This window comes from Trichosurus vulpecula, chromosome 8, assembly GCF_011100635.1.
Source record: "Trichosurus vulpecula isolate mTriVul1 chromosome 8, mTriVul1.pri, whole genome shotgun sequence".
NCBI lineage: Eukaryota > Metazoa > Chordata > Mammalia > Diprotodontia > Phalangeridae > Trichosurus > Trichosurus vulpecula.
Window position 1 is genome coordinate 184,398,630 of NC_050580.1, and position 72,089 is coordinate 184,470,718.

The window sequence follows — 72,089 nt, forward strand, 5'->3', positions numbered from 1 at the left end:
ATAATGCCTTTGTATAATGTGTTCTTGAATTAGAGATAATTAGGTAAGGCACACACAATCAATGAAGTAAAAAGCCAGAGGAGCCAGGAGGATAGAGAATATGAACTATTGGTCTGAATGGATTATCTATACCAAACCCTGGACTATTGAAACAAAAGTACCACTGATGGGGTACAGTCTCTGGGAACCCCCTTGAACTCTCCTTGAATTTTCCCACTTGATCTGGCCTTAGGCCATAAGTCTTCCCTTATCACTAGGGCCAAATCTCTGTTACCCTTAAACTAGCCTAGCCCTGTATTGTCTGTTATCTCCAGGTGGCCTTCAGCTATTTCCCACCCTTAATCTCACTCCTGGAGTCTTGACCTCTAGTCAGCCCAGTCCCATCAAGATCCTCCTTAGACTCCTCCTCAAGACCCTCCCTAAACCCCTACTCTAATCACCCCAGACTACTTGACCACCCCTCAATCCTTCCCACAATTTTTCTGTATATAAGCTCCATCTTGGCTCCATGAAGGGTCTCAGATTCAATCTAGTTCAGCTCAGACTAATCTGGCCCACTGGCATTAGTGTCACAAATACTCAGACTCCTTAAGAGTCTACCCAATATGGCAAACCTTTAATAAACTGTTTTTCCTTGGCTGAGAAGGCTTGAGCGGAATTCATTCAGCAGGACCTGGCATGTCAGTATTTTGGGGTCTCAAGTACCTAAAAACGAATGGTTTCCTACCATCATCATTTTCTTTAACCTCATCACCACCACCAAGAAAAGGGCAGAGTCAAGATTATGCTTGATTTCTTATAATCAGAGCAAAGCATAGGTGTAAGGGGTTGGTGCCGACCCCAAGGCTGTCAGGACCCTAGCACTTGGCCTGTTTCCTGGGTAAAACCAGACAGGCCTAGTAGGAGCTGGAACAGCAGGCACCCAGAGGGAGGGCCTCTGCCCTTAACAGCCCCCTGTAGTCATCCTACACATGCAGGCAGAGTCCGTCCACAAGGGACTCACAAGCCCAGAAGGAGGAACCCAGCTGGCCATTACCTAATGCTCTTGAACCAGTGCCTAACACAACAATGCTTTGATACTTTACTTACTGGAACATCTTTGATACTTTACAAGGGCATCCGGCCCCATGCCTCACATAATTCATACAGCTCTGATACCAGCCTGCAACATGCCCAAGCCTTCCCATGCCTCCGTAGATACTGTAGGACAGCATTCCCCTTTGTTCCCATGCTCCTATAGAAACTATCTTGCAACAGCCCTAATTTTTCCCATGTGCTTGTAGGAACCACAGTTTGCAACAATCCAGATTCTCCCCGCCTGATGTTGATACCCATATCTAATCTAAGTGCAACAATACACTCACGTAGCAACATTTCTGTTTCTTCCCATGCTGTCATCCCCTTACCCCTTGAACACCTGTTTCTGCTTATGTAGTGCAAAACCCTATAAAACTGGATAATGTCTCCCAATAAATCGCAGTTGTATCTACTCTTGACTCCCGCCTCATCATCGCGTCCTGAGATTAGGGTCCTTGCTGGTCAGGGACCCCCAACACATAGGGACCTGGGGGCTATGTCAAAGTGGCCTCAGGAGCTGGGTGGTGTACATAACAGATGAAACTGAGCTCTTGATCAAAATTACATGCTCTGGTACTGAACAACAACAACAACAAAAAAAAATCTGGCATTTGTCATAGTGACCCACAGTGTCATACTCATTCAAAAATGAATTTCAGTCAATGCTTGCTTTGTATATGCCATTACACAATTTTGTAGACCTTTCCATGCTTCCCACTCTGCCTTTCCACCTATCTATAAGGCAATATTCAAATGACTTGTAGATGTCATTCCTGGGCCCACCTGTTTCATCTCTGGAATAATGATCTGGTTAAATATATCTGTTGTTTTACTGGGGGGAGGGAAGGAAGGAATGCTTTACATTTAGAGTCCTTTACATTTATTAAATAGATATATATTTTCATATAATATATATTCAAATGTTACAATTTTCACATATATTAAAATATATTGGAAAATATATATTTCCATGTTTAAAATATTTTAAAACATAGTCTATATTTTCATATATTGAAATATATTTTAAAATATATGTTTATATTAAACATATTTTTATATATTCAAATATATAATATATTAACTCATTTGATCCTGACAGACGCTCTGTGAGATAGAAATTTCTATCTTGTTTTTCACAAGTGAGGAAACCAAGTCCCAGAGTCACAAAATAATAGGGACAATGAGTCCAAGTCCAGCATTATTTCTAATAAATACGTTATGGGCCTTTCAGAAGCCAGCTTGCCTCTCGGTACACTAGGCAATAGCAACTTCAGGGAATCAGAGAACCTAAGAGAGTTGAGCCTTCTCCCCGTCACATAATTAACCAAGAGCACAAAAAGTTATACAAAAGTCTGGCACAGAAGCAAAGGCAGCTAATTAGCTGCACTAGAGGATAGTGACCAAGTGATGCTGCAATAACCTAGGGGTTGCCTGCCAGTGGGAAAGCCATCTGTGGTGGGAATTGTCTCACAAAGCCTTGTTGGTTTTCCCTGGGTAACCAAGGGGAGACAAAGTTAATAGGTCACTAGGGAGGGAGGGTGGCATCTCCTCATGTGAAATACTCTTTTGCCATTTTCTTAGCCTGCTTAGAAAGCTTTACTTGATCTTTGAGGCTAAAAAGAAAGCCTGAATATTAAAGGCAGGAGGAGGAGAGTAAAAACTTATTTTAAGGCTTTAATAAAAAGTCATCTTGCCACTATCTAAAAATGTCATTCCAATTCTAAGTATATAAGAGTCAGTAGATAAAGAAATAGTGTAGAAATTTCAGACCCAAATATTGTGCATTGTTGAACCTACAACATGTCTCTAAAGGCCACCACAAATATCTTAATAAGTGGAATTCACCACAATAATTAATTGCTTTGTCTGACACTAGTCTCATTGATGTAGCTTTGGTAGATAGAAGAAAAGAAAGAGATGAGGGAGATGGCACCTAAATCCTCATGGGAGAGTCAAAGAGAAATCTTTTTTTTTTTTGCATATTTACTCATGAAAAAATAATTTTAGAGAGGAAAGGCCATTTTTAAGATTAATACTAGGCTTATATTCCTGACAATGTGAGCTTGAGTCAGAACGGCTTTATTCAAAGGAAAGTGTTCTGAAGGTATAATGTTATCAATGAAGGTTCTGGTCCTAGAGACCCCAAATGGTCTACTACATCAGGCAGAATGACACAATGGAAACATCACCAGCTCTGAAATCAGTGAAACTTGGGTTCAAATCCTGCCTCTGATGACTACCTATGAGACCTTGGGCAAGTCACTTAAATCCTTGGGCCATAATTTCCATATCCATAGAATTCAGACCAGCTGGCATTCAAGGTCCCTTCTATCTTGAGATCTCTGAACCTATGATTGTAAATGACCCATCCTCTCTGGTTCTGTTTCCTTCTCTATAAAATAAGAAAGTTGAACAAGATGATCTCAGAGGTCTTTCCTCTATAATCCTATAATCATAAGAGGAAGAACAAAATTAAAAATAAGAAGTAAATCATACTTAAAGCAAGCAACTGATAATCAAATATATTTTAGGCCTAAGATTACAGGTTTATGTTATAATTATAAAGTTATAGTTTTTGCAACTTCTATATTAGCTCTTCTGTGAACCAACAATTATTGAAATAATTCACCAAACATCTTAAATCAAGTTCTAGAAACACTGATAGAGAGATAATGCACAAGCATTCTCCTTTAAGGCATTGACACTGCCAGTCTGTAACATTTGTGTTGTTAAAATATAGTTTTCCGGGACATACTTAAAGACTGCTTTTATGAAGCCTGTTGAGAATTCTTTAGATCAGGGAATCTTAACCTACAATCCATGGATTCCCAGTGGGTCTGTGAATAGATTTCAGGAGGTCTGTGAACTTAGTACTTTTAATATTTTAATAACTGTATTTCAATATAATAAATTTCCTGCATAATCCTATTTTATTTTATGCATTGAAAATCATTATTCTGAGAAAGTTCTCAGGTTTCCTCAGACTGCCATTGGGATCCATTTTGCAGAAAAGATTAAGAATCCCTGCAACTGTCCAGCACCACACGAATCTTAGCATTTCCATATTTCAGTATTAAATTACACTAAGTTCTACAGGTCAATAGTAGTCACATGGTTCTTTCAGTTCCTACTGATTTCAATCTGGCTCCATTTAGATAACAGTGAACTTGATACTTCAAGAATCAATGGACCTGTGATCTCTTTGGCTTATAGTGTACCTCCAATAGGGCAGATCACATCCCCTCCATGCCATCTTAGCCTGTGAAATTTTTGTCCTTATTTTCCCAGAAATCCCCTATAAAGGATCTACTCAACAAGCTAGAGGCCTTTTTCTAAGCTAACTTTTGTTTTCACATGTCAGGGCTACCAGTGTAGTCACTCCAGCTTCTCATTTAAATGGCCTCCAAGGTCTTTTACTTCCCTAAATTATGATCCTACGATCTTATGATTTCAAATTCTTGCTGCATGACTTGGCCATACATTTCATGCTTGGTATCCTTTATGTCAGTATTCTTTCTTGACATCATATGGCTACTAATCCTAGAATGCTGCATTCTCCATTCTCTTAAAATTGAAGAAATTTGGATAAAAGTATGCTGCAGTATATTTTCACAGATTACTTGCCTACAAAAAAAAAGAGAATATCACCCAAAATGCTTTAGATTAAAGAAATCATATAGTCCAACTCTTCTACTTTACAAATGAGACAAGGGGGGCCAAGAAGTCACACAGGGAACCAAGGATTCAAACCCAGGCCCTCTACTGCCAAATATATACCTATTTATTTTTACTATGGCATATATGCCTCTCTGAGCATTCTGCTGATGATTTGATATGCTAATCTCACACCAATTCCAGTATTAAACTGAAGCCAAAGGAAACTCTCTTCTCCAGCCTCATTGCCCATACCCACCCAACAAAAGGCAACCATTTCCTGTTCCCTCATCCTCATCCCACCAATTTAGTCACACACACACACACACACACACACACACACACACACACACACTTTTATAAAATGTGATTTAATTCAGTAGAAGACACATCTCTCCTTTTTATGATTTCATAAGTCCAAACCCACTCTGGGCCATAGCCACAGAAGCAAAGCTATGGTCTTTTAAAGGCTACCTATAGCCTTTTTTTTTCCCTTAAAAAAAATCCTGGAAAATAAGATATTTTCTCACTTTGTAATGTATTTCCTTTCATAAGGAAATATCACCATCTGGTGGGCATTATAAATATTGCCACAAATGATTTTCATTAACATTTTCACAGTTAAAGGCCAGGGTTATTGAATGGAATTTGTGAAAAATGATTATTAATAACCAGTATCTTAGAGATTCAGAACTTCTCCCTGCCTCCACCCACCTTCTTCCAAAGTCCTGACTTTAAATTCATTTTTTCTTCAGAAGGACGTTACTGATAGTGAGATTGCATTGATAAGGAGAGCCTTATCCTGGTCATGCCCCACCCAAGCTTAAGCAGAGAAGCCCATCCTGTTCTACCCAAGCTTGGATGGAGGTAGATTCTTTTGTCTAGATAGCCCAAAGCTGGGAGTGGTCTGGTATGCCCGAAAGTGGTCTGCTAGTGAAAGTCCAGAGGTAAAATGGTGATGGAGTGCCATCAGCCCCTCTTGGAAGGGTATATAAACTGTGTACCCTAACCCCAAAGTGAGCTCAGTTCCAAACTGGCTCCAATGAATGCATAGATGCATTCATGCCACTTGCTTTGAGAGAAATAACACAGATACAATCTAAAGCTGAAGGTTTGTCTTTCTTAGACTGAACACTGAAGGTTGACAAATTGAATTGAAATATGCTCCTAGATACTCTGATTGTCAGGGAAATGTCATGTAACCATCAGCTAAAGCATTAATAAAAATGGCTATGCTGTTTCTGAATCAGATTCAAAAGGAACTCCAAACATTTGTCAAACTGATTCAAAAATATATAGAATAAAAAATGGCATATTATACTATAATTACTAGAGATACCACACAGTACTGTTTTAATGAATGAGAAACAAAAAGATTGTTTCAAACTCTCATAACAACAATAACAGCTATCATTTATATAAAGTCTTAAAGGTTTGCAAAGCATTTTACAAATATCATCTCATTTTAGCTTTACAATAATTCTAATAATAATAGGTTTTATTATTTTCCTTATTTTATTATTATTTATTATTATTTTATTATTTTCCTTACTTTACAGATATGAAAACTAAAGGAAACACAGGTTAAGTGACTTGCCCAGAGTCACACAGCTAGTATTTAGTCCTATATTAAATATTTCTGAATGGACAGAATGTAAACTTGAAAATTTCTTCTGTCAAAATCTAACTAGGCTTGTTAAATTGCTTCTTATGTTCACAGGGATCCTTAAAGTTTCCATGTTCATTACTTTACAGTTGTTGGGTTTTTTTTTTTTAATAAATAAAGATATAGCTGAATGGACCAACTTTAAAAAAAAAATCTAGGGCCAGATTTGACTTGATTTAGTGCACTATCCACTATGCCACCTAGGTGCAAGGCATGTTGACCTCTTCCTTAGAAGGATGCCGCTCTCCAAAGTTAGCAGTAATCTCTTCATTGTTGAATTTGATTAACTTTTCTCAATCTTCATCCTTCATGACGTCTCTGCATCTTTTGACACTATTAATTGTTCTCTTTTCCTATATAGTCTCTGGATTTTCATAACTCTAGCTTCATTCTCCCCCTGCATGACCGACCAACCTCCACTTAGTTCATTATCCATATCTCAGCTCCTAACTAGCTCCTAACTATGAGTGTACTCCAAGGCTCTGCCTTGAGCCCTCTTCTGTCCTTTCTCTTAACTCCTTCACTTGATGACCTCAGCAGCTCCCATAGGTTTATATGACTTTATACAGATGATATATATATGTGTGCATATATATATATATATATATACACACATATATACTTATATGTGTGTATATGTATATACTCATGTCCATATATACAAATAGATCATATACATATACATATATATGAATGTTCAGATGTATAGATGTTTCAACAATCCGGCTAGCAGCTGCTATGGGGGTGCAAAACCAACAACAACCAGCTCATAGAACACTGCAAGCCCAAGTTCTTTTGATCCGCTTTTCTAAGGAAAGCTATATTAAGGGGTTAACAAGCTTACTTTAATCCAGCATACAAATATCATTCACATAATTCAGGGGAAAAATCCAGCACCCTGAATTTCAGAGAAAACACAAACAAATTACAAACATCAACAAACAGACCTTGTCTGATTCAAATCCCAATTCACAGTTACCAGAGTTTAACCAGAGTTTAAAGTCCAAACATCCGGGCAAGCTGGAGGGCTCTTAACTACAGCTGCTGGGAGTCTCCACATCAGCACACCACCAAGAGTGAGGGCCCTAAGCAAATAGTTCTGTCTTCTCTTTTTATGCACTCTTTAGCCATCATCAAATGTCATCTGAGTGATGAGAACTTAAGCTCCTATGATTGGCTCTGGTCTTAGCACCTCCCCTTAGGACTCTGGAGATTTCACACCCACATCAGCTTAGCACCTAGCAATTAGGGGTTTGGGGCAAACTTAGGAGCAAAGATCTAATCAGACCTCCCTTAGTTGGCCCCACCTGGGGCCCCACCTTAAGGCTATTCAAATGCGTGGGAAAGATCTTCTCATTTACTGATGGCCTTTAACAATAGATTATATGTGTATATATTTATAAATGAGTATTTGAATATGTATTGTTTTATATGTGTATATGCATATGCTTGTGTGTTATATATTTACATATACATAACAATATCCTCACACGTAATGTGTGTGTATGTGTGTGTGTGTATATGAGGGAGAGGTTTTCCTACCTTTATCTTCATGATGGTAGTGTGATGATGGACCGATTTTGTGTTTTTGTGTGCATAAGTGGGTGTAAACACACATCCAGGAGAGCATACCTGAATTATAAAAAGACAATAAAGTTTAGAAGACCTCTCCCACTGATATACATCACCTGATATCATACCCATTTTGGAGGTACTTCTGTAATTAATTACATCTCCTTTTTATCCCAGCTACTCTAAATTCTCATTTTAATATAATATAATGATAATATTATATGTATGTGTTATAAGTATGTGACATATATTTTTCATATAGTAGTTAAACATAATAATCAATATATTGGAATTAGGGAACATACAGTGAGATTTATTCAGTTTTACAACATGCACACTGCAGTATTTCAGAGAATTTAGAGCTAGTAGGCAATTTAGGTATCATCTAGGACCTAGATTCTGGGTCAAAACTCTCTTCTTACATATGAACAAACCAAGGCCCTGAGAAGTGAAAGAGCTTTCCTAGTTTCTCTGTGTTCTGTCCTCATAGACCTCATCTGGAGTACTGTGTTCAGTTCTGGGCACCATAGTTTAAGGAGGACAAAGATTAGCTGGAGAGCATCCAGAGAAGAGTATCCAGGGTGTTAGTTGAACCAAAATTTATTGAATAATATCTGTGGCCAAGCTCTGTGAATGAATGAATAAATGAATGAATGAATGAAATACTTTCCCTATTTAAGTCAGTATGCCAAGTGCTGGGGATACAAATACAAATGAACAAGATTTTCATTAACCTCAAAGAACTTAAATTCTAATGAGAGGAAGACAATACAGAGCCAGAAAGGGTCAACAACAACGTCTGTTAATGGTCCATAAGCACAACAAGGCCTAATTCCAGGCAAGGTAGGGTATAAGTTCATGGTTCCTGGGGGTTTCAGTGGGAGAGGATAAAGAAGATGGACAGTGTATAGATGGTATGGACTGGAAATGGGCAGGAAGCAACTGATCTAAATACTGGCAAAGGTGTTAAGTTTAGATAAGAATCAATCTTTACCCTTTTGGATCTTCAAGGTCTATTCCTTAGAGGAGTAGGACAGGAATATAGACAACTGTGATGAACAATATTATATAGTAAGTGGATTAGAGAGTCAGTAGAGAAAATAATGTGCAAGCCCCAAGGAATAATGTTGATATTTAGGGAACTTATATTTAACCTCTCTCCCCTGTGTCCCTTTCCTCCTCACTCCTCCTCCTGTGGATTGTCCAGTGAGACAGCAGAAGTAAAGGGAAAATCTGGCCTTGGATACTTACTAGCCCTGTAACCCTGAACAAGTAGCTTAACTCTGTCTCATTTTTCTTACCTGTAAAATAGGGATAAAGGAATCTTCCTCCCACGGCTATTATGAGAATAAAATAAGATAATATCTTTAAGGCATTTTGCATACCTTAAAGCACTATAAAAATGTTAGGTATCATATTAGTGATCTCAGGAGATGGGCTAACCCATGTTGAGGGTAACTGATGGGCCATGAGCCCATAAGTGAGTTAAGGATTTTCTACCCTATGTATGTGAAGACTTCCCCCTATGGAGTGGGTAGATGAGAACAATTCATTCCAATGGCCATGAAGGCAGCTGAAGGAAGGACTGTGGAGAACTTAGAGCTTGGTCAAACATCGAAGATGCCAAGGTCACCTCCTGTATTGTGGGCTATCAACAGTTGTCCTGACTTTTGTCTTGCCACTGGACTTCAATTACTCTGAAAGAGAGAGTGAGGCTGAAGACTTTGTGTAATACTGCCTCACTTAAATCTAATTCATCATAAGTCAAGACATTACCCTGTTATATCATTGGTCGTCTTCAAAAAACAAAGAACAAACAGTACCTTTATTATTAATAGTAAAAATAACTTTCCTCTGTACCTCAACCTTCTTACCCCAACTTTGACCCGAGTATGAGAATTCCTAGCTGGCTGCTTATTGCCTGTAGACTAAATTGCAAATTAGTCTGCTTAATATGTAAAGCCTATCACAATCTATCCCCAGCCAATCTTTATAGCTTATGTCATAATACCTTCCTTTACAAATTCTTCATTTCAGCCAAACTTGCCTCGTTGCTTTGTCCTGAACTGTGTGTTCTACTACCATGCTTTTGCTGGTGACCAATGTCTTCAATATATTCATGCTTCACCTCTGAAACCTATAACTCCTAGCTTCCTTCAAAAACTCAGGTCATGTGTCATTTCCTACAAGAGGTCTGTCCTGATATCCCTAGTTGTTAATACTCCTACCCTCCTCAAATTATCATGTAACATATTTACCTGTTTATACGATATATTCCCCCTCTCCCTGTAGAATGTAAGCTCCTTGAGAACACGATCTGTATTTCATTTTGTTTTTGTAAGACTATATCTATGATAGGACCTTGAACATAGTAGAAGCTTAATAAAGTATTGCTTGGTTTGATTAGATCCTGAAGAGTTTTGATAAGAGAGTAGCATGATCAGACCTATGTTTAAGAATGGTTAATTTGACAACAGTAAGAGTAGGAAGAAAGTGACTATGGGAAGACAAATTAGGAGGCTACAGCAATAGTTCAAGAATATGATGGGACCATGCACAGAATTCACATAGAGGATCGTATATTTAGTGTTGCAAGGGATTTCATAGGCCACCAAGACCAACTCTTTCATTTTACAGATGAAGAAACTGAGGCCCAGAAAGGTAAAACAATTTAGTCAGGGTCGCACAAGTAGATAGTATCAAAAATGGGATTTGAACCTTGATCCTCTGATTCCCAGAGCCAGGGGATCTTTCCATCATGCTCATACTCCCTTTTCACTCTACTTGATAGAATCCCTAGCCTCCTTCAGGGCTCATCATGAGGCCAATCCTAATCCTACCAGTTCCAGTGCTACCCCCACGCAACCCCGGAAATTATCCCGTACTAACTGTATATGCTTTGTATTTGCTTATCAACATGTATGCTCTTTCCCTCTCAATAGAATTTAAGCTCCTCGAAAGCAAAGATTCTTTTATTTTTGTCTTTGCATTCCAGCACTGAGCATAGTGACTAGTTCATAAAAGATGCTTAATTAATGCTTGCTGAATTGATGCAGGAGGGAGGCAAAGATAATAACAGGAACTTATATTAAGGATTTGCAATGGAAACGTAGACAAGGGAACAAATTAAGATATATTGTAGAAATAAAATCCACGTGTGGGTTTGTCTTAACCACCATAAGGAGAGAAGGTACAGTATAACAACAACAACAATAACAATAAAAAACAGCTAGCATAATAATAATTAATAATAACAACTACCATTTATATAGGGCTTTAAGGTTGGGAAAGCACTTTACAAATATTATCTCATTTGATCTTCACTGCAACCCTAGGAGGAAGGTATCATTATTATACCCTTTTTACAGATGAAGAATCTGAAGCAGACAAAGGTTAAATGTTTTACCCAATGTTACACAGCTAGAATGTCTAAGGCCCAATTTGAACTCAAATCCTAAGTTCAAATGTGTAGGCAGCTACACGGTACAGCACTGGGCCTGGAGTGAGAAAGACACTTACTAGTTGTGCGACCCTAGGGCAAATCACTTAACCACTGTTCACCCCCAGTTTCCTCAACTGTAAAGTGACTGTAATAATATCACCTATCTTGCAGGGCTGTTTTAAAGATAAATGAGATATCTGTAAAACACTTAGCACAGTGCCCGACACATAATAGATACTATATAAATATGTCCTTCCCTTCTCTTCCTTACTTCGGGTACAGGGCTCTATCTACTGTGCCACCAACCTGCCGACATGTCTTATATAGTCTTGGTGTATAGCTTCAGAGAAAATCCTATTCATCGGATTCATAAGCTCACAGGTCATACATTTAAAGATAAATGAGACCTTAAAGGACATCTAGTCCAACCCCTTCATTTTACATATGAAGAAACTGAGTCCCAAAGAGAAAAAAGGCTTGTTGAGGAGCACACAAGTGGTAAGAGACAAAGCTGGTATTTAGAACCAGCTCCACTGTCTCCAAAGCCAGTGTTTTTTCATGATATATACTGCTTATCAGTGGCATCACTTTTAGACCCATACTATGGGAAGTCGAAGACAGATGGAGAAGATACCACGTAGACTAAAATATCCATATTGCAGCATTTTATTTCCATAGAAAAACAAACTCAAAACAAAGTAAGAGCCTGTCATCGCTCCTATGGGTGTGCCTTTTGCTTAGGACCATGAAGCATATGAAAAATTTTGGTAAGTAAAGTGGAAAGTCAATGGTGTTCCAGAAGGGAGAAACAATATAAGAAAAGGCACAGAGGAAGGATTAGGTAAAACCTGTTCAGGGACGAGTTGGAGATTATGAATTACTCATTACTCATTACTCTTAATTTTTCAATTTAAATTAATCTTACTCTGCTGAACTACCCTCTGGTTAACTTCCTAAATAGCCTTAAACCAATTGACATGCAAGAAGTGAGCTGCCACCACTACGTTTAGATTCAGTTTACCATTCCTTCCAGTTTTCTCCTCATACTAAATTGGATGGGAGATTGGATGTGTTGGATGGGAGAGTTAACCTAGAAGCCAGGTAGACCTGTATTCAGGTGTTGCTTTTGACACATATTTACTATGTGACCTTATTGTTGTTGTTCAGTCATTTCAGTCATGTTCAACTCTGCATGACCCCATTTTGAGGTTTTCTTAGCAAAGATGCTGAGGTGGTTTGCCATGTCCTTCTCCAGCTATGTGACCTTAGGCAAATCACTTAAACATTTATGCTCTAGGTCTAGGCAACTCTTTCAGATTATAGGTTCCAGAAAAAAATGCTAACCTACATTGGTAGAAGGAATTTCCTCACATGGGGGCTTACAATAATAATGAAATAACATGTTCAGTCTCTATCCTTCTCCTATTAAATTGTTTATTCACCTGGTAAATGACCTTATCTTTTTTGGTGTCTTCAGAGAAGCCATTTGCACTTATAACTTATATATTAATAAATAACACAAGACTCAGAAAACCTTGAGATTAGATCATTTTGATTCACGATATTATTCTCCCTCAATACCCTTCAAATACCCTAAATTCCAGGTTAATGACTCTAGGCTTTCTATACAAGTCTACCAACTCTTGGCTTTGCTTTGTTTAAGACCCTCTTTCCCAACCCATTCCCCTCAAATCTCTTCCTTCTTTAAACAAAGCAAATATATCCTGGATAATCCAGACCCTAACCTTTTCCTGTCTCACTCCTCTCAACAATCCTAGCCCCTACTCTCCAAACATAAAAAATATTGATTTTTTTTACTAGTGTTACTTGATCTATGAAGGACCATAGCACTCCCTATAGATCAACTTCTGTTGTTTTACTCTAGTTTCCAATATATGAAGTTAAATCCTGCATTCTCAATTTCCTTAGTCCTCCTTTTCACCTCCTTTCTACATATTCAAGAAATATTTTTACCCTGCTTCCACTTTAAGAGAAAATACTTTCTATTCTCTTTCTTTCAAATAGCTTTTTATGTTAAAAGATTGTTCTGTTTTATATACTCTACCCTACAATGCCCCACAAGAAATGAATGGATTATTCTAGGGGTAAGGTACAGAGTAATTCTGATAATCAAACTAATGAATAGGATTGATACAGTGTTCTAAGATATGCAGTGTTTTCCACGGCATTTTCTCACTTGAGCCTCCCAATAATCCTATGAGTTAGGTACTGCTGGTATAATTGTCCCTATTTTATAGATGAGAAAATTGAGGTTCAGGAATCATAGGACCATAGATTTAAAGCAAGGAGGAGCCTGAGAGATAAGTTGGTCTAACTTCCTCATTTTACAGAGGATGAAACCAGGTCTTACAGGCTTTGATTGCTATACCCAAGGTCATACAGGTAGTAAGTAGCAGCATAATTCAATCCAGGTCCTGTGACTACAAATTCTGCGTTTGTCCACAGTAGTGTATTGCTTCAAGTCCTAGGGATACGTTAAGTGACTCATCTAGAGCCACAGAGGTGGTGGTGTGCTGGAGCCAGGTCAAGGAGGCTCATAAGAACTGATTGTTAAATTTTCAGTGTAAGCATTTACACCTTGGAAATTGGCAAGCTATGGTAAATCAAAGCTTAATTTATTGTTTTCTTAATTATATAGCTTAAGATGTGATGGAGAAAAATGCTAATAATGTATATTAAACTTGAAAGTATGTTGCAGTACACTGTTTCCTCAGAGGGCTGGTTCTTAAATACTACTACACACAGGTAGTATCAGAGGTAGTATCTGAGATCAAGTCCTCCTGGCTGTAAGTCCTGTACTCTATACAGGTATACTGTATAACAGAAGACTGAGAAGTTTTACAAGTGAAAATAAAAATAAAAGCTATTAGAAAGAGGATTAGCTGATGTGAAGGAAGTAATTCAGATTAAGGGATATGAGGCATCTGTGTATTTATTATAATACTAAAGTAAGAAAGATGGGTTCAAATATTCCTTCAGACACTTACTATCAGTGTGACCCTGAGCAAATCTCTTACCTTCTCTAAGCCTCAATATCCTTGTAGTTCTAAATCCTTCTAGTTCTAAATCCATGATCCTATGAATGTGGATTAAATCTATCAGGTGAGAAGCATCTTCTTCATGTACAAAGGATGGCATGTTACATGCATCAGTATTCAGTCATGGAATATTTACAATGGACAGTACAATCACATATAATGTCAAATAGAAATATCTATTATGGCACCATACATGAGAGGTAGAAGGCTGGGTAGGAGCACATCAGTTCTGTGAGCCCCTTTACAGAAAGTGAATCCATCTACTCCTTGGACATTAGCAAAAATAGACATACCATAGGAAGGCTAGGGAAAGACATAGGGAGGACACACAAGAGGTCTTTTATATATTGCACAATTATATATTGCTTTAAGGCTTGCTAAGCATTTTACAAATATTATCTTATTTTATCCTCAAAACAATCCTGGGAAGTAGCTACTCTTAGTATCCTCATTTTATAGATAGGAAACTGAGACAGGTAGAAGTTAAGGGATTTGCCACAGCTAGCTAGTGTCTGAGGCCAGATTTCAAATCTGTTTTTCCTGACTCCAGGTCTAGCACTCTCCCCGCTGAACCTTTGGTGCACAGATTACAAAGTATGTGTTTATATGTCTTTAACTTCTAATACTGCTGTGAATCAGCCCTTGTCTCAGATATAGTCTCTGTAAGCCTAAAAGCTTTATTTTCTTTAGATGCTCTTGTTCATTCTGTCCAATCATTCAAATCTTTTAAGACAAAGTCTGGGACTTCATAAGCTGGCTCCACAATCTTTTCATTGCCACTTTCATCTCCTTGTTTCTGAATGTGTAGATGGTTGGATTCAGAAAAGGGGTGATCACTGAGTCAAATATGGCAAGAAATTTGTCCAGTGACAATGTGGGGAATGGCCACACATAGACAAAGATGCATGGACCAAAGAACAAGATCACTACAGTGATATGAGCTGACAGTGTTGAGAGAGCCTTAGATGACCCACCAGAAGAGTGCTGTCGGACAGTGGCTAGAATGATGATGTAGGAGACGATCAAAATGAAGAAGGCACCGAGAGAGATGAACCCACTATTGGCAGTGACTAAGAACTGCAGCTTATATGTATCTGTGCAGGCAAGTTTTATGAACCGAGGAAGGTCACAATAAAAACTATCTACTGTGTTGGGACCACAGAAGGGCAACTTTATAACAAAGGCTAATTGAATCAATGAATGGATGAAGCCAATGATCCAGCCAGATATCAGAATACCAATGCAAATTCTCAGGTTCATGATGGTCAAGTAGTGAAGAGGCTTACATATTGCAATATAACGGTCAAAGGCCATAGCTATGAGGAGCACCATCTCTACACCACCTATGCAATGAATAAAGAAGATCTGAGAGACACAGCCTCCAAAGGAGATTAATTTGTGCTTCTTAAAAAGGTCACAAATCATTTTGGGGGTCACAATGCAGGAATCAATCATGTCAATGAAAGAGAGATTGGCCAGCAGGAAGTACATAGGGGAGTGTAGATGAGGCTCAGAGATCACTGTGAGCACAATTAGGAAGTTACCCAGCATGCTTGCCATATAGAATACAGAAGAGAATAGAAAAAGGAAAAGCTGTAGTCCCCAAGAATTGGTGAGTCCCATTAACACAAACTCATAAACCGCAGAGTGATTGGCTCCATCCATTGACTCAGTCAGCAGGGACAACTCTGAAGTTACCTGAAGGAAAGAGAGTGAAAAGAGAATCAGAAATATCTACACTAAGTGGGAATTCTAAATGAAGGAGATATGGTTGTGCCTTGCAAAACAAATATTCTTTAATAATGTTGGACTGGTGAGTATTTGTCAATACTATGGTCAGAGCAGATTTATTTTGCAACAGTTTACAAAACATTTTTTACATGATTATCTCATTTAATCCTTGCAACAACTCTAGCATACTACAATCTCCATTTTACAGATGAGAAAAATGAGGCTCAGAGAGGTTACTTGGTTTTCTCAAAGTCCCACAGATCTTCAGTGTTGTAGGGAGGATTTGAATTGAGGTTATATCCTGTTACTATTACTCTTCACACCAAACTGCCTCTCAACAAATGGAACTCAATTCACTCATCCCAAGCATGTCTCCTTATTATACCCACTACCACCTGATCATACACCTCAACTACTCCATGCCACTTAACAATAGAAACTTACCTCTCTGCTTGTGAGCAGGTTACTCCATGACAATAACTATGAATGCCATCATTAAAATTCATGGGTGACACCCATAGAGCAAAGCATAAAAACGACATGGATTCATCCATTTATGGACTGTTGGAGCTAGAAAGATCTTCCAATTCTTCTAATCCAACCTAGTCAGTTTACCGGTAAGGAGACTGACATTCAGAGAGTTTATCAGCAAAGTTGTTATAATGTGCTTATATCTTAACATACCTTTTAATATGATACAAAGGGATCCCATTATGCTTATTAATTAAATTTCCTTTTTTTTTGCAAGTAACTGTCCAGATGTTTTCTATCTATCCATCTCAGTATTTTTGTGACATATTTATTTGGCCTAACTTGATTAAATGGTTGTCTGAAACCATATTAAGGAGAGTACTCCTTTCAAATTTGAAATCCTCTCTGTTTAATCCATTGGCACTAAAAATGAGTATTCCTATTTATAGAAGAATATGTTCCCACGACTTCAACACTTGGTTTTCACCAAGTAAAACCTCTCAGTGGAAGATGTCTGTACATGTTGGGCACTGACTCACGGTAAAGTATAAAGCAATTGCCAAAGGTCCTCTTGCTTGTCTTCTTACCAGGTTTCCCATGCTTTCTGAAGCATGGATAAAGTAGGAATGGTCTGCATCCAGTCAAGGGCAAGCAATGCAGCTATAATACTAAACCTGCAGTCAGGAAGACATAGGTTTGAATCTTACCTCTGAACCTTAATATCTAAGTGACCACAAATAAGACCCCTTAACCTCAGATACCTTATCTGAAAAATAGGGATAATAGCATTTACATCACAGAGTTCTTCAGAGACTGAAATAAGATAGCATAGAAGCCATCAGAGATGATTTTCATTGGTATTGGAGTTCTTAATGAAGAAACTCCCTCTATCAATGAAGTAAGCACTAATTCTGTAATTTGAAGTTTTAGAGTTGCCTAGAACACTCAGAGTTTAAATGACTTGCTGAAGATCACCCCAGCAGTTTGTGTCAGAGGAGGTACTTGAACCCACGTCTTCTTTGTTCAGAAGCTGGCTCTCTATCTATTAGACCATGCTGCATCAACTACAACCTGTCACTCCTTTCCCACTACTACTCAAGTGTTGTATAAATGTCAGTTATTTTATTATATGTTATGTTAAATTATTATAGAGGTGTGTCCTCCAGGTTGAAGACCTATTTGGCATCTATCATATCTTTATGATATACTGACAATTTTTACCCCACCACCATTCAAGTGTTGGACAAATGTCAGCTATTATTAAAGCACCTGGGGGTGTATTGTCTAGGCTGGAGACCAGAAAGAATCCAGAGTAATCATGAAAAGTAGTGGACCAAACCAGAGGTGTCAAACTTGCAACCCACAGGCCCCCCAATTCCACCATTCGAAATCAAAATGTAATTAGGAAATGTTTAACAAAGCAAATAAAATACAACATACATTAATTTATGACTTTCTAAGTCAACATGCAGTTGACAGGGAGTGTTTGTATTTGACACCACTGGAACCAAAACCTTGAGATACAAAGAAAGGAAAAATGTTAAGTCTCATTTGGGAATTTAAAACAGATGAAAAAAAAAAGAGATACTAGTGGACCAAGGAAGTTGGGGGCAGAGACTGAAAGACAACTTGTGTAGCAAAGAAAGAGAGCCAAAGTAAGGAAAAGGGAAGAGAGAAAATGTGACAGAAAGTAGTAGGAGAAAGAGAAAGAAGGATTAAGTGAAATCAGAGAGGAAAATGTGGTTGTGTTATGTAGAAAATCAGGTGGCAGAAATTACTACTACTCTTTCCATGTTTTGATATGTAGTAGGAACTTAAGAAATTCTTTTTCATTCACTCAGGAGTATGAAGGTCTAATTTCAAGTTCACAATAAAACTTGAAACAATTTTTGTTGTTGTTGTTGTTCAATCATGTCTGACTCTTTATGACCCCACCTGGGGTTTTCTTGGCAAACATACTGGAATGATTTGCCATTTCCTTCTCCAGCTCATTTTACAGACAGGGCTAAGAGACTTATCCAAGGTCACAAAGCTCTGAGGCCAGATTTGAACCCGGGAAGATGAATCTTCTTGACTCCAGGCCTGGCATTCTATCCACTGCACCACCTAACTGCCCTACTAAAGCCTAAAACCAACCAGATTTAAAACATAAAAGAAAGAAAAATTTTCTGAAATCTTCCAAAATTCTCTAGTACTAATTCTCTCATTTGGTCAATCACTAACAATTACTTTATGCCATAGTAATAGCCTTTTACGCCATGCTATGTTCTTATGTCCTGTCTCCCCAATAAGGCTGCTCACAGATCCTTGAGGGCTGGGACTAGGTCTTTGTGCCTCCTCCAATACTAGCATGGTATTGTCCACATTAGTATGAAGTGAATATTGTACAATGACCAGATACAGCAAAAATAGAGGTAAAGAAAGGTCAAAGATGTGGAAGGAATAGCAAACACAGTCAGAATCAGAGAGAAGAGGGAGATGTATAGATGGAAAAGGACGATATAAATTCAAATGTCATCTCTCTCACCTGTTCTGTCACAACACAAAAGGTAGCAGCATGTTAAAGGGTGGGAAAGTTCAGAAAATTTAATCTCTTTCCTTATAGTATCTTTACCACCACCATAAGTTGCAGACTTTCGGAGGGAAGATCCAATTTCAAATATTCTGCCCTATTCATAAATTTAAAACCAAGTGTTAATCAGACATGTGTCCTAATTTGGGGATTAGGAAAATATTGTTCTCGTAAGTGTAATACTCTAAGCCCACTCTCAAGAAGGAGAAAGCATCATTTGTAGCTTTTCTGCTGTAGAAAAGTTACCAATTAACTGCATTAGTTTAGTGACCAAGTAAAGCTATGGAGATGTAACAATAGTCATTTTATGATCGGCGTGGCCTGGGATTTGTGTCATAATATTATATTAGTTTTCCCAAAAGTCAAAATGTTACAGACGTTGCTAGGCAATAGACAGAAAAGGAGTAAGGATGGAGAGAAGTGGCCCCTGTAGGCTGGGTGATTTTGTGCCCTGGTTCAAGGGAGGAGTTAGTTCATTTGATGTTAAATTAACCCTCCAAAATGGATAACCTAGGGAATTTGCCAAACTAATTGAGATACAAATTGAAGAAAGTGGCCCAAGACTCTTAATGGACATGAGATAGCTAAGAAGTGGCATTAAGGAGAGAATTTCCAGGGCCCTGCTGGCTACCAATTCTTAGTGACTAATAAAGATTAAGTAAAGCCTTCATACCTCCACATGCTAGGGACCGAAGCTCTCACTGAATGCAAAAAACTCAAGGACATTACCCCCTTCAAAGTTGACCAACCCTCAGGAACACAGGTAGCAATTCTAGAACAGTGGAGCATCTTTCACCGAAAATAGGCAGCCAAATATCTAACCACACCACTTACCCAATATAATCTCATTGTTTAAAATCTTGGGAAGGGAGGGAATGCATCCATGGGGAATCAGAGTTCCTGACCCTGCAAAGAAAATGAGGAGTGAGTACTTTGAATTGACAATTGAGGTTTGTAAACTTTCTCATATTCTTGGGAAGGAAAGAAAGAAAAAAAGAAAGGAAGGAAGGAAGGAAAGAAGGGAGAGGGAAGGAAGGGAGAGGGAAGGAAGGAAGGAAGGGAGAGGAGAGGAAGGAAAAAAGAGAAGGAGAGAGGAAGGAAAGAGTGAAAGGAGGGAGGGAGGGAAAAGAGAGGGAGGATGTAAAAAAGTGAGGGGAAGAAGGAGAATGAGAGGGATTGACAGAAGAAGGGGAGAGAATTATAAAGTAATGAAGAAGAGTGAAGATTTCTGTAGAGAACTAGGTGAGGTGAGAATGAAATTAAAGTTGGCCTTTTCTCTCAAAGTCTCCAAATTTAAAGTCTTTTTCTAGTGAGTTTTCACCCATTCATTCTCATTAATATGGTACAGTGTGAAGAGTACCAAATTTGAAGTCAGAGGACCTGAGTTCAAATCTCAGCTATGACACTAAATATCTGTGTGACTTTAGAAGTCACTTACATTTCCCTGGCTTCAGTTGCTCCTCTATAAAAGGAAGGATTTGGACTAGATGGCCCCCAAGGTCCTTGGAGCTTTAAATCTATGACCCAATCAAACTTTGCTTCTATCCCATAGATGACTGTAAGAAGAAAAAGAAAAGCTCATGCGGACATTGCTTGTGGATACACTGATCAGATTACATATCCCTCTTTAATCTGGAACATATATTCAATTGGGTTATCAGATAGCAGTTCCCAGATGTCTGGAAGAATTACCCTAGTACCAAGCCAGAAGGGAACATAGGAAGGTGGGAAGTTCTCCATGTTTTTGGAAGAACTATAGTTGGTGACTTTCTACTCATCCAAATCATGTGAATAGTCATATCGACTCAACAGGGCAGAGAACCTCAAAGGCTCCCACCCACAGTTATTAGGAAGGAAAAAGTAGATCCTTTTTTACAGGGGTGAGGTTTTCAGTATTCATCTAGAACTAGGGAAAGGGAAGAAAGCATTGGCCAGAAAATTAAGAAGAGTATCTCTTATGGTAGTGATCCCCGAATCCATCTGGTACCAAGATGAATTCTGGTAGTGTAGGGAGGGGGAAGGGTCAAAAGGGATTCTCCACTGGTGAGTCACATGTGACCAGAGCTTTGATTAACTGTGAGAGGCCTGGGGTAAAGTGCTAGATTTAGAGTCAAGAAAACCTGGGTTCATATTCATTCTCTTATCAACATGATGGTAAATGTTTAACAATTAGCTCTCCAGAAAAAATTAATAAATAAACATTTTATATTACATATATATGTGTGTATATATATATATATATATACACACATATGTAGATACCACACTTTTAAGTTTAATCTGACTTTTATAAGGTTTAAGTGATTAACCCAAGGTCACATGGCTAATAAGTGTCAAGTGCCAGATTTGAACTCCAGAGGCAATGTTCTATCCACTGCACCACCTAGCTGACCCTCTCTATCAATAAAACAATAAATCAAACATTGATTTGTAGTTTTTGTTGATTTTGGAGGCATAAATGTCCATAATGAAAATTTAATTATCAGCTCTCACAAACCAAGCTGGCTCCAGCATAACTCTGCCTCTGACACTTATTAGTAAACTGTGGGCAAATCACTGAACTTCTCTGAACTTCAAGAAGTCCTCTAAGATTTATCTAGTAATTTACAAATGGAGTATGATCTGCTCTGAGGGAGTTCCTATAAGGATAAAATCATGATCCTTGGCATAATGATGTATTTATTATATGGATTATAGGAATAGTCACTAAGTCAACTAAGTCATCCTTAAGACCCACCCAAGAAACTAATGTTATCTTAGTCTACAGAGGTCTTCTTGGGGGTCATGAACCCCTTTGGCTATCTGATAAACCCTTTGAACCTCTTCTCCAAATAATGTTTTAAAATGCATAAAATAAAATAGGTTAACACAGGAAATACAATTGAAATGCAATTACAAAAATTTTTTTTGTAATTATGTTCATGGCCCCTAAATTAATAATCCTTGCTTTAAGAAGAAGTCCAGTTCCATGGAAAACTACAATTTTCCTATGGGACTTTCAAATCCAATCAGGAACAAGAAAGGGACAGTGTCTTCTATATTTAATCTCTCTCCTCTGCCCAGGCAGGGATCTTCTTCAAAAAGGCCCTAGAAGGCAGCTAGGTGGCACAGTGAATAGAACACAGGCCCTGGAGTCAGGAGGACCTGAGTCCAAATCTGACCTCAGACACTTGACACACTTACTAGATGTGTGACCTTGGGCAAGTCACTAAACTCCAATTGCCCTGCCTTCCCCCCTCCAAAAAAAAATGACAAAAAGGCCCTAGAAGCCTTTTTGGTAGGTGTCAGGTTATAATAGTAGTAAGTGTCTGAGACCAGATTTAAACTTAGGAAGATGAATCTCCCTGACTCTAAGCCTGGTACCAGGCCCCTGTGTGGAGTATACCCTGACAGAAATGCAATGGACTCATGACTTTGAATGAGACATAACTTTCTAATATTATCAATATAAGAATTTGTTTTGCTTGATTAAGCATATTTGTTACAACAGTTTTGCTTTTCTTTTTTTTTTCTTCCTGGTGAGGAAGACTAAAAGTGAGGGAGAAAGGTTAGAGAGAAGGTTACCAAAAATAACTACATAAAAAGAGAACAGAAGAAAGGCAGGAAGGAATGACAAGTAGGACAGTTTTGAAAGTTACATGTTGAATTTATTATATACTTTAAAAAAAGAAACTTTATATAAAAATTTAAAGCTTCACGTACACTTCCCTCCTTCTGTTCTACAAGGCTTATTTTATTTGGTGTTTAAGTTCAGAATTAAAAAGTTAATCTTTAATTACAAAAAAGAAAAGAAAAACATTGCCCAACAGATCTGTTACTATTTGAAATCTGAGTGATGTGAATATTAATGAAGTACCAAATGCCATCAATATGGGGCTTCCAAACCTTTGCCCATAACTAGTTCTTTTTCTAAAATAGTATGGTTCTTTTCTTCAATGACAAGCTTATGGGAAAAGTACACAAAGTCCTGGTACAAAGAAAAGGATAATATGGCCTGACAAAGGACAGATCACCCATACAGTAACAATGTATGTTTTGGTCTCCACAATGAACTGTTTCTATACATTTGGGCATTTCCAGAAAGGGCTTGAGGTAATCAAATGTAATTTATGTTTCCAGTATCCATTATCTTACTGAGATAATTTCTGATGGCTCCACACTTGATGATTAAATTCCCTTTTCTATGTACTCCTACCTTGGGTTTTCGAATGCATGATGAAAAACCTCCAGACCTTACATGACCTTGTTTCCACATGTTCCTCACAACATCCTCCCATCCCAGACTAACTTACTTTCTAGCTCAAGAGAAAGAGTGCCAAACAACCAGGGGGTGACAAGCTGTCATTTGTTTCCACTTTGTGTTACACCCAAAATTCCCCCAAGATATGAGTATGGTGGTGTTCCCTGAATGGTGAATCCAATAAGAAGCTGGGACACAATGAATCAATAGAAATATAGATTTCAAGGGTTATCTTATCGCCCATTTCAGAAGCCATGGAAGTAGAAGAAAAAAAGAGTTAGAATAGGTAGAGTTTAGGTTTTGCATATGTTCCAACATTGGCTGCTATGGTCCTGTGGCTGCTTTAGCTCTATAAGGATACATTTTTGTCAGGTATTATTTAATATTTTTCATGAATTTTTAAAACTCCTTCTTATAACATAATCAAGTTTTGTATACCTCTTTTATAATTCTTATTTGAGTATTAAATGCATGAAATACTAAACTACCTTTAGGTATATCTTTTTGTATACTTAAAATGGTCATTAGGGCAGAGAACTGGTTGTTAATTTATTTGAATCCCACCACTTATCCAAACCCCTCATTTTATATATGAGGAAACTGAGGCACAGAGAGGTTGGATGACTTGACCATTTAGCAATTGTCCTAAATGGGACTTAACCTACATCTTCCTGAATCCAAGTCTAACAATCTACTCACTACTCCACTCTGATCTATGACCCCATGATCAAAATTGAGATTGTAGACACGTTGTTGGACTAGTGGACGCTGATTATATTTCTGTTTTCAACTACAATATCTAACCATTTTACTAGGTCAATGCAATGAATCATTAACTCTGGATAGGAGCCACATTCTGGTATCCTTGTTAGGGTATTGTAATCCCAGAGACAGTAGAGAGAATTTGACTGGCATAATCAGATAGACAGTCCTGGTATGAATTTGAATACAGCATTAGAATAACTGATCTCATCCTTGTGGGGGTGACCTGTAGCAATATGGTCATAACATCACAGACCAAAACACATGACCCAAGGAAAACAATAAGATCTTGCACCCTTAGACTGACTCTCCCAGAAGATTGAAAGTCAGTTGCCTACACAAACCCAGAAAAGAACCACAGGCCACCAGGATTGTGCCACTATACCATGGAGTCATTGCTATTAAGCTCACCAAGCCTCTGCTCCTACACTTTCCACATACATAATGTATCTTCCCACCATCACGAAAAGTGAACAAACATTTTTAAGCACTTGCCAGGCACTATGCTAAATTCTAGGAATACTAAAACAAGCAAAAAGATAGTCCATGCCCTGAAGGAATTTCTGTTCTAATGAGGGAAGATAACACATAAGAGGTTACAAAAGGGAAAAGAGGGGAATATATATCCATAAATAAGCATGAGAAGCAGAGTCAAGAGAGATTTTTGAGATGTCTGTCCTGGGCGCTTCCTCAAAATGGAGATTGTAGAAGGAACTCAGCAATGGAAGAAAGGAGCCAAGGGTGGAGGGATCTTGCAGAGTGAGAAGATGGCTCAGGCATGGTGCAGAAGAGTCAGAAGCACAGCCAGGAGATGAGTGAAATACACTACTACTGTTTCTACCACATTCTCTGCATAAAGTATGCCTTCATATCAAGTTTCTGATAAAAAGTGAATTAAGCAGAGGAAAGAAAATAGTGTACACAATGATTGTAATTATATAAGCAGAAAGAACAATCACCATAAAATAATCAAAAATAAATATTGCAAAATCATAAAGGCTAAGTTTTGCCCCAAAGAAGAGATATAAGAAGAAACCTACCCAAGTCTTTTGTAAGAGGTCGTGAGTGGGGAGGAGGGAGAGGTCCATGGGTTTGGAACATTGCCTACATTTTCAGCTTTTTCACATATTGATCATTTTGTACTCTTTTAAAAAAATTCTTCTCTTTCTTCTAAAAAAATATTAATGGAGAATGGTTCTCTGGAACAGGAGGAGGACATGGGGAGATTTAAGCCATATAAAAAGAAGCATTATCAATAAAAATTTATTTTTAAAAATCCATGCTTCAGCTTTCAAGTATTTCAGTCTATGTTGTTAAAACTGGTGGCAGAAATTTAACACGGGGAAATAAAACTGTATAACACAATTCTATCCTTGTAACTTAGGAATACCTTTCATCTAGAAGCATTATCATATCATCCAACTTTATTACTAATGTCTTGGACAACAGAATTAGACTTCCTCCAAAAAACCAATGACCCCACTATCTTCCAGACTTTCTGACACTCTCAGATATTTTCACATATTCTTACCTTTGCCTACTCCTGATCCTCCCTTCTCACTTTCTTCCAAAGGACAGAACTCATATACGAAAACTAATTGTAATGGCCAGGGAAGCTCAAGAAATGCCTCAGCCCTCTCTAGATAATCAGAGACAATGAAGAGTACTTCAAAAAAAAATGGAAAAACATCTTCAATGAGAAAAGAAAGAAGAAAAAAGATCCAAAAAGGGATATAATGGGCTGGAGGGCCAAAGAATGTGACAATGAGGATGATGGGAAGAAGACTCCCTGACACTGAAAGCTAAGAAAGAGTTTGGAATGAAGATTGGAATTTCTAGAGAGGAGGGAGTTGGAACCTCAGAGGAGAAAAGAACTGTTTCCTTCATAGGAATGATTATGATTCCACTTGGTCTGTCAGTTTAAAGATGATGTGAATGTAGAGCATAGCACAAAGACTGGAGAAAATTTGCTGTCAGTGCCACCCTGAGGTAGAGCATGATGCCATTTGGCTCTACCTAGGGATGTTTGTTTCTATGCCTTTCTGCTCTCCTTCATTTGCATGGAGGACCATCTTAGAGTTTAAGAAACTAGAAGAAAGGGGGTTAGAGCTTCTGTTTGTTTGAAAGGGAAGATCCTAAAAATAATTCTGAAGGGGTAAAATTTGCCAATAAGGCATTAAATGGGAGTTAAAAAGAGCTTCCTAGTTCTCAGAACAAATTTGGGGGCAGGTACACACCCTCTCTGTGGTGTTTAGAAAGTTAAAGTTAAAAAAGAGGAGAGATTTTAATGTAGTATAGCAGTTCTCAAAATGGGTCTAAGGATCCCTGAGATCCTTCCAGGTGTCTATAAAGCTAAAACCATTTTCAAAATAATACTAAGACATTTTAATTTCTAATGTAAATATTAATAGATAAAACCCACATAAACAAAAGCTCATTGGGGGAGAGGTCCTCAATAACTTTTAACCCTGTGAAGGGGTCCTGATACCAAAAAGTCTGAGAATTACTGGTGTAGTAGAGAAAGCACCAGACTTGAAGTAGGAAGACCTGAGTTTAAAATCCCACCCCAAACCTGCCAAGTCACTTAAACTCTCTGTGCCTCAGTTCCTACATCTATAAAATGAGGGGGTTGGACTTGCTGTCCTTCAAGGTCCCTGCCAAGTGTAAATCAAGAGCCTGTTGTTCTTTTAGAGCAGGTCCTATACTGCAGATATTATCAGGAATGTTCATGCATAGAAGGAACTGACTGGAAAGGTAAATACAATAAAAATGTTTTGGGAGTGGTAGCTATATTGAAGGAAAAGGAGGATCAAAAAAGAGATAGGGCTGCTGCTTGAGATAGATGGGATCATTAACATGGACAATGGAAAGAAGACAGAACTTCTCAACTCCTATTTTAATTCCATTTTCTCTTCCAAGAAGAATGATCATGGATTGAAAAGAACAGAACAGAAATATCTAGTAGGTCATTGAAAACCAAGGTAAGTATGGAAGTAATAAAATGACTATGTGGGTCAACATGGACCTTTCCAGTCTGCTCCAGTTTCTGCTGGGTCAGATTCCCCATTGTCCACTCCTGCCTCTTCCACTAGGACAGCTAGGTAGCACAGTGGATAGAGCACTGGGCTTGAAATCAGGAAGATTCATCTTCATGAGTTCAAATCTAGCCTCAGGCACTTACCAGTTGTATGGCACTGGGTAAGTCACTTAACCTTGTTTGCCTCAGTTCCTCATCTGTAAAATGAATTGGAGAAGGAAATAGCTAACCACTCCAGTATCTTTGCCAAGAAAAGTCCAAATGGGGTCATGAAGAATCAGACACAACTGAACAACAACCTCTTCCACTATCACCAGCAACTTCAGAGCTGGGAGAAGTCTGGAATTAGCAACAGCTGACAAAGATCACTGGAGACCATCAAGAGGTACTCTTACTTTGAAACTAGTCTCCCTAACTTCATTACTATGCAGAGCTATGAAACAACTAAGTCAACTACAATGGCTTTTGGAATCATTAAAAATTTGGAATCAGCTGCAAAGGAGAATAATGATTCCAGCTGTCTCTCTGTCTCATCCCTGTCCCTACTCCTAGCTGAGGAATCCACAAATACCAAGAGTCTCAAGCAATGCTCCTAGCAGAGGATCCACTCTGTAGTGACAAGAGTCAGTCAAACTTTCATGATAGGGTTAGGGAAAAGAAAAAGGAAAATTACAGAATGAATTAGACAACAAAACCTAACAATGTATTGTTTATAAGAAAAAATTTGAAACAAAAAGATTCATTGAGTTAAAATGAGGTGTTGGAGTAGAATCTAATATTCCTCAGCTAAATCCAAAATAGATGGAAGAGAAAACTTGGTGTCAACTAAGACAACCATAAAAATAAATATGGTTAAGACAGAGAAAGTTGGAAAATACATCATGCTTAAAGGCACCACAAATAATAAAGTCAGTATTAAATGTGTATTAACTGGATAGCATAGCATCTAAGTACATAAAAATAACCAAGTGCATTATAAGACCCAAATAGTAAATCATAGGAGGTTTCAATATGCCTCTCTCAGACTCCAATAAATTCAACAGAAAAATAAACAAAAAATGAAAATCTGAATAGAATATTAAAAGATATTAGATATGTTAAACTTGATGATTACTAAGTGGACACATGAAGTGGTGTTACTATTTTATAAAATTGTACAGAACCTTCATAAGAATTAACCACACCACAAGGAAAAGAGAACTCAAGTATAAATTCAGAAAGGCAGTAACAATAGGGGAACTTCTAATAAGGAACTCCCTCTACCACTGCAGATCACCACTAGCTCTGCAAATTATAATCTTTGTGAGTTTCCTGGGACACTGATGGGTTAGTCAACTTGCCCAGAGTTACATACCTAGTATATATGAGGGATAAGCTTCAAACACAGGTCTTCCTGATTCCAAGGCCAGCTCTCTATCTGTCTATAGATACTCTGCCATTTCTCAACAAACTTTAACACAATAAAAATTAAAATAAATAAGAGAAATGTAAATAAAGGAATCAGATTTAGATGTAAACTAAATAACGTCATTTTAAAGATAGAACAAACTATAGAAATAAAATATGCTAAATGATATTACAAAAAGAAGAAAACATTCCAAAACTTATGGGATGCCATCTTCACAGAAATAAAGGTAAAATAGAGAGGTATTCATTGTCCATGTCAAAGTATTGACAATATATAATACAAATTACAATACAACCCAAATGAATATATAGTCAGATATATTCTGATAAAAGCCTGGTCTCCAAAAAATATAGAAAATAGACACAAATGTGTGACATAGCTTCATTTCCCAATAAATTTGTGGACCAAAAATATTAACAAGTAGTATGCCTTAAAATGGTCAAAGACAATACGAAAGTTTCCATATATACCAAAGTATTCATAACATTACTTTTGTTGTAACAAACCACTATCAGCAAAGTTATAGCACATTGGATCATACCACTATAAATTTAGACCTGAAAAGGACCTTAAATGTCATCAATTCCAGCCATTCATCTTATAGACTAGTCAACTGAGGCCCCAAGAGTTGAATTGACTTGCCCAGGGCCATACATGAGGCAAAATGTTTGAAGTGAATGCCTGACTCATACCCGGGTATTCTTCTCTCTGAGTTCCAAATAATCCACACTTTCACATTTGGTTAGGGAGTATATGAATAGATTATTGTATGTGAATATGATGGAATATTATTGCTCTGTAAGAAACAATGAATATGAAAAATTGAAAGAAACAGAGGAAGATATATGAATTATTACAGAGTGAAAAAAGCAGAAGCAAAAAGATAATATCCATAATAAGTACTAGAATATAAACGAAAACACAACAGAAAGGAATGTCTCAAATGAAATTTAATGGCCAATACTGATTCTAGAGGTCAAGTCAATAAACCAATAAAGAAACATTTATAAAGTGCTTACTATGTATCAAGCAAGCAGGTAGATGACTCAGTGGATAGAGCACTGGGCCTGAAATCAGGAAAGATCTGAGTTTAAATCTGGCCTCAAATACTCACTAGCTGTGTGACCCTGGGGAAGTCACTTAACCTTTGTTTCCTTTAATCTACTGGAGAAGGAAATGGTAAACCACTCCTGTATCTTTCTCCAGAAAACTCATGAAGAGTAGGACACAACTGAGCAACCACAATGTGTGGGGTGGCGAGACCACCCAAGTACCCCAATAATTCACAGAGTCTTCTCAGGTAGGGACAGAAAAGGAATTACTTTTATTTTACAAACCTCAAGAGAATTGGGTGTCACCTCCACTGGGACAAACTAGTGGAGGGAGGCGGATCACAAAGGCAAAGCACCAACATATATCTTATGCAAAAGAATTTCCACCCACCACTATCCCTCCTCTCCATTAGCTGGGAGGCTTTACAATCTAGGTGGGAAAAGCTAGGCAAAGAACCAGGTAATCAAACACAGCCAATCCAAATCACATAAGGTAAAGAGGAGGTATGAGGAAAAAAAGGCGGGGGCGGGGGGGGGGGGGGGGGGGGGGAGGCTTCCAGGAGCTGGGAAGGTACAATTGATATGCAGTTCTTTAGTCCTTATTTGGTAACCACTAAGTGTCTAGTACCCAGGGAAAGAGGGAGAGGCACTTACTGCCCCAGGCTCCGAATTCCTACAAGGTCAAACCCTGAGTCCATTCCATCTTCTCATTGCCCCTGCTTATTCCAGAAATAATTCTTATATTTTCTCTCTCTGTGAAGTCTTCACAAGAATTATCCCCCACTCAATAGCATGTATCAAGCACTGTTGTAAATACTGGGAATACAAAGTAGAAAAGTGAAAAGGTCCCTGTCCCCAAGGAACTTGCATTCTACTGAAGTAGAGAACATGTACATAGATAGGTAAATAAAAATAGATTCAAAGCAGATGAAAGGGAGGAGACATTAGCAGTGAGGGATCCAAAAAGGCTTAAGATAGAATTGGGACTTGAGTCAAGTCTTGAAAGAAATCAGGATTACTAGGAGGCAGAAGTGAGGAGGGGGAGTATACACTAAGAATGGGAGCAGTCTGTGGAAAGGTAGAGAGGTGGGTGAGGAATGGCAAGAAGGCAAGATCAGCTGGACCACAGAGCACATGGGTAATAAGACCAGAAAGGTAGGCTTGGGGCAGGTTATGAAGGGCTTTAAATGACCACAGAGGAGAGTACATTTGATCCTGTCAGGATCCCCATGCCAAGACCATCCCTCTCTTTTTACTGTGAGACAGTTTGTTTTCCAGAGCTCAGGCCTAGCAGGCAAGCTGTACTCCGAGCTTGGCACAATAACAATCCTTTGCCCTCACCCTCTGGATGAACCCAGACACAGCAAAATCCCAGAATTGTTTCATACCAGCACCAGGTAGTTCCTGAGCTCAGACAAGTACCTGAAGAAACCACATTCCAGTCATGAAGCCCTGCTATGAATCAAACTGGTCTTGTTGTTGTTACCCCTCTTTGTCCAGGCACTAGCTCGCTGCATAGTCATTGGTGTATACACTGAGATTTGCCCATGCTAAAATGGGTCGCCTTGGTATCAGAGGAGGCCCAGCACATGCATCTAGTTTCTCTCTTCCAAAGGAATAAAGAAAATTTTTTGCTTATGACCACTGTTGGTTCTATTTTTTAATTTTGTTTTCATTTTATTATATTTCTTAGAGTTAACTGTGGTTGTGATAATCTGTCTGATATTTTCAGAATTAACTGTGATCATGAGAACATGTGTGAGCTCTTCAGTGTTTTCAGAGTTGACTGTGGTTGTGATAACCTATGATATTTTTTTCCAAGTTGAAGCAGTTATATAACATTTATTTTCAGAGTTGACAATCCTAGAGCAAGACATTAAAATTTGCTAAGGGGAAATCTGACATGTTCAAATCTGAACTTTTAGAAAATTGTGTTGGCAGTTATGTGAAGGATGGATTGCAAAGGGAATACACTTGAATGAAGCAAGGAGACCAATTAGGAGGCTATTTCAGTAGTCCAGGTAAGAGTTGATAAGGGTCTGAAATAGAGTTGTACCTCTGTGAGTGGTGAGAAAGTGGTGGATTTGATCAATATCAGGAAGGTAGAAAATACAAGATTTACAACTAATTCTATACATAGGGTGAAATAGGGTGAGGAATTGAGGATGACACCAATAATGAAAATCAGAATGGCTAAAAAGATAATGATACCTTCTAAAGGAATGGGGAATTTGAGAAGAGGCATGGCTTTTGGGGGGAAAGTTAATGAGTTCTATTTTAAACATACTGATTTTTGCATGCCTATGGTATCCAGTTTGAAAAGTGCAATAAGCAGTTAGTGACGTGGGATTGGAGCTAAGGAGAGAGACTATGAATGGATATATAGAACTGGAATCACCATATGGAGATGAAAATTGAAACCATGGGAACTGAGGTGTTCACTGAAAGAATGTATAGAGAGAAGAGAAGACCCAAAACAGAGAATTAGGGCATACCAATAGTTGATAAGGTAATAGTAGCAGCAGCAGCAGCAGTAGTAAAGGAGTAGTACTAGTACTACTCCCACTACTACTACTAGTTAAAAGCATTTAGGTAACACTTTAAGGTTTACAAATTACTCTTAAAATATTGTCTCATTTTATCCTCATGACTCTGGAAGGCACATACTACTATTCCTCATTTTACAGATAAGTAAACCAAAACAGAAGTTAAGTAACTTGACCTGGTTCACACATAAGTGTCTGAGGCCAGATTTGAACTCAAATCTTCCTGACTCCAAATCTAGCCCTCTATCTCCTGAGCCACCTAGCTGTCTTAATCTGTTAGTGATATATTTAGTAATCCAGCATAGAAAACTGAAAAAGGAATGGTCAGACAAGTGGGAGGAGAACCAAGAAAGATCAATGTCTCAAAACCCCAGAAAGGAGAGAGTAGCCAGAAGGTGAAGGGATCACAATTCTCAGGCAACAATTTGCCTCTAAGAACATGAAGCGATGGCATCTTGAGGGAGTCAGAGAACCTCAGAGAGCTCACTTTTCTCCCAAGCAACACAATTACCTAGAAGTTTAAAAGAAAAAAACTTACAGAAAATATTTCCGTAGTAGCAAAGGCAGCTGATTAGCAGCACTGGAGAGTAGTGACCAAGTGATGCTACTAAGGACAGCAGTTGCCAATGGGATATCAGTATGTGGTGGGAATTGTCTTAGAGAGTCATGTTGATTCTCACAGGGTAACCAAGGGAGAAAATGTTAACAGGTCACTTGGGGAATGACATCTTTGGTAAATTACCTTTTTATCATTCTCTTTACCTTCTTAGAATTATCTATTTAGTCCTTAAAGTAACATGGGGGGGTGGGGAAATACCACTATGCTCACAAGAGATTAAAGGAAAAACATAGACACTGCCTTGAATTTGTATTGCTAATTAACAATGACCAATCCAGGCAGAAAAAACAAGGAAGTTTCAGATTTGAAAAAAGTACCTATTGCAGAACTACAACATGGCTTCAAAGGCTACCAAAGACATCTAAATAAGTGGAGTCTACCAAGACAGTTGGTGGCTTTATCTTTCACTACCTTCATCAACAGAGAGTAGAAAGAGGAAAAGAAGAAGTAATAAACAGGCAGCTGGGAGAGATGGCCCCAAAATCCCCATGAGTGAAGAAAAGAAAAATTTCCTTAGCCCATTTGCCCATAGAGACAGCATTTGAAGATGAAGCAAATATGCACCGCTTATAAAATAATAGTAGGCTTATATTAATAGAAATATGAACCTAAATCAAAACATTACTGAAAGGTTAATTTACAATTGGAACAATGTTATCAGTGGGGATTCTTGTTTTAGAGAACTCAAATGGCGATTCCAACCATAAAAAGAAGGACAATCTTGAAATAATAATAATAGCTCACTTTGGTTGGGACGAGTCTGGGCCTCGGAGTTCATTTGGAACTCCCAGTGAGAAAACTCACTCTGTATTTATAGAGCACTTTATATTATATACTATATAGCACTTATAAAGTTTTCAGATTTATATCTCCTTAGATTTTCGCAATACAGTGAGGGAGGTGCTATTATTCCCCTGTTACAGACAAAGAAACTGAGGATCTCAGAGATAAAGTGACATAACCATGCTCTAATATTCACTGAAGTCTTCCTGACCTCAAATCTATCACTCTAACCCATTAAACAAATAATGTTCAAAACTAGTCAGTGTCAGTGAAACAAAATAATAGGATTATTACGGTATCATAAGATCAGAGATTAGAAGGTGGAAGGGATATTAAAGGTCATCTAATTGAATCATCTCATTTTATAGATGAGGAAACTGAGGCCCAGAGTGGTTCAAATGCTTTGCTCAAGAAAATATAGGTATTAAAAGACAAAACAGCATTTGAACTGAGGTCCTCTAACTTCAGATCTGGTGGTCTTTTCACTACACCTCAAGGAATATTCAAATAATCCCTAGTTGGAACTTTTAATAAAGCTGGAGGGCAGCTAAGTAGTAAAGTGGTTAGAGTGCTTGTCTTGGGGTCAAGAAAAACTGAGTTCAAATCCAGCATCCAACACGTACTAGCTATATGACCCAAATTACTTAAATATATACTAAATTTATTACAAAAAATAAGTACTATATGACCCAAATTACTTAAACTGTTTCCTCATCTATAAAGTGGGGATAGTAATAGCATCTGCCTCCCAGGATTATTGTGAGGATAAAATGAGGTAACATTTATAAAGTGCTTAGGACAGACAGTGACTGGCTTATACTAGACCCTATAAAAATGTTAGCTATTATTATTTGTTTTACAGGCAAGATGTGGCACCTAAATGGCAATATGAGTCACTGGACTTTTCCATGCTCTTCCCAAGTTGGTTTTATGGTAAAAATTGTACTCTGTAGTCTGGTTTTATCATCACTTAATGGTTTGGCTTTCAAGGCCAGCCACAAAGAAGCTGGTTGTTCCTTTCAGAGAACTAGAATGTCATTTCCCAAAATTAATACCAGAGGAAAAGGGGTATCTCATAATGCACATAAATAAAAGTATATTATGGCTAATGGTGAAATGAAGGAAGATCTCTGATAGTAGCCTAGCTACATTCCTAAAGGCATAGATTTTGTGTCAATAATTCTGTACTCTGTGATGGGCAGCTGGGTGGCAATGGAGAGAGTGCTAGGCCTGAAGGCAGGCCTCATCTTCCTGATTAAGCACTTATTATGTGATAAGCACCTCTTAACATACTGCCTGGTACAAAAATAGGAACTTATTGACTAAGTGGCCTGAAGGCAGAAAGACTCACCTAAATGAGTTCAAATCTGGCATCAGAAACTTACTAGCTGTGTGGCTCAGGCATGTCTCTTAACCCTGTTTGCATCAGTTTTCTCATCTGTAAAACTAGCTGAAGAAGAAAATGATGACTCACTCTAGTGTCTTTGTCAAGAAAACACCAAATGTGGTCACAAAAAGTCAAACATGACTGAAACATCTGAACAAAGCTCTGTGATGACCAGACCACATCCATAATAACATCTTCAGGTTTGAATTTCTCATTTCAGAAGGGATCTAGGCAAGCTGCAGCTGGTGCAAAAGGTAGAGGACTAGACAGTGTGGTGTTTAATTTAAAGGCAAAAAAAATTAAGGAGAGATAATAGTCTTCAAGTATTTTAAGAGCTGTCATGGCTTCTATTTTCCTCCAGAGAGTATTTTTAGGAGCAATGAGTGAAAGTTGTTGAATACAAGATTTAATTTCAATGTAAAAAAGTACATTTTCACTAGAAAATCAGTCCAAAAGTGGGATAGGGCAGCCTGAAGAGCCAGTGGGTTTCCAATCACCAGAGGTTTTAAGTCGAGGTCAGATGATTGCTTGTTTGAGATGTTGCCAAGGAGATACTTGGATCTGTATGGATTAGACAAGAGGACAGGGCAGTGCAAAGAGTAACTAGAGGAGTCAGAGAAACTGCACCCTGGCTCCGTGCCTTACCACTCATGTGACCTGGAGCAAGTCATCTCATTTCTCTGGGCCTCAGTTTCCTCATCTGTAAAATGATGTGGTTCAACCAGATGATCTTATGGGTGCCCTTCCAGCTCTAAATCCATGATCCTCTGATCCCCGGAGATCATTTTAATTTGCACATTCTGTTACACAACCCTTAAATCAATCAATCAATCCAGTATATTCCCTAGGTCATGCATTTATTGGCACATATTTTAAAACAGATTAGCAACCTTTCACTTTAACCAAGGTACTGAATCATCCAATCCTCAGGGGTCACTTTTCTCCATCCTGTCTCCTTTTCCTTTCATTACCTAGCAACCCTGAACATTTTGACCTTTGGGAAAACTACCATTACTCTATAACACAATTATCAGGTCAAGCCAATCCCATACTGGCTATTTCCAAATCTCAGCAAGATCATTTCATCACTAAAATTATTTTACTAATTTTGTACCTCTCCTAATAGAGAAAAACTACACAGCAGTCTTTCTGCTGCTTGGGGTATTATAGTATAAGACAGAAGGTTAAATTTTCTGACCTCAGACCCATGAATATGTTCCTGATTTAAGCCTTATCATAAGAATAGGTGAGATAGACTGTCATTATTACCTGTATGCACCTTTTCTGCATGCATGTCTTTTTGTTCTCTATAATTTCTACCTTTAAATTCTATATAATTTCCCCCATTCAGGCCATCAATTAGCAATTACCATTTGAGTACCTTTAATAAACAAAGTAGCTATACTAGACACTGTGGGTGATTAAAAATATGCATAAAGCAGAGTCTCAATCAACAAATAACTTGCTGGCTGCTTGTGGTAACCAGGTATATGTATCTAGTATGTGCAAATAGAATTGAAAAAACAAGGAAATGTGCTAAGTGTCAAATGCTTAAATGGTACAGATCATGTGTTCTAGAGAAATTCAGAAGATTACATAATCTTTCTCGCTCTTCTGGTTTATGATTTAGTGGCTCATGGAATGGTGAAAAGCTGGTTATAGGTTACCTGAATCTAAATGAAATAATACATGAAAATTATTTTGCCCTTAGACTAGATTTTTAGCTTCATAATCAGTTCTTCAAATGCTTCCACTGAAACAGCAAGATTGTCACTCATTTCCATCTTCCTGAGCTTTGGGATATAGTGAAATGGGCCCTGGGTTTGATATGGTACCTGAATTTAAATTTTAACTCTGGCACTTACTACCCTTGGAGACTTCAGACAAATCACTTTATCTCTGTGAGTCTCAATTTCTTCATCTTTAAAATGGGAAATTGAAATATACCTTTATTAAGCACTTACTATTTGATAAGCACCTCTTAGCACAGTACCTGGCACATGATAGGAGCTTAAAAAATGCTTACCGATTGATTGTAATGTCTCTTCCAGTCCTCAATTCTGTGATACTGTGCTTCCTAGGTTACTGAGAGCCATTTTCTCCATGTTCCCCCAACCTGCCCTCCTTCTTTAACTTCTCATTTTTTTCTCATCCTAATTCTTCCTCTCAGTTTTCATCTTTCCCTTTTCCTTACTTTGGTTCCCTTTCCTCTCTCATTCAGTGTTTCTCTCAGGTCTTGCATCCATGATCTGTGGTTCTTGTACTGATTCCTTTTGAGTTTCCAAAGTTCCAACTTTTGCCTTTGCTGAACTCAATTTTCTTGTGATTGCACCTGATTCCATATTGAGAGTGCACATCGAGTGATGGTGTATTCACCACTCCCACTCCATTCAACTTACACAAAGGTTTCTGGAAAGATAGAGACACAGGGAACACTGCCATTAACTACTCAGCTTGGAAACTGATTCTTGTAAATAATCTACACCAAAAGAAAGTGCCCAGGAAGTGGGGCCATTTTCAAAGAAATTGTTTTATTTTTACAACAGCAAATTAGACAAGGAATATTCAAATTGGAGGAAAGCTTTCCTAATGGGCTTGAGAGCCCTTAAAGTGGGCTGAGTTGAATTGGAAATGGGCAAATAGCATAGCTGACCATTTCAACATGAGTATGTTTTGTTTTATTATTTTATTATAACTATTTTTATGGTTTTTCTATTTTTACATTTAATCATTCTGATTTCAAAGAAAAAGAAATCATGGCATATAAGTAATGACTTGTCTGAGGTCAGAGAACAAATAAATGGTATAGCAGGATTTGAGCCCCAGATTTTAAACTCCAAATCTGATTTCTTCCCCTCTACTGCAACTGCCTAACAAATACTAATCATGAACAAAAAATTTTAAAAATATTTTCCTTTTCCCAGTTACATGTAAAGGCAATTTTAACATTCATTTTAAAAAATTTTTAGTTCCAAATTTTCTCCCTCCCTCTCTTAGCTCCCCCCTCCCTAAGATGGTAAGCAATTTCCATATGTGCAATCATGCACAATATATTTCCATATTAGTCATGTTGCGAAGGAAGAAAGAGAGCAAAAGAAAAAAACATGAAAAATACTGAAAGTGAAAAATCATATGCTTTGATTTGCATTCAGACTCCAATAAACATAAATTTAATAAGAAAATATACTGGAACTCCTTTGTAATGTACATTTAAGAGCAAGACCAAATATATTATAGGGTAAGTACATTGTATAAAGTTTTTGTTTGGTAACTTCTCTGACGCTTAGTTTTCTCAGCTGTAAAATGGATGAATTGGACTAGATCTAGTCTCAAAGATCTCTTTCAACTCTGAAACTCTATGAACATATGAAAATATGTTTTGGCAACATTAAAATGGGAAGTAGGAAAGGAAATAACCTTTTATTAAATGCCTGCTATGTGCCAGGTACTATACTAAACACTTTACAAATACCTCATTTGATCCTCACAACAGCCTTGTGACATAGATACTTTTATAATCTCCATTTTCAGTTGAGAAAACTAAGGCATACAGGTGGTTAAGTGACTTGTCCAGGGCCACACAGCTAAGAAATATCTGAAATCAGATTTGATCTCAGATCTCCCTGAATTAAGATACATCAATATATCTAAGTCCTTGAATTAACAAGTTATATTATCAAAATGTTTTTCTATGTAAATTGTCAAAGTAACATGAACAAACAGGGATAAGTTTCTATTGTCAGGTGGTACTGAGTTTGATGAGGAGTATGGTCAGATAGTGGTAGGTGTAGTAATATGGGCTCTTGGGTCATTGCTATGAGTGATCTCTGACACACAGTGTCAAGACACTTGGTAATCCACAAATGTAAATAAATAAATGCTTTTTCGAAGTATAGGAAGTTGCCATTCAGAATACCCACTCACTGCCTACCTTTTTCTGATTGCCTTAGGTAACTTCAGAGCTGGCTATGTTGATCCAATGGATGGAACAAACCAATCTGTGGTTACTGAGTTTGTATTTATGGGACTCACTAATTCTTGGGTGATGCAAATTTTTCTCCTTGTATTTGCCTCTGTGTTCTGTTTGGCAAGTATACTGGGGAACAGCCTGATTGTGCTCACAGTGGCCTCTGACTCTCACTTACAATCTGCTATGTACTTCTTATTGGCCCACCTTTCCTTCATTGACATGATTGATTCCTGCATCGTGAACCCCAAGATGATTAGTGACATTTTCAGGAAGCATAAAACCATTTCCTTTGGAGGCTGTGTTTCTCAGATCTTCTTTATTCATGCTGTTGGAGCTACTGAAATGGTGCTTCTCATAGCCATGGCCTTTGACCGCTATGTTGCAATATGTAAGCCTCTCCACTACCTGACTATTATGAACCTTAGAGTGTGCATATCTATTGTGATAATTTCCTGGACAATTGGAATCTCTCACTCCTTCTTCCAATTGGCCTTTGTGATAAAGTTGCCTTTCTGTGGTCCTAACAAATTGGACAGCTTTTACTGTGACCTTCCTCGGTTCATTAGACTTGCCTGCACAGACACTTACAGACTGCAGTTCCTGATTACTGCCAATAGTGGATTCATCTCTCTGGGAGCCTTCTTCATTTTGATCATTTCCTACATTGTCATCCTGATCACTGTACAGCAGCACTCTTCTGGGGGTTCATCCAAGGCCCTCTCTACATTGTCAGCTCACATCTCTGTGGTGATCTTATTCTTTGGTCCATGCATATTTGTCTATGTGTGGCCATTTCCCACATTTCCAGTGGACAAATATCTTGCCCTTTTTGACTCAATTATCACTCCTTTTCTGAACCCCACCATCTACACATTAAGAAACAAAGAAATGAAAGCGTCAATGAAGAGACTGTGGAGTCAGCTCATGAGATCCCCAAATACGTCTTAAATTCCTTGGATGAAAAGAATAAGGATTTCAGCCTTGGACTGGCAATAATTAAGGCATGAGATCCTTCACTGCAGTGTTACAATCTAAATATGTAGAACACATCAAGCTTTTTGAGGGTATGAAAACCATGTACTAAAACAGCATTAGAGAGTCTTTAATCTCTCTCTGATGTGTCTTTTTTGACACACCACTCTTTTGAGGAGCTGATAGAACGTTAGTTTATTTTTTTTCTGTAATGCCAATATGCAAGGGGCTTACAAAGGTGACACCCCACCTATTAATCTCCCTCTTTTGTGCCAAATAGAGGCTTCTGATTGACCCTTAATATGGTCATGTTGCTTATACTCCACTGTACATGATAAACCCTAATGTAAAAGTCATACTTTAGACATGAAGATGACACTTCTGACTTGAGGTATTAGACAATATTCTTCATTCAAGTTTGTTTTCATCATATCACTCAGCCTACTTAATTAGAAAGGTTGTTATTTTTTCCCAACTAGTTAAAACTCTCAGTCTCCTGACCCACTTCTCTCCCTGTACCTTATCACTAGGATGACTCCTTTTTATTTAAACCAAATAATCATTCTTTTATGAAATCATTTTTGGAAAGAAAAAGATAGTTCAAATTATTTTCTTCTTGAATAGATAAAGAAGTTGACCCTAGTTTTGAGAAATGTGGTTGGAAAGAAAAGGGAAATATATGTGTCATATTATACATGTCATGCTCTATATAGGTCATATTAATATGTCATATTATACTGTCACAAGGGCTAAACCACAAAGTAAAGACTAAATTAGGTCGCTAGAAGTGGACTAACATGGGATGTGGTAGTTTGTTACATCAAGAAGATCCCAGTCACACTTAACTTGGCTTCCCAGACATCATCTTGTCAATCTTGCTGGATACGCACTTTTCTCATTATACCAGAGACCATTCCCTGAAGGATATAAACCTTTGAGCTCTAGAACTCCTTCTCTGGGTTCCCTTTTATCCGGGCATGGTTCGCCAAATCTAGGAGGCCCCAGCCATACTTCGGTACTCCTTAGCCATCTTCTCACCAGCTACCTTGCCACCCAGACCAAAAACATTGCCTGGAAGATTTAACCCTTTCAGTTCCAGAATTCCTGTACCAGGTCCCCCATCATCCTGATTGCCCCACGTGGTTCACTATGTCTAAGACACTCCAACCATGCTTCACTTTATGCCCCATCCACCTTTTTATCATATCACTCTGCACATGGATTCTTCACATTCTCCCTGTCCCTCCATACAGTGCTGGAATCATGATCAACCATGATCAAAGCAATACTGCTGTTGTTACAGGAAAGATAAAGTCATTAGACTTTTCTATGGCTCTATTCACCATCTTTGTAATTTTCTAAATCAAAATACCCCTCCCTGTCCATCACCTCATATATGTATTTCCTCCACTTATTAGAATGTCAACTCTTTGAGGGCAGGGACTGTCTTTGCTTTTGTGCTTATATTCCTAGTACTTAGCACAGTGCTGGGCAAGTAGTAGGCATTCAATAATTTTTTTTCATCTTTCATTCATTCATTCATATGAGAACACATCAACTAAGAAAGTCTCACTGTTGAGACATTTGGAAAGCAAGGGTAGAGAATAGTGAAACAAGGAGAAAAGAAGAGAGCACCAGTTTTGTGGTTTAACACAGGTCGTGTTTGTTTATTCAGGTGATGCTGAACTAGAGAGTGGGGCAAAGTCATTTTTTAAAGGAATACTAGTCAAAAATTATTGAGTGAAGATGGAAAACTAGATGATGTTGTTGTTTAGTCATTTCAATCATGTCTGACTCTTCATGACCCCATTTGGGGTTTCTTGACAGAGATATTAGAGTGGTTATCTGTTTCCTTCTCCAGTTCATTTTACAAATGAAGAAACAGAGGCAAATGGGGTTAAGTGACTTGCCCATGGTCACACAGATAGTAAATTTCTGAAGCCAGGTTTGACATGAAGATGAGTCTAAGTTAAGCACTCTATCTACTGTGCCACCTAGCTACCCAAACGACAGAATAACAATTTCACAATTTAGGTACTGTATAGCAATTGAGTTAAAAATAGGCAGTAGGAAAACAACCAGCTCTTGAGATCCCTTGGGTAGTTCAATTCCAAGGGATTCTCTGAAAAAGAAAAAAAAGACAGAGTCATTTGTCAAGTGAATAAGTAGTAGTTTTGTGGTAGAGGTCAAGGAAAGGATGGAACTTGATGCCTGAAAAAAAGGTTAAAGAAATTAATTATAAATTAAGTCTTTAATATCAATTAACGCAACCCTGAAGAACAGATATGGAGAAAGTCAACACATTATGAAGACCAACTCAGGTTGAAAAGATGACTAAAAAATTAATTTCATAAAATCCTAATGATCCATAAAATGGTTCTGTACTTTTTTACCTCCTTACTTTTCCTAACATAATTTCCTCATTTGGACTCCTTCTCTTTCAACTCTATCAGAATCCTACTCATCTTCCAGCACTAAACTCAAGACCTATCTACTTTGTAAAATCCTTCCTCAATAGAACAGACTTATTCATATCCCCCAAACTGTCTGAGTTGAGATTTGAACAAAAGACTCCAGTTCAGAACTCTGTCCACTAATCCACACTGTCTCTGGTTTTTAACTGCATGATCTCTAATTGTTAGCATAGCTTGGAAGAGGGTACAGCTAAATTACTGAGACAGGAATATAGCTATTCCAGTCAATACTGCTGTGGAACATACCAACCATATATACAGGCTATTAAGTGTAATGGAATGCTTCTGGAAAATCATAATCTGAAATAAATTCTTCCATGGTTAAAACAGTTCTCTTTTGTGGGAAGAGGGTGTTGACACTAACATCTCTGAGAACAATCTGATGGGTTGGCAAAAGGGAGTAGCAAGGGCATGATCACAGTAGGCATAGTCATGCCATAAGACTGCATGAACAGTTACACCAGTAGAAAAGGCAGTTCTGCTAAGACCTGTGGACCTGCTTCACTATGAAGGTTGAAGTGTTGAAGGAATGAAGAGAAGGTGGGGAGTGGTATACCAAAATGAAGGAACTCTTCAGCAATGGTGCATAAACCTGAAGAGGACCTTAAAGCATGAGGCACCATAGTCTGGAAACTGACATGGAGAAAAGTATGCCCTCCACATTATAGTCATGATTCTTCTTCTAAGGTACTGCCAGCACAAGGGTCATGAAGTGATTATTAAGCTGGAGGCATTGTGAGGCAATTGTTTGTTGGTTACACGTCAATGACTTCTGATAAATAAGAACTATTCAGAGCTAGGAAGAAGTTAGCTGAAATTTGAAAAAGAGTGCTTTGAATGAGGAATCCATTGATGAGACACTCTATTCTAGGTAATTATTGAGCCTAATAGACATGATAACATAGGTAGATGACTTTTTGGTTAAGAAGTGAGAATGGTCTCAGATTAGTAACAGTTCATACAGTGGTAGGAAAGCTTGTGAATTTAGAAGGCAGACACTAGAGATTACAGCCCTGTAAGAATTGGCAATATCAGGTTTCTGTTGTAATATCCCTGATCATCTGGTCTGACAGCACTGAGCAGGCCCGGTGCTGGAATGGCTTTCTATGGTAGAAAGAGAATTTCTGTATACCCACAATTAGGGAGCAGGAAATGAATGATGATCCATCAAATGAGACTAAGAAGAGCCAGAAAAAAATTAAGAAAGATGGAATTGAGAAGAGAGTATATTCCAGCAGTTGAGAATGGTTTGAGAACATTTTGAGTTCAATGGATAGCTAATATAATCTAATGTGGCTAGAACAGAGAGGGTATGGAAAGAAACAATATGACATAAAACTGGGAATAGTTTGTCTTTTATGCAAGAGGCAATAGGAAGCCAACCGAGGTTTTTGGGCAGGTGAGTGACACAGACCTTTATCTTAGAAAAATTACTTTGGCAGTTGTGTGAAGGGCAGGAAAGCCTTGACACTAAATATACAAGGACCAGGGAGAGACCTAAGTGCTTGCTGTATTGTGCGCACCATCATCTTGTCCAGTGATATGGACACCAACCGTGTGGGGGTTGGTGACAGGAGGAGGCCTGCCAAAAGCAGGAAAGTTCTGGCAGTATGGAGGAAATGGCTTTGATGTTCATATTCCTAGAAGTGTTTGCTTTGGGCAGGGAATAATCAAATCATAGTTGACAACTGATATCAGGTAGTTAAGGTCTGAAAATAGCTTTACATATTTATGTCATTTAATTCTTATGACAGTTCTGTGAAATAGAAACTACTGGGATTATCCCATTTTAGAGATGAGGAAACTGAAGCTCAAAGAAAGAAAGTATGTTGTACAAGATCACAGGGCTGGTAAGTGTCAGAGGAGATGTTTAACTCTATTCTCTCCTTACTCCAAGACTGGAACTTTTTTCCCTCTCTGTGGTCATCAAAATGTGATTCAGAAATCCCTAGGGTACCCTGAAACACTTTCAGAGTCAAAACATTTTCATAATAATACAAAAATGTTTCCATTTCTAATATGGTAAATGTCAATACATATAAGCTAAAATTTCTTTGGTGAGACCCTTAATAATTTTTAAGAACATAAAGGGATCTAGAGATCAAAAAGTATTAGAACCACTGGCCTACACCATACATATACATGAGGTGAGCTATATGGGACCCAAACCTTTATCAATTCTGGGATTTTGGGCAATTATTTTGCCCACAGCTTATGAATGAAGTGAGGTGTAACACACACTGACAACCATCACAGAATGATTTGGTATTGGGAAGGTTAGAATTGATGGAAACAATTCTACCTACCCATTAGCTAGGGCAAGGGTAGTACTTAGGATATGGTAACTCAAGTGATACAAGCCTTGTCTCATTTAGAGATCAAGTCAAGTATCTTCCCTAAACCAGGGTCACAGCGATGAGTTTCTGTTCTTCTTTATCCCAAGCTAAGATTTTGCTATAACAACTAGAGCCCTCATTCAGATGGAAGGCAGAGGGAATTTGGTTTCACCATCTCTTTCACCCTACCTCCCACTTCACCAATACCCCCTTGATGTAATCACAATGATAAGATACTAAATGTGGACCTTAGTTTCTCATTTTTTAAAATGTGAGGAGTGGACTTGATAGAATCTAAGGCTCTTTCCAGCTCTAAGTCTATGATCCTACAATACTTGGTTACTGAAGGCAAAGATTGCCAGTAGAAAACAGTTGGAGAAGGTTATTCAGTGTCTCCCAAGGGATGTCCTTTAATAACTCATCATCCATTATAAAACACTATAACAATATCAATTGGACTGGGGAGAGAGGAGAAACAAAGGGGGCCCTAATCTCCTCTCCTTTTATAGAGCAATCATCCTAAAATAGAAATGACAAAAGAAGGCTTAATAAGAGATCACATGCCCAGAGAAGAAGTGAGGAAATGCTATAGAGAACCTCAAAGCATGAGGCAACAGTCTGGAGACTGTCATGGAGGTAAGGTATGCCCCCCACATCTTTTTTACCTCTTCACTTTTGCTCACATGATTTCCCCACTTGGACTGCCTTCTCTTTCAACTCTACTAGAATCCAACTCATTTTCCAGCACTAAACTCAAGACCTATCTACTTTGTGAAATCCCTCCTCAATAGAACAGACTTATTCGTGAGCCCAAACTGTCTGAAGTGGGATCTGAACACAAGACTCCAAGTTCAGAACTCTGTCCACTACTCTACACTGTCTCTGTTTTTTAACTACATGATCTCCAAGATCCTTTACCTCTAATTGTTAGCATAGCTTGGAAGGGAGTACAGCTAAATTACTGAGGCAGGATGATAGCTGTTCCAGTCAATATATCTGTGAAACACATCAACTTGTGTATCATATGTACAGCCTACAAGTGTAATGGAATGCTTCTGGAAAGTCATAATCTGGAATGCTTTCATCCATGGTTAAAACAGTTCTCTTTTGTGGGGAGAGGCTATTGACACTAGCATCTCTGAGAACAGAGGGAAGGAACCATAGGCATGAAGTATTACATATGCCATCCAACTTAGCTGATTTATTAGCTTTGTTGAAATGCTTTTTTTTTCTCTATGTTCCTCTATGTTCTTTGTTATGGGATAATTTGCTAGGTAATAGTATTTAAGGGTAATAAAAGTTATCACTTATTTTTCAAGTATACCAATCATTTTATATATGTCATTTCCTCACAACTTCATAACATTTGTGGAAGGTAGGTGCTATCACAATTTTTTTTTACAATTCACAAGTGAGGCAACTGAGACTGAGATAGATTAAGTAACTTGTGCAATATCATACAGCTTGAAAATATCTAAGGTAGTATTTTAACTCAGGTCTTCCTGAATTCAAATCTAATGGTGTATCCACCATGCCACCCAGGGAAGGGGGAAGATATACTTTCAGAAATGAAGGTGATATCAAAACAAAAGTTATCAAAAAAAAGTGGAAACAAAACAAAGAAAAAATAGTAAATAATACAGGCCTTCCATTATTCAAAACAGCCACAAAAGAGGATGCAACTCGGAGCAGCCCAGTTAGGATAGATAGACCCTTAAAGAGTGAGGATCAAGTAGCATGATCAATCAATCATATTGTACTCAGAATAGGAGAATCAATCAATCAACTAGTACTTAGTAAGTACCTACTATGTAAAGTGCTGCAGATACAAAGACAACAACAAGCCCTCAAGGAGCTTACATGCCATCAAGAAAACAACCCATATCCATACAAGTATGTAGCGCCTGTGTTGTGAGAGCAAAAGACTTGAGCAGACACTGTCCCAGAGTTCACCACATGATGATATGTTTGGAGGTTCCTGGGAAAAAGAAACTTGAAGACAGAATGAGCACTATTCCCATTACCCACAACATGAGACAATGGCAGGTGGTACTCTATCCCTGGGTGCCAGCTCCCCTGCTTCTTCTTCCATGACCCAACTGGTATCAGAAGCTGCATAGTAAAGGTCACCTCCCTCTGCCCCATTGATAAGAACCAAAGATTGTAAGTGATGAGATCATAGGGCAGCCAGAGGGAGATTTCTTTTCTCTTGTCTGTTAACAAGGAATTAATTCACAGTGCTCTCTATTAAAGTGGTGGGCGATTTATTTTTTTTTCCCTTTGGGAATGGGTTGAATTTAAAAGAAGTTAATTCTTCTCTGGCTGCATGCGGGTATCCAGCTTCTTCCTATATAAATGAACTATCCTCCCCATTGCCCATTGTCCTTTCATTGATTCCATTTTATTCTCCATTTTATATGAAAGAAATTCTGGTGCCTCAACTCCTTGCTTGTGTGATTAATATCAGCATATTAGATGTGTAGTGAAAGGTTTTTAATTAAAACAGTTCATAATTTCTCCATCCTTTTTGTCCTGGCACTGAATTTCATTTCTCCTTTCCCTCTACCACCATACTTTTTAGGCTCTTAACTTTTTCAGTTTTTTTTTCAACCACCTTAAATTGAATTACCTAGGAAGCCCTGAATTTTTTTTTAATTCCTGCCCATTATCACTTCCCAGTCTCTGTTCAGAGTCTGAATTATAAGATTATCGTCCTATAATTCTCCATCATAACTCAATAATTCTAGACTCATTCTTTTTAATGTATTATTATTATCATATTTATACATTGTATTTATTATTATTTATTATAATATAACATATTATTATGAATTCTTCACTTGAATAAAACAAAAACAAAAAACCTTATATTATTTCTCCAACTGGCGCCTTCTAGTGTCTCATACTACCTCACATCCTACATTGACTTTTATTACCTTCTCTGATTTTTCAGTACACAGTTTAGCCAATGAGACTCTTGTGAATTAAATTCCTTGCAGCTTTTTTAAAACATTTTTCTGCCTGCCAAAGAAGTTTTTTTTCACTGTTTTTGCTAAGAAGGAAAATATTTTCATCTTTTCTCTCAAGTAATTATTTTCTAAAAGAATATCTTCTATTCAGAGATAAACAAATTATTCTAGGCATAAGAAAGGGAAGAAAAAGTGATACAGGAATGGAGAAGATTCAAGTATTCTCACTAAGGATTCAAAAATCCTTACTGAACAGGGAGATTGAGTAACAAGGAGAAATTGGTTATTAAAGTGCATATGAGCAGGAGACTTTAGTGGCAAGTAGCTTCAGTATTATGGAGTTAATGAGAAAAAGAAAACAAACATTTTCCCAGTCCAGATTACAAAGGATAAATGGAAAGAATGGAAAGTATCCAAAGACTTACTATTTTGGAGAGATGTTGACCCAAAGAAGAAGAGGCTCTTAGGAATGAAATTCTGAAAACACAACCAGCAAAGCACAAGATTGGATTTGGAGTTAAAGGACCTGGATCTAATCCTGGCTGTACTACTCAACCCTCAATACTTGAGCAAGTATTTTAACCTCTTTAGGCTATGATTTCCTCATCTGTAGATTGAAGGCTTCAGACTAATTGACCTAAGATATCTTCTAGCTTAAAATCTAAGATTCTGTGATTTTATGAAACAATTCTGATAAAATATAATGGGGAATATTGTTTAATTTCTCAGGTCAAAAGAATCATCTTCAAGGCTTATCATACTAAGGTTTAATTATAAATTGTTCACAATGAGCAATATGATCATATCCAATGTCAATCAAAAGTCTCTATTTGGCACTAAACATGGGAGTTCAAGGAATTTTGTTAGCCATTTATATCTTGGCTTGGTCCTCAGATGTTGGCAAAGTAGATAGTTGACTGCCGATGCTAATCACAACACAAAGAAATGTCTTATATTGTCTCAGTGTGCACATATTTTCATAGACTCAAAAAGGTTGTTGTGTTCTATACATTAAGATTAAATACTGCAGCCAGGATTTCACATCTCAGTTGTAGTCAGCCCAAAGCAGAATAACCCTTAATGCCCTTTGTAATTCAATCAAGGCATTTAAGATATTCTTTGGGACTTCATGAGTATCATGAGTCTTGATCTCATGAGATTCCATAGTTTCCCCATTGCCATCTTCATCTCTTTGTTTCTTAATGTGTAGATGGTGGGGTTCAGAAAAGGAATGATAATTGAGTCAAAAAGGGCAAGATATTTATCCACTGGAAATGTGGGAAATGGCCACACATAGACAAATATGCATGGACCAAAGAATAAGATCACCACAGAGATGTGAGCTGACAGTGTAGAGAGGGCCTTGGATGAACCCCCAGAAGAGTGCTGCTGTACAGTGATCAGGATGACAATGTAGGAAATGATCAAAATGAAAAAGGCTCCCAAAGAGATGAACCCACTATTGGCAGTAATCAGGAACTGCAGTCTGTAAGTGTCTGTGCAGGCAAGTCTAATGAACCGAGGAAGGTCACAGTAAAAGCTGTCCAATTTGTTAGGACCACAGAAGGGCAACTTTATCACAAAGGCCAACTGGAGGAAGGAGTGAGTGATTCCAATTGTCCAAGAAGTTACTAGAATAGAAATGCACACTCTAAAGTTCATAATAGTCAGGTAGTGGAGAGGCTTACATATTGCAACATAGCGGTCAAAGGCCATGGCTATGAGAAGCACCATTTCAGTAGCTCCAACTGCATGAATAAAGAAGATCTGAGAAACACAACCTTCAAAGGAAATGAGTTTCTCCTTCTTAAAAAGGTCACTAATCATCCTGGGAGTTGCAATGCAGGAATCAATTATATCAATGAAGGAGAGGTGGGCCAGTAAGAAATACATGGGGGATTGTAAGTGAGAGTCAGAGGCCACTGTGAGCACAATCAGGGTGTTCCCCAGTATACTTGCCAAACAGAACATAGAGGCAAATACAAGGAGAATAAGTTGCATCACCCATGAATTGGTGAGTCCCATCAACACAAACTCAGAAATCATAGACTGATTTGCTACATCCATTATCTAAATCACTGTGACTAGTTCTGAAGTAACCTAAAAAAGAAAAGAGTGAAAAAAGAATCAGAAAAAGAGGGATTATTGGGAGAGTCTAAGAGAAGCACATGTGCTTTCATAATTATTGCCTCACCACAAGACTGTCAACAACAACACAACCTTCACGAGGGATCAGCATTGGTACTCAATTAACTTTCTCCTCAGCACTAGGCATTGCTACACCTCCCATCTCTTGCTGTTGCTTCTCACCAAACCCACTGCTATAGAAAACAGAAAATTATCCTGAAGTTCATGTATGCTATTCTGACAATTTTTGAATGACTAATTCATGGATATATATAGATACATAGTTATATATACATATATATGTGTGCATATATATGTACCTATATAAAACCCAAATTTAATTTAATATATTCATAGAATTTATGAGATTTTTGAGTTGAAAGAAAATCTGGAAACTAGATCTAGTCCAATGGCATCATCTTAAATCTATAAGAACAGGTTCACAGAGGTTACCAGCCAAAACCTGACTTAATGTATTTAGCTTATGATATGTGCTAGTTCTACTCTTAAATGGACATTACAAAGGATTTCCACTGTGTTTACTTTTTAAATGCGTGTTCTTGTACAGTATATGTTAGGATAGTTGTGGTATATATAGAGGGAAATATGGTAGATCTGGTGTCAGAATACCAACGTTCAAACCCTAATTCAGTCATTATGTGACCTTATGTAAGTAACTATGTAACCGTAGCTATGAAACCTTAGGCAAATAAATTAACTCCTCTCTCCCTCTATTTTTTTATCTACAAAACCAAGAAAGTAGTCACTGTTCTACTCATTAGCAGGTGTTTCATGATAAATGTTTTATAAATTGTAATTTATATTATAATTATATTGTATAATATAAGCATAATTAAATTTTATAATATAAATGTAATATAAATATAATTTATATTATTATAATTAAAATTTTTTGTAGTTGTAACTATAATTACTCACATTTATGTAATACTTTAAGGCTCTTGAATTGCCTTCCTCATATTGACCCTGTGAGGAAAGAAGTGCAAGTATTCTTTGTTCCATTTTACAAATAAGAAAATCAAAGGTGACTTGTCCATGATGACACAAGTATTCAAGGTATTCAGTGTCAAGCCTTGGCCTCTCTATCTGCTTATTTTATATACTTGATAATTTATTTGTTTTATATTTAAATTTATATCACATATAAATTTATATTTATAATAAATGACATGTTCATTATATTATATTTATATTCTATGATGTAAATGTCATATTTATATTTACATACATTTATATTATGTATTATATATAAATTTGTATTACATAAATTTATATATTTATAATCTGCTATATTAATTTTTCATTTTTATGGATAAGATCCTGTGCTATGTGGTAGAAACTATTCCCTCTTAATATATTTGACACAGAGATGCACTTAATATGTCCTTGTCTGTTACAACAATGCTAAGACTTACAAATATAGAAGGAAGGTTATACAGTCATTCATTCCATGTATCTGCCACCTACTAGTAATATTAAATTTTGTCGATATAAATGGTTCCTCAACTCATGTAATTTTTTCTTCCCATTTGAACTGTCCCTCTCTAATCTGCTGTTGCTAAAACAATCCTGTTTTTCTCATCTGAAAAGATAGTCCAATTTTATAGACACTAGCTTGGTATAAACTATTTGTTGGATTAATTTGCAAGATGAGCAGGTAAATGCAAGTATTTATTATGTCTTCCTCCCTCCTAAACCTGTCCAAAACTTGGATGGAGCAGAAGTGGTCAATGGTAGCCCCAGGATGGAGTCAGGTACAATCACTGGGGGAAAAAAAGGGACAGACAAGGTAAAATGGGAGAGCTCAACAAAAGCAAAAGCTAGAAGACTAATTGAGGAATTCGAAAACAATAAAAACCACATGATAGGAATTATGGAACTGAGGCATTTGAATAAAGAGACCAAATGAAAAAAGAAACATTGAGTAGGAGATCGAGTACCAAAGTAAGGAATAAGAAAAGATAAAAATTAAGAGGAAAAAGGTAGAAGGAGAAAAAGAAAAGAAAGGGCATTTGAGGGGGGGGTGAGGAAGAAAAGTGCATGTGGTGGGAACAAAGAAATATTATACTATGGGAAAACATCGTAGAATTTAGATATGGAAGGGATTTATTTTAGATCATTTAATGCAACTGTCTCATTTTAAAGATGAAGAACTTGAGATATAAAGAAGTTAAGTGACTTTAAGGTCACACAGTTAAAATAGGGTTAAGATTTGTACTCTACAGTAGTAGGTATTTGAATACAGGTCTTGTGTCTAAAAATCTAAGGTCCTGTTCATTTATATCCCAAAACTCAAGAAGATAGAAATTAGGCTTAACATTGTCTCACCATATGCCTTGTGACCACAACTAGGTTATAAACTCTCTAAGATTTAGGACAATGTTTTAGTCATGTCTTTATCTCCCCTGAAGTCTAGTAGACAACTTTTTATGCTAAATAATAAATATGTGTTACTTGATGGACTGAATGGATGGATGGAAGGAGAGACAAACAACTGAGAAAAGAAAAATATCAGTAGGATTGTAAAGTACAGATTATAGGGAAGAATAAAGAGACATGTAGAGGGGGGAAGCTCACAGAGATGTTAATGGTAGCTTTCTCACCTGTTCTGTGAAAGAGTAAGTCAGTAACATAGTCAGAGGTTTAAGGATCTCAGAGAGTTTAAAGTTCTTTCTTACAGTAAAATATCTTCAAAAAGAAAGGGTACTGTGTAACTTTTCTCTAATAGCAAAGGTGGGTAATTAGCCAAACAATGTTAGTGATCAAGTGATATTGCTGAGATTTGGGAATAGCCAGTCTGGGATTCACTTGACCTGGGAATTGTGCCATAGAATAATGGCGGTTTTCCCAAAGGTAAAAATGTTAGAAGGGTTCCTAAGTAATGAAAGGAAAAGGAGAGAGGGTGAAGAGAAATGGCTCCTGGGAGTGGGTGATTTAGTGCCCTAGTTGAAATGAGAGGAAATTCATTTGGAGCAAAAGGAGCCTCAATAAGTGGGTGACTAGCAAAATAGACTTGACTAATTGAGATAAGCATTGGTGAGAATATCATAAAATCACACAATATAAGATTTGAAAGGAACTTAAGAGGCCATCTAGTCCAATCTAACATACATGACAAAATACCTCTTTTAAAAATATCTCCAACAAGTAGTATTCTCAAAGAGCACAGATATTTCAATTTCCTCCAATGTAGTGTCATTTCCCACCATATAAAAGATTACTATAATAAGAAAGGCAGGTAATTAGTAGCTATGAATGGCAGTGACCAAGTGATGTTGCAGAGATTTGAGACTGCTAGCCTGAGCTCATGTGGCAAATAAATTGTATTGTTAGTTTTCCTGGGGGAACCAAGGAGAGAGGACATTAATAAGGAGAACAGGACCTTTTTTTGAAGACTTTTATGATTTTCTTCACCAATTTAGCAATTTTTATTCATTGATATGAATAAGGAATAATCCCTAAAGAACATTTTAAAAATGCAATTTCATAAATGTAATGACAATTATACTATTTTCAGAATTCTGGTGTGTACCCTATACAATGTAATCTGCAAAATGAGAAAAAGAAATTATGTGGATGTTTGAGCTTTCAAAAAAAAAACAAACCCAAAATGTAGAGTCCACACAAATCCCAACTTAATCTAAAGATAATCTGCCCCAAGTAAATTGGAAGCAAAACAATTGGTTTGTTGATGTTGAAAGATGAGTGAGATGATTTTGGTCAAGTCAAGTGAATGAGCTCCAAAGGACTATAAGCAGCCCCCAACTTAGAGATGGATTGAAGCTTCCAAGATGGCTCAAATGAGAAAATAATGTACATTAAACACTTTGCAAAAGAGAAGGCATTACAAAAATCTCAACTATTACTATTGTTGGGATGGGGCTGCATCTGTGATTTCATTGGCATAGGGAATTCCCAAGGAGAAAACTTCTACCAATGCAGATTAGCACCTTGTCTTTACCTTATAGTCTTAGAAAATTTCAAGCTTTCCTGAGAGGTTAAGTGACTTGCCTTAGGTTCAGAGTATATGTCAGAATGTTTCAGAAGCAGAATTTGAAGCCTGATTTTTCTGACTTTGAGTCCACAATTCTATACTATACCTTAATGGTACCAGAGGTGGTGTCATAGTAGTGTTTATGTTTGTGGTGGGAGCCATCTCCAGTTGTCCTGATCTATATATTGCCACTAGACCCAGATGGCTCTAGAGGAGAGAGCAAGTCTTGTGACTTTCCACAACCCTGCCTCACGTAAATCCAATTCACCTGCAAATCATGACATCATCTTCCTGATGCCTGATGTCATGATCCTCTTTGAGGACAGAGGACAAACAACAACAACAACAGTGTTTGTAGTTCTGGTTCTGGTGATGCTGGTGGTACATCATGATGCTGGTGGTGTTCGTAGTACTAAGGCTGGTGGCACTGATGCAAATAGTGTTGATGATACTGATGCTAGTGGTGGTGGTAGTATTATGTGGTAAATTAGTAAATGACTGGCTTAAATTATGGAAAAACTTAATTGGAAATAGCAAATATTGAGTGATATTTCATGTTCATTTAAAATTCGTGTAGAATAAAACATATCCGATAATCAGATATCAAATAACCATAGGACTCAAAAAGCCAGATTTTTCTTGTACTCTATTTGTGTGAGAAAGACAAGGTGCAAAAATAAAAACCCAATGATAGGTAGTTAATCTAAAAAGTAAATTTCAGGTTATGTCCCAAACCAGTATATATTTAGTCCAACAACAAAGAGGCAAGTAAATCAATTAATGATTGCCAATTCTTGTAATTAAATCTGATGCTATGATGGGTTTATTAGGATTAACCACTCTTCTTCAGGCCAAAAGAAAGGCATGAGTGGCAAGACAACACTTTTTTTTGTTTTGTTTTTGTGGAGAGGGGAAGGCAGGCAATTGGGTTTAAGTGACTTCCCTAAGGTCACCCAGCTAGTAAGTGTGTCAAATGTCTGAGGCCAGATTTGAACTTAGGTTCTCCTGACTCCAGGGCTGGTGCTCTACTCACTGCACCACCTAGCTGCCCCCAAGACAACACTTTGATGTAAATCTTTAGCCAGGGAAACCAGTAACCTCCCACCCTTTTAATCTAGGTAATTAGCTATCTAGTAGCTGAAAAAGTTGAAAAATATTCATAATATCATGGTCTTGTGGGAAGAGAGAAATTTCAATAAAAGCAGTATTTTAACAGCTTGTGCATATTGAGATTTGTTTACAATGGTGTGGTGGTTGATGATGTCATGTTGTCTTGAATATTGATTACAATGGTTTTAATACAATAAATTAATTTAATAATTCATAAATTAATTCAAAAAATTCAACGTTATACCAATCTATCAACCAACAAGCATGCCACATACAAGACACCATTCTAGCTACTGGGTTACAAAGACAAAAATAAAATGGAGCCTTCCCTCAAGGAGCTTACTTTCCATCAACAGAAACAGCATATATCATATGCTATGGCTATGCTATGCATATATGTATACTCTACTTGGATTGTATATTAAATGTATGGAATTGCATGCTGGTTATACATGCATAGTAAAGGAGCACAGACAAGGTAATCAACTTCAAAAAGATTCTGTTCAGAACTCTTCTGTTCTCAGATTAAAAGCTGAGGACTTAGAGAAATAGCTGGATAAATAGCAGTTAAAAGGAGTCTAGGAATAAAGGTACCATCAAGAAATATTTATATTTAAGCAAAAGGTTGAGAAGATAGAGAGAAAGGGGTCCTTATTAAGTTAAGGGAAAGCCTGAGAGTTAAGGTTCAAAGTTCATCAAGACTTCAGCCGTAATTCTTAGCCCTGTTACCCCTCAGAGTTTAGTTCTGGTGCCTAATCCTTTGTGCTACCACCACACCACTGTTAGTACCCTCCTCTAACCCACCGCCACTCTCAGTCTTGAAATTACTTTGGTTTTGCTTTATATTTACTTTATAGGCAAACATTGAGTATTTGCTTATCTATGTACATGCTGTATTCCCCTCCCCTAGTAGAATGAAAGCTCCTTGAGGGCGGGGACTATTTGTTTGTGTGCTTTGGAATTGGGTTTGGGGTTTTTTTGGCTGTAGCCTCAATACCAAGCATAGTGCTTTAAACACATTGGTACTTAATAAATGCTTGTTGAATTGATTTTGATCAATCAACATTTATTAAGTGTCTACTGTATGCCAGAGACTGCTAGACAATGAAAATGCAAATACAGTGAGATGATCTACTAGGGAGACTGGATTGAATTAAATCAAATCAAGTTGAAATAAATTGAATTTCTATCAGAAAAGAGAGAGAGGAAATTCACTGACATCTATAAAAAAATGAGAGAAGATATAGTTCTGAAGGAATCTTTATTATAACTTAAGAAGATGTAGTATTGCATTTGAGGAAAACAAATCATGATAGGGTAAAATTTTCACTGAAAAAGGAAGTACTACAGAATCTGTAAGTGTGCATATGGGTAAATGCTGGCACATAATAAGAACATAATGATAGAGGTATGCAATAAACCAATAAAAGCGGTTTCCATTCATAAATCCCTTTATACATTTAAAGTATTTTCACATACATTACCCTATTTTATTCTTACAATACTCCTGTGAGTTAAATACTGCAGGCATTATTATCCTCATTTGCTTGAGCAGGACGCTAAGATCCAGTACCAAACAGCTAATAAAGTATGAAGTCAGGACTCAAACCTATTTTCATTATTTACACTATATCATTTAGCCTTCCAATTTACAAGATAATATAAAAGCAGTAAAATATTTTAAAATGAGGAAACTATAATACTAGATTGGTAGTAATACTATCTTTAAAAACAAACTATAGGACTCTATTGAAAAAAGAGCGACAGAGATTATTTTGGTTTATTTGTCTGGTTGGGTTGTTTTTTCTATTTGAGAAAATGATTGTTTATAAAATAAGTAGTTCTTTAATCTGCAAGAAAAAATTTGTACCTCAGTTGGTGCTTAGCAGTTAACTCCAACCTTAAAGCTTTTCTAATTCTCATGCTGTGGTATTGTATCTCTGAACCATTGCTTTCTTTAATGAAATTTATCCTAGACTTCTCTGCTCATGATTGTTTGGGTTTTCTTTTCTCTTTCTGACCACTACACTATTGAATTTTTGTCCTCCTTTTGCCACTTATGTATAAGCATTTCTCAAATCCTCAAAACTCTCTCCATCTGCATTCCCTATTGGTGATTTCTTCAACTTTCATGGTTCCAATTATCTTAATTGTGAAAATAACTGTCAAATTCATATCTCCGGCCTTAATATTTCCTCCAGCTCCAGACCCAGGGTTTCAACTGCCTACTGTGCATTTCTACCTGCATTACAGAATTAAAAATTTTCAGAATTATAAGAAACCTCATGGGTCATCTACTCAAAGCCCTCTTTAATCTATATTTCCCTCTTAAACATTCCCAAGAAGGGCTCAGTTTGTTCCTACTAGAAAATTTCCAGTGCTGAACAAAGTATGGTGCACAGAAGAAATGGAATACGATTTTATATAAGAAATGATGAAATTACTGGTTTCAGAGAATCCTGGGAAGACTTGTATGAAGTAATGCAGATTTAAGTGGAGGGAAAAAAAAGAACAATTTCTACTATAACAACCACATTGTAAAAATGAACAAATTTAAATTATTTAAGAACTGGGCCAATATAATGACTAATTATGATTCCAAAAGACTGATGATGAAAAAATACCACCCACCTCCTGGCAGAGAGATAATAGACTAAATACACATAATGAGTCACATATTTTTGGATAAGGACAATGTGGAAATTTGTTTTGCTTGACTATGCATTTATTCCAAGGGTTTTGTTTGGTTAGTCTTTTTTTTCCCCAGTGTTGAAGGTCGGGGGAGAAGAAGAGGTATTATAAATAAATGATTGTTCATTGAAAATAAAATTTAATCCAAAAAAAAAAGAGAAAGCCTTCAGTGGTGAGAAACAACACACTACTTCCCAAGGCAATCCATACCATATTTTCACATTATTAGAATTTCTTCCTTACATCAAGTTGAAATTTGCTTCTCTGCAACATCTACAGAAAGGCAGTGCAGTGGATAGAGCACTGGGCCTGGAGTTAGGAAGATATGAGTTCATATCCTGCCTCAGACATTTATTAACTGTGTGATCTTCAGCAAGACACTTAATCCCTATTTTCCTCGGTTCCTCATCTGTAAAATGGAGACATACTGAAAAAGGAAATGGCAAATTACTTCAGTAACTTTGCCAATAAAAAACCCATGCACTTTGTCCATAGGAACATATAGAGTCAGATATAATTGAACAAATGAACAACAAAAACTTCTACAGAGACCCCTGGGTCCAAGCAGCATATCTCTAACCTCTCTTCTATATGGCAATCCTCCAAATACTTGACACTAGTTATCATGACATTCCTAAAGTCTTCTCTTCTGCAAGCTAATTAACCTCACACACTTCAACCAATTTTCATATTCCAAAGTCTCCAATTTCTTCACTTTTCCATTCATCCTCCTCTGGATGTACTCTGCACGTCTAGCAACATCCTTCCCAAAATGTGGCATTCAAGAAGGGAACACAACACTCAAGACCTGATGCAGCCAAAAGGACTAACACCTTCCTTGTCCTGGACACTTTATCTCTATTCATGCAGCATTAGAATCACATTAGTCACATTTTTGAATGACATGTCACACTATTGACTCAATTGAATTCGCAGACCACTAAAACTCCCAGGGCATTTTTTATACAAATTCTTGTCTAACCATGCTTAAGTAATGGTAATCAGGGTAGGAATTTTTGCTATCAAGTGCCTTTGATGAGACTGGCCTTTGTTTGAATGGAGCAGGAAGAAGTGGGATCTTTTGTCTTGGAATGCTTCTCAGCACTAAGAGGATTGGGAGTCATTGATTGGAAACAATGTATACCGGGATACTAGTGATTAACTAACTTTCCCACACCCCATACCCTGGTGTTAGCGATTTCCCACACCCTAAGTGCTAAGTTGAGCCTCAAGCCCTCAGGGCCCTGAACAGGTATATGTACTGCAAGGTTAGCATTTCACTTTTGGAGGTATACTCATTGAAAGGGTGACAAGACTCTGGGCAAGCCATTAAAACAGCCCCCCAGCTTTATAACCCAGATGTTGGTACTTCTCTGGTAACTATGAATTGTGATTCAAATCAGACAAGGTCTGTCTGCTGATGTTTGTAATTTCTGTTTGTATTTGCCCTGAAGTTCTGGTGGCTGATCTTTTCCCCCTGAACTAAGTGAATGATTGATATATATATATATATGTATGTATATACAGATATAGATATATATATATGTTTAATTAAACTGAGATTGTTAACCCCTTAAAGTTGCTTTCCTTAGAAAAGCAGATCAATGAACCTGTGTTGGCAGCCCTTTTGTGTGCTGGTGTTATTGGTCTTACACAGCCACAGTAGCTGCTAGCACATTGTTGTTACAGCATCCTTTATCCTGTACTTATGAAGTTGATTCTTTTAATTCAATTAAAACTTTAGTAATACTAATAATTGCATTTTCATAGAGCTTAAACTTTACAAAGCACTTCACAAATATCATTTAGTTTTATCCTCATGACAACTCTGGGTAGTAGGTGCTATTATTATCCCCATTTTGCAGATGAAGAAAGTGAGGCTAAGAGAGGTTAAGTCACCTGCCCTCATCTTCAGTAGATAGACTAAACTGTACTGTCCTTTGTACATCTACTATCAACTATATCTAAGGATGTTGTCAACCAGCCCACATCTGTATTGTCCAATGCTCTTCTGAAATTCAAGAACATCTATTGTATTAATGTAATCAATACAGTAATCCTATCACAAAAGGAAATATGGTTAGTCTCACATGATCAATTTAGAATCATAGATTAAAAGTTGGAAAGATTTTTTAAAATCATTCAGTATATGCTTTCACATTAGGGCTCAAAAAACTAAAGCCTAGAGCTACTAAATTACTTTACCCAAAAAGCACTACTTCTTTTGATAGTCATGTTGGCCCAGAGTTATCATAGCTTCCTTTCCTAAACTACAAGCCATTCCATTAACAATGTAGTCTGGAATTTTGCTAGGAACCAGTCAAGCTAGTATAATTTTAAGGTTTCAGAATCTTTCCTTTTTTTTGAAAATCAAGACATTTCCACATTGACCATGTCCAAAGCTGTGTGACTCATTCCACATATTTAGTCTCTTGCTGCTCTGCCAGGAGGTGGATAGTGATTCTTCATCCTTGGTCCTCTGAAATCACTAGTCATTGCATTGATACAGTTCTAAAGTAATTCAGATTTGTTCATTTTTACAATGTTATTGTCACAGTATGAACTATTCTCTTGGTTTTTCTTACTTCACTCTGTATTACTTCATACAAGTCTTCCCGGATTTCTCTGAAAACATCCATTTCATCATTTCTTAAAGGCTGTTTCTATTTCATTCTCCATGATTTCTTAAGTATTACTAATTGTGCTTCATCAGTCACATTCATCAATTTTTTCAGGACTATCAAGTGTAGTACATCTAGACCTGGTGACTTGAATCATTGAAGGCAGCTTTCTTATCATCCACACTTGTCTTCACTTTAGATCCTTAATAACTATGACTGTTTCATGTTTCCCAGTCCAAAGATCATTCTCTTTGGCCGAAGCAAAATAAAGATTGAGTAGTTCTGCCTTCTTTCAATCATCCCATCCCATTTTTAGAATGTTCATCTTGCCCCAACATAGCTTCTTTAAAGTCTTTTGTGTTATCTAGAACATTCACTCTCAATCATAACTTATTCTTGGCTTAAGTATTCTTCAAATCATTCTTGTAGGACCATGCCCCTTATTTATCTTTGGCTACATACCCTTGTTTCAACTTCTATAACATATACCTCCAATTGAGTGTTTTTGAAATATAACTTTTATCTTCTCCTGTAAATAAGCTCTTCCTCTAGACTTTACTAATTCTTCTAACAGGGAGTTCTCATATCTTCATCAAATCACTTAGATTTTCCTGAAACTCACAAACTGGCTGCACACTCTCCTCATTGCCACCTTCATCTTTTTGTTCCTTAAGGTTTAGATGATTGGATTCAGAGAGGGAGTAAGAACTATATTAAAGACAACAAGAAAGTTGTCAAGACATATAAACAAAGATCAATGGACCAAAAAATAAAACCACAACAGTGATATGAGCTGACAGAGTGGAGAGGGCCTTAGAGACACCACCTGATGAATGCTTCTGAACATTTACTAGAATTAAAATGTGGGAGATAATCAAGAAAAACACACACAGGGACATGAAGCCACTGTTAGCAGTGACTATGAACTGTAGTCTATATGTGTCTGTGCAAGCAAGTTTGATAAACTGAGGAAAGTCACAATAAAAACTATCCAATTCATTAGGGCCACAGAAAAGCAAGTGGACTACAAAAGCCAGGTGGGCCACTGAATGGATAAAGCCAATGATCCAGGCAGCAGCCAGAAGCAAAATGCACATTCTTGGACAAATAATAATTAGGTAGTGGAGAGGCTTACATATGGCTACATATCTGTCAAAAGCCATGGCTATGAGTAACACCATCTCAACACCACCAATCAGATGAATAAAGAACATCTGAGTGACACAACCATAGAATGAGAGGACTTGGTGCTTTCAGGAAAGATCACTCATCACCTCAGGAGAAATGACAGAGGACATCCCCAGGTCAATAAAGGAGAGATTGGCCAGCAGAAAATACATGGAGGAGTGCAAGTGAGCATCAGAGGTCACTGTGAGCACGATGGGGGTGTTTCCCAGCATGCTTGCCAAGTAGAACACAGAGAAGAACACAAAAAGAAAAAGTTGAATATCCCAAGAATTAGAAAGTTCCAGGAATACAAATTCAGAAACCACAGAATAATTCTCTTTGTCCTTTGACTCAGCAGAATCATCTCTTATGAAAAAGATACAAGATTCCAAATTACTAGAAATGAGTTAACAACAGTGATGTCTGAAAAAAAAGAGGACTATTAAAACATTTTCAAATATGCAGAAGAAAACAGAAAAGAATTCAGAAGGAAGTCCAAGCAGTACAGTTTAAAAAATAACATGTGGGTATGTATATGTGTGTATATCACACCCACACATGCATATGTACATATATTATTAATGAGTGGGATGGAACGGAAATTCAATTTCACATCAAATCTTTTTTTCTATTTTGATGTGTTTATGTAAATGCTCTTTCTTGGTGTTTAAGTTCAGAACAAAAAATACAAAACATAAGACAAAATACTGGGAATGATGTTGTAAAAGTATATTTCTAAAATTTCCTTTTCAGTTTCTCTATTTCTCCAGCTTACGACTCTTTTCTGGCTTTTCCCTTTAGGAAATTAGTAAGAATGAGGGTTAGGACCTTCCTTGGAAATGAATTAATGGTGATAACCAAATTTAACTCTTGTCTAGATGAGATGATTACCTCCCCATCACCTGAAGCGACTGGTGAAATGATTTACCTGGGAATAGGATAGGATAGGATAGGATAGGATAGGATAGGATAGGATAGGATAGGATAGGATAGGATAGGATAAGAAAGATGGATAGATAGATAGATGGATGGATGGATAGATAGATAGATAGATAGATAGATAGATAGATAGATAGAGATATAAAGAGACAATATAGATAGGTAGGTATAGATCTATAAAATTTGTCTTTATCTGCTTCTCTGTCTCTCTTTGTGTCTCTATTTCTCTGCATCTCTCTGTGCGTCTCTGTTTCCATCTCTCTCTCTCTCTCTCTCTCTCTCTCTCTCTCTCTCTCTCTCTCAGCAACATCAAGTTCAGACTCTGGCTTTTTATTTTCTGCAACACTTTCACCAAGTTAATTAATTTCTCTGAGCCTTAGTTTTCTCCCCTATAGAATAGGAACCATGCTCTGTGCCCTCCCTACCTCACAGGCCTCTAGTGATAACTGAATGAAAGAATAGGTGCTTGGTATCTAAACAGAGCTTTGTAAAAATGAGCTAATGTTATTATTTTTATTAGAACTATATTATGTAATATTTTCATACCATCAGATGACACAGAGTATAGAATGGTGGTCTTGGAATTTATGAATTATTAAATTAATTTATTGTATCAAAACCAATACAGGTGCCTCATCTGTAAAATAGAAATAATAAGAGTACCTACTTCACAGAGTTGTTAGGAGGAGCAAATTAAATAAGGTATGGAAAGTGCTTTGCAAACCTCAAAGTGCTATATAAACTCCAACTGATATATCATTACCATCACAATGCATCCAAAAAAGGCAGGAACAACACTTGGTTGCATTTAGCACTTGAAGTGTGTGCTAGGAGGTGGTATTCAAGTCAGAACACGAAGTGGAACAGTGTTGTGAGTGATCTTCCCCAGTAATCCAAGATTGAAAGTGTCATAAATTATATGTGGTTCTGAAGCTGAGTCATCCCCAGACCACAGAAGATCACCAGGGAAACATACACATCATGTAAATTTCTGGCTGGCTGCTGATGCTAGAGGTATACCTATCAGAGCCACGGCAAATAGCATCAGGTAAGAAAGGATGGGTAAACCACAGACAACTATAGCCATGTTACTGATAAGCCTCTTGGAGAATCCCAGGAAGAGAAACTCACCTGCCAAACTATCCTGTTCCTAACTCTTCCACATAGCAGTCACTCGGGTAGAGTTAGTCAGGTCTAACAACAGTATATCAGAATGGAAGCCTGGATAAGTTATTTTAAGGAAAATTGCTCCTCTATGATAGGGATGAGTCATCTAATGGGAGTCATATCTATTGCATAACCTCAGCTAAGCTCCTTCATGCCCATGCTTATTCCAAACAACCCCATACCAAGTCTTTTGCCCTTTCCAACCTGTTGATACTATGTCATCCTATTTTTTGTTCCTATTTCCAGCTGCTTAGCATTGCTGATTTCACCTATAAGAAGTTTCTGCTACATAACCTTACCTAGGCCTTTCTTGCTACTCCACAATAATTGTATTTGCATAACACCCACTTTCTATCTCATTCCCTACAGAAACACTTTCAAATATTTTGTTCTTCTACACTCTGGTCCCCATCTCACCCCCTAACACTTATAGTAGATAGCTTTATCTCCTGCTACACTGAGAAGACTGAGTGCATTGTGAGGAATCCTTCAACTCTACTCTTTCACTCCTCAAAATCTTCTGGTAACTTCATTGTCCTCCTTCCTATTTGTCTCAGAGAATGAGGCATCCCTACTCCTGCCCAAGGTTAATCCTTCTAATTTTGTACCTTCAATCTTATCCACTCCAGACTCCTCAAGGACCTTGCTCCAATAATAATCTCTTCTCTCATACATCTTTAATCTCTTTTTGTATTGGCTCCTCATTCACCTATAAATATTTTCTGGTTTCCTCAATTCTGAAAAGGCTTTCTCTCATTACCTTTCTCCCCATCCACCAACAATCACATCTCTCTCTTCCCCTTCAATGACAAACTTCTTGAAAAAGTTGTCTACACTCAATGTTTCCCCTTCCTTACCATTCAATGAGTGAGTTTTCACAATCTTGCAGTACAGCTTAAACTCCTATATTTCTAAAACCATTCTCTCAAAATTCACTAGTGACATTGTCAAATTCAAAGCATTTTCTCTTTGAATCCTTCTTTTCCTCTCTGGAGCTTTTAACAGTCTTCGCCTCCCATTCCTTATGAATACACTCTAACTTCCGAGACACTTAACTGACCTGGTTCTCCTCCTACCATATTGATTGTTCCTTTTCAATCTCCTTCCTTGGTTATCTTTTTTTCTTCTGAATGTACTAAGGCCAGAGTTCCCCATGGTTCTGATCCAAATCTTTTCTCTATTAAATCTACTAATTTCTACTTAGCTACTTCATTCATTGGCATAGTTTCTTCTATCATCTTGCTACAGAGAAATCCAAAGTCTTTGGGGTTTTTTTATCCTGAGTTTCAGACCCATATCCAGAAATGTATATGGTATATCTCCAAGTAGATGTCTACCACAAGTAGCTCAGATTCAACCAATAACAAAATGAACTCATTATCTCTGTCCCCACACCCATTTTTATTAATGGTAACATTTTCCATTGAGTCACTTGTGTTTGAAACTATGGCGTTAATTTGATTTTTCTCTCTCCCTCTCCTTCTCCTCCCCCCTTCCCCATATGCTAGACACAAAGTTTTCTCCCACTAATTCTAAATCTATTCCCTGTTCTCTATCCTCATGGCCGCTGCCTTAGTGGAGGCTTTTATAACTATCTGTACAGATTGCTGCAACAGTGCCCTAACCGATATTCCTGTCCATCTCCACAGTTTCACCCCTCCAATCGATTCTTCACATCTTTTCCAGATTAATCTTCCTAATGGAAATATCTAACCATCTCAATTCTCTAACCAAAACTCTTCAACAGTTCCCTTGTAAACAAATCCTAGTCAAGTTCAGTATCCCTAGCCTGGCATTTAATCAAGGTTATTCATAGTCTGGAGTCACTTGACATTGCCAACTTTATTCTCACTCTACTGTCTTCCAGATGTACTTATTATCAAATTAGTCCTCTTGACTTCTCTGTACAAATGCTGTGCTTTCCCACCTCCATACATGGCCCATATTAACTGACCCCTGCTCCTTGAATGCCACACCCAATATTTATCTACTTAAATGATGGTTCCTTCATGATACCTTCCCAACCACCTACTAATAAAATGGCAATAACCCTCTAAGAAAACAAGAGTGGAACGATTGACCTTTGAAAGGAAATGTCTCCAAATCTCTTCCTCTAAAAACAAAAGGAAGAAAAGGAGAATGAGAGAAGGTAATAGATAATAAAGATGGGGAGAAGGTGTGCTGAAGATGAGGGAGCTCTCAATAGGCCATCTCAACTTTTCATTAAAATAAAAGTCAATATCATCTACTGATAGTAGGGAAGGTAGGTAGGGTTAAAAAAACTAATTATTTTGCCTATTGTGGATGAATAGGTAAGATTGTTATTGAATCATTTCAGCTGCATGATTCCATTTGAAGTTTTCTTGGCGAAGATACTGGAGTAAATCACTATTTCCTTCTCCAGCTTATTTTACATATGAGGAAACTGAGGTAAACCAGGTTAAGTAACTTGCCCAGGATTACGCAGCTAGTAAGTGTCCAAGGCCGAATTTGAACTCAGGTCCTCCTCACTCCATGACCAGCTAGATGGTAATATCTAATAGATAAGATTAGCAAAAGACCAAGAAAAGACTTTCTACACAGCAGGTAGGGTCCAGTTGAGTTGGAATGAAATAAATTTTCAATGAACTCAATTGGTAGGAGTCTGTTGTTTTCTCCAGTTTGAACTTCCTTTTGATGATTATTATATATTATTCAGCTACTAAAATAAAGGCACTGAGCTATATGCTTCAGATAAAGGCAAAAATTAAGTAATGTAGGCAATCAAGAAATTTAATTCTACTGGGTCAATGGAACGTGTACGCAGATAAGCAAGAGAAGGTAATTTGAAAATGGGGAGAGCATTGGCGTCTTCTAGGTCCAGGAAAGGCTTCATGCAGGTGATGATACTTCAGTTGAGACTTGAAGAAAGCTAAAGATTACAAGAGGCACAAGAACAGCCTATGTGGAGGGAGGTGACAGGATGCTGAGTTTCAGGAACCACTAGTTTGCCTAGGACAGAAATGCATGATTTGAAGTAATAAGAAATGGAAATATAGGTTGGGGTCAGAATATAGAAGTCTTAAAATGCCAGACTGAGGAGCCTGAATTTGATCCTAGAGGCAAGAGGGAGACAGAAGATTTTTGAGCAGAGGAGTAACATAGGAAGATTCTTGCCTTAGATTATAAAGAATAAACTAACAACATATGGTAGCATGTGATAAGTGAGCCCCAAAGTATTAGAAGTAGAAAGAGCCATACAATTCAACTCTTTCATTTTATAGATTAAGAAGCTGAGACCTGGAGAGATCTCACAAGATAAAAGTGAGAAATCTGGAAGCCAAACTTTAGTAACTTGATTTCAAGGCTAATATACTTTCCACTATACCACACTGTTACAGTAGAAATTAGGAGGATATAGAGACTGCTATGGGCTCAGTGAGAGGGAAGGCAGTCAGGGAGAGGAATAAGGAGAGCATTAACTGGCATACTGAAAAGAGCACGTATTTTCCAATTGTGAGTCTATTTAATTAGGAATCTAACCTTTCTAATATTTGATTTCCTCATCTATAAGATAAGGGAGTTGGACTAGATGATTTTTAAGATACTATGCAGGTGCTAGGAAAAAAGTAATTATCTCAATATTGGGAACTGGTTTGAAAATCATCCCCAGAAATGAAAATAGACTAGTCAGATTGAACTCAGATCTTGAGGACTTCATGATTCAGCCCACCATGTTACCTATCTTGATTTAGACCTACAGTAGGAGACATAGTATAAGTGTTTGCTGGGTGAAACTGAAAGTTAGTGCAGAGGTTTGGTAATTAAAGGAAAGAAAAAGAAACACAAGTCAAAAGTGCATGGAGATTTTTTTTATGAGGAGAGAATCAAAGGAGAGAAAAAATGAAGATGCAAGAGGAGGGCTGACTGAGCAATCAATGAAGGCAAAAGGAGAGGGATGGTCTTAAAGGCATAAGTGGGAAGATTAATATTGAAAATAAAGTTATTCTAAATCTATTCCTCTGAAGCAAAAGAGAAGAAAAGGAGAATAGAAAACAAATAAGAAAGGTGGTGAGGAAGTGTGGTAACAGGTAAATGAAAGGAAGATTAGTGAGCTCTTAGGTGGTAGGTAGTATCTACTTTTTCAGTAAAATAGAAGACAAGGTAGGATAGAAGACTAATGTGGGAAAAGGTTTAGAATCACTATGGTAGTCAAATAGATAAGTTTAAGAAGAAACAAAGAAAAGCCTTACTATACAACAAGGGCCTAGGTGAGTTTGAATAGTTTAAATTTGCAGTAAACTCCACCAGTTAGGGTTTGTAGCTTTCTCTAGAAATGTTAGGCAGCATGGGTGAACATGAAAGAAAACAGAAGGACAGATAATGGACATTGCCACCACTAGAGATTTTCATGACAAGCAGAGAAAGTCAAGGAAGCAATAGAAGCTAGTACTGAAGAGAGTTGACCATGGAAAGGGTAAACTATGAAGTCTAGACAGCAGGGGGAGCCAAGCAAAACTGAACAGATGTGATACTCAGAGAATATGGAGAAGGGAAGAGAGTTTCATCGGGAACAGAAGGAGTTCAGTAAGTAGAGTGGAGTGAGATAAGGTAGATTCTTTTATTCTTGAATTTTGATCCTTCCCGTGGAGTCTCTGACACTTCTCCTACCTGATGAAATTAAATTCTCTTTCCAGGTGTACATATCCATTTCCATTATCTTAAATCCTTCAAACTGATTCTCCTTTTCTATGTTTAGCTCCTTCTTCCCTCCCCCCCTTTTGGATTCTATTCTAGGAAGAAGCAGTTCTTTATTATGCTAGGCAATGGCTAATTCTCTCTTATCATGGTCTGGTTACCCCTGGAATATGGAGATGTGGACTCTCTTCTTCCTGGTGGAGGATTTATTCCTATATTCGCCACCTACCTCTTCTGTCACAGGACCTGACATTGCAGCATTGATAAGAAGTCTGAGGGCCTCTCAAATCTCAGCCTGCTTCAGCTTATAGTGACCAGAAGCACTAAGAGCATTATAAAATGCTACCATAGGTGGAAAGGCAGCTCATTAGCAACACTACAGGAGAGCAGCCAAGTGATTCCGCAGAAGCTGTAGTTGCCACCCTAAGATCATGTGGAAAGAAGAATTGTCTCCCAGGATTCTGTTGATTTTTCCCATGATAACTAAGGGCAGACACAGTTAATAAAAGATGGTTAGGAAGAGGTATGAACGTCCCTTTTAACTCTTTTCTGTACCAGCTTTCAAACCATTGTTTCCTGAAATGGCAACTGAGGAATATCCATGGAATGTTTTCAAAATATATAATTTCACATTCATAAATTAAAATATCTCCTTTACTTCCTCAAATTCTAGCCCAGATGTGGGGAACCTGTAGCCTTGAGGCCACATGTGGCTCTCTATGTCCTCAAGCATGCCCCTTTGACTGAATCCAAACTTCACAGAACAAATCCCCTTAATAAAAGGATTTGTTCTATAAAACTTGGACTCAGTCAAAAGGCCATACTCAAGGACCTAGAAGGCTACACATGACCTCAAGGCCACAGGTTTCCCACTCCTGTATCTAGCCCACTTCCTATACCAGTGACTCTAGGCAAGTAAAAGAAGAAAAAAGTATATAGAAATTTCATATAAAAATTATCCTGCAGGGTAGGGTCTACAATTTGAACTATTCAAATAGGAGAAGGATCCATGCTTTTACCATGATGGAGAACTCATGACTTACTAGATGAATCCTAGATACCTGTCTAGTGCTCAAAGGGATCAAGCGATTCACTCAGGGAAGATTTTCGATGCATCATCTTCCTGACTCTGAGGTCATGGTCCACGCTCTATACCACATTGTCTCTACATCTTTGAATCATAATCACAGCAAAAGAAAAGACACCCCAACAAGAAAGTTCCAGACTAATTGCTATATCTATTACTTCTTCCCTTAAAGTATGTATCATACAGAAGGGTATAGAAACTGAAGCTGGTCATTTAAAAATGAAGTTCTCATTGGACGTTTGAAAATTTCCAGAGAAGTCCAGTTCCTCCAAGAAGCATCTACTAAAGATGAAGAAGAAATAACAAAACCAAAGAGGACTGCTCCATCTCCTGAAGGATTGGACAAGGAGTCAGGCTTGAAGCAATGGGCACTCTAGGCATCCAGATACAAGGAAACTGGGACAAGATTACCATACCCGACTGATAGGAGACTTTAGAGACACCCTAGAAGACTGGCCTAAAGCCAAAAAAATCTTGAGTTGGTCTACTCCAAGATTTGAGGGCTAAAGGCATAGATCCACAAGTAGAGGACTGTGGAAGAAAACAAAGTTAGTATGGCCAGGGTGGAGAAGTGTGTAAGGAGACAGAAGGAAGCTGGAAGTTGTGGCAGAAGGCAGGACCTGTAATAAACTACTATGTCCAGCTGCCAATTTCAGGCCAGGACTGTTGTCTCAGGCCAGGTTGATGAAAGAAAGCAAAGCTGTCTTTCCATAGACAAATAGATAGACAGATAGGTAGGTGATATATACATGATACATTCATGTCTATATACATACATGTGTGTATATGTGTGCACGTAACCTGAGTGGCCCATGAGGTATTTTGCCTGACACTGCCTAGGCATGATTGGGATTAGTGGACAAAATGAGTATTCCCCATGCACCTGTGTGAAGGAAATCCATATGGAGAGAGGACAAACTTTGGAGGAGCATTTGTAAGGAAAAGTCAGTTCCTCTTCATGTCCTTGATTTTCAGTGTCCAGAGACCTTGCCCTAAAGAGAGTTTTGACCCCATGTGTATCTTCTTTCAAAGCAATAAATAAGAATTTATCTCCTCTCTAAAGGTCTTATGCTAGCCCCAACCCCCATACAGTCAGTTATACAACAAGTAACCATTCTCTCTACCGATTCTAAATTACACCTAAGCAAAAACATGCCCAAAATAATGTCCTTGAGCAGGTTACATAAATCAGTTATAAACTTCCAGGGACCATCCTATCCAGACACCATAGTAAGCAATGACAAGACCAAAATCCACCCACCTCATCCAGGAATGAGGCAAAGCAGAGTCTTCCAGATTATATTGTGCACAGGACATGGCTTAGGTATAATCCCAACCCACTCTGAGATTTTAGCGGGGCTTATAGCAATACATCAGGGAGCAAACCTGGACCCTGGAGCAAAGTCCTAAGGCAAGAATATTAGCAAATAAAACACTCTTAATTCAAAAGATAAATGCTATGTAAAATCAGCTACCCATGCAGAGTTAGTCCCAGTGACTTCATTTTAAACCTTGTTTGGATTTTGGATGCCAGCCTGCAGGACATGGGAGTCTGCATGCACACTCATCCCACCTCCCCATGATACTGTAATGAAGTAACACTAATCTCATCTCCTCCTTGATGGCATTTACCAAACAACATATTTTTACCTTTATATGGAAGTCATTTATTCCTGTCTATAAAAAGCAACAGAGTCACCCACTCCAACTGCTTGCTGAGCAGGGTGAGGCTGAACCAGGATTTTCTCTTTAAAATATATTGACAATGGAAAGTAGTAGAAGAAAGAATTACTCCAAAATAATTACAAATAAAATCTTAACCAGCTTGAACCTCATGATAAGCCATTTCAACAACATTCTACCTAGAAGTCCTAAAATCGCTCATTGTCATGATCTTCTTGACATTACCACTTTGCTCTACTCAGCCCTAGAAAACTATATTCTCAGCTTCTTCACCTATCTCCCAATGAAAACTTCCTCCCCCTCCCAGAATTTGATCTTTATTCTACCCTTCCAATTTCTTGTTATTTGACAGTCACAGAGTTCTATAGATTTTAACTCTATAATATTTCTTATATCCTTCCCCTCCTTTTTAGTTCCACCAACAGACTAGTTAAAAATTTCAATAACTCTCACTTGGACTGTTACAATAACTCCTAATTATCATTTCTATATCCAGTTTCTCTCCCTATAATCCAACCTGCTATCCAATTAACCTTCCTGAAACACAATTCTGATATTACCTTTCCCATCAATAAACTTCAATGGTTCCCCATTGTTGATCAAGTGAAGTCAAAATTCCTTTGTATGACATTCAATACCACCATAATTTCACTACACTCTACCTTCCCAGTTTTATCTCTTACCATTCCCCTTCACACACACACACACACACACACACACACACACACACACACACACACACACTTTTCACAAAAAAGGACTACTTTTCCATTTCAAAAAACTTGCTCCATATTTTTCCACCCTTTTGCTTCTTCTCATACTATTTCTTATACCTGCAATGTTCCGCTGCACACCTTAGCTATGTTCATACATATTCTCTCTATCCATGCTTCAACTGCCATTTTAGGTACCACCTCTTCCATGAAGCTTTCTCTGACCTCTCCAACTTTTAATGACCTCTCCATTCTCTAAACTAGTAACATTCACAGACCAGAGCTACTACCAC

The 72,089-nt window shown here is 37.6% G+C and overlaps 3 protein-coding genes and 1 pseudogene across 3 annotated transcripts; 1 reads left to right on the plus strand and 3 right to left on the minus strand.

The window, feature by feature from the left end:
* Positions 1–15,196: 15,196 nt before the first annotated feature.
* On the minus strand, positions 15,197–16,156 carry LOC118828646 (olfactory receptor 4F3/4F16/4F29-like). Its single transcript, XM_036735456.1, has one exon. The coding sequence runs from the start codon at positions 16,133–16,135 to the stop codon at positions 15,197–15,199; it is 939 nt and encodes a 312-aa protein (XP_036591351.1). The 5' UTR covers positions 16,136–16,156.
* A 22,901-nt stretch (positions 16,157–39,057) lies between these two features.
* On the plus strand, positions 39,058–39,996 carry LOC118828631 (olfactory receptor 4F3/4F16/4F29-like). The gene has a single exon (XM_036735430.1). It carries the CDS (start codon positions 39,058–39,060, stop codon positions 39,994–39,996), a length of 939 nt encoding a protein of 312 aa, XP_036591325.1.
* Positions 39,997–48,906: 8,910 nt separating this feature from the next.
* Positions 48,907–49,866, minus strand: LOC118829789 (olfactory receptor 4F3/4F16/4F29-like). The gene has a single exon (XM_036736669.1). The coding sequence runs from the start codon at positions 49,864–49,866 to the stop codon at positions 48,907–48,909; it is 960 nt and encodes a 319-aa protein (XP_036592564.1).
* Positions 49,867–60,964: 11,098 nt separating this feature from the next.
* LOC118829790 overlaps positions 60,965–72,089 on the minus strand; it is a 13,292-nt pseudogene continuing 2,167 nt past the window's right edge.

What these genes read in the sequence shown, in the direction of transcription:
- LOC118828646 (XM_036735456.1), bottom strand. Translation starts at nt 16,135, where the DNA reads ATGGATGGAGCCAATCACTCTGCGGTTTATGAGTTTGTGTTAATGGGA.
- LOC118828631 (XM_036735430.1), top strand. Translation starts at nt 39,058, where the DNA reads ATGGATGGAACAAACCAATCTGTGGTTACTGAGTTTGTATTTATGGGA.
- LOC118829789 (XM_036736669.1), bottom strand. Translation starts at nt 49,866, where the DNA reads ATGGATGTAGCAAATCAGTCTATGATTTCTGAGTTTGTGTTGATGGGA.